This window comes from Pelodiscus sinensis, chromosome 1 (genome assembly GCF_052426305.1).
Source record: "Pelodiscus sinensis isolate ZL-2025 chromosome 1, ASM5242630v1, whole genome shotgun sequence".
Taxonomy (NCBI): Eukaryota; Metazoa; Chordata; order Testudines; family Trionychidae; genus Pelodiscus; species Pelodiscus sinensis.
In genome coordinates, this window is record NC_143052.1 from 341,231,062 (window position 1) to 341,302,783 (window position 71,722).

At 48.7% G+C, this 71,722-nt stretch overlaps 1 protein-coding gene across 2 annotated transcripts; it reads right to left on the reverse strand.

Annotated features, from left to right (window-relative positions):
* Positions 1 to 15,837: 15,837 nt before the first annotated feature.
* Positions 15,838 to 52,930, reverse strand: TSKU (tsukushi, small leucine rich proteoglycan). Of its 2 annotated transcripts, none has more exons than XM_006133589.5 (2): positions 52,811 to 52,930; positions 15,838 to 20,531 (listed from the first exon to the last, which is right to left on the reverse strand). In XM_006133589.5, exon 2 carries the CDS (start codon positions 20,521 to 20,523, stop codon positions 19,465 to 19,467), a length of 1,059 nt encoding a protein of 352 aa, XP_006133651.3. In that variant the 5' UTR covers positions 20,524 to 20,531; positions 52,811 to 52,930; the 3' UTR covers positions 15,838 to 19,464. The 2 variants fall into 2 exon arrangements, with proteins under 2 accessions (XP_006133651.3, XP_075775641.2); XM_075919526.2 differs by lacking the exon at positions 52,811 to 52,930 and adding an exon at positions 40,779 to 41,130.
* Between the last annotated feature and the right edge of the window lie 18,792 nt (positions 52,931 to 71,722).

Here is a 71,722-nt window from a genome sequence, read left to right on the forward strand (position 1 = left end):
GTTCGAATTAGTGCTGTAGTGTAGACATACCCTAGTAGATTAGTAAGGTGTGATTTCCCTTTACAGAAACCATGTTGACTTTTCCCCAACAAATTATGTTCATCCATGTGTCTGATGATTTTATACTTTACTAGGGGGAAGTGATTTCCAGCCTGTTCATGTCCCAATCCTGCAGACTCCACAGATGCCTCTTCATCCCTGCTTTCCCCCTCCCCCATCCAGATCCTGCCTCCAGGGAACTCAGGGCTGCTCCATTGCCTAGGCACCCATCTCTGCTAAGTCACCCCTGTCTGGATTCACTGAAGCTCTTGCAGTCAGGTTCCCTGAACTCTGGTGCACAATATAACCTTTGGGCTTAAGATAGCCATCTCCTGTTCTCTAGTTACAACATAGGCAGGAAGAGGTTATTTTGGTGGCCAGCAGCAGCCTGGAGGTGTTAGCTGCCTTTTGACACTGTGCAGGTAGGAAGGGACAAGCGGCTTCCAGCCACATGGAGGGAGGGGGAGGGGAGGGGAGGGGGGAGGGGAAGAAGGGGGATGGGAAGGGAGGAAAGAGAAGAGTTCTGCAAAGACGCAGGCCAGGTCGTCCCTTCCTCCCTCCCACTCCCCTGCAGCTGGAAGCACCTCCTGTCTCTTTCCTGCTGCACTCTGCCAGAAGGCTGCTGCTGGCCACATTCCGGTGTGAATCCTGGAAGGAATCTGGGAGTGGGGGTGTATATCATTTTGTACCCTCTCTGCACATGTTGCCTCTGGAAGATGTAGTCTCAGGTAACAGGTGAGTTGGATCCATCCTGGGAGGTCCAGTCAGACATGGAGGATGGAGAGTGCTGGACAGAGAGGGTCAGGTTAGTAACCCCCCATGTCACAGAGGTGCATAGGGGGTATGTGTGTGTGTGACCCCTCCCCATGTGTGTGGGATGTGGGGGTGTTGTCACTCCTCCCTGTGTGAACCCTAAAATCTTAAAGATAAGAAGGCAAAAAAAAAATCCAGCTGTACAGTATTTCTTGATAATGGGCTCAGTTAACTTGATATTAATCTGAATGTTTGTACAATTGATTGCTGTTGAACGCGCTCGAATACAAGTAATTGTACCTGGTGTTCTGTATTCCGTACATGGAAAAATGGTCACCCTGCCTATCTGTGGCTTTCCCTTCAGAACCGTCTAACTCGGCAGAGATAGAATAACAGGCCTGCAGGGAACTCGATGAAATTACGATTTCCCTTTGGAATTAATTAGTGTGGGGCTAAAGTGATTTTGAAACAAGCACGTCTCCACATCAAAACATTCAATATGTCACACTGTCCCCAGCCGCTGTGTGTCAGGGTGTTCAAAACAAATCCACATTGATTTAACACAGGAAAATGGCAACAGCTGAGCTCTACTCCTCCTTCTCAGATGTAGGGGAATCCAATTAATTAGTGGTGACAGTACCTGTCCAGCTGGAGAATCTGCTGAATTCATCAGCCAACAAAAGGAGTGAATCACTGGGGCTCCATGGTGAGTTATGGGAACCTGGGAAGTCTTCCTGTGAAACAGACATCCATCGCAGAGGGAGGTGATGCTCATCTTTTACATGTCAGTCTCAGTGTATTATTAAATACATTGTCCTCCCCCTCCCAGTACCTACCGATACTTGTGCCAAGGGTTTGTGAGTTACACTAGGTGTGGATTGTGCCTTTGTCAGTACATGAAAGACACAAGCTTATGTTGCCTTCCTTCTAGTGATGAGCTTGTTATATGCGCAAACATATATTTTTATTCATTTAGATCACAGTGGCACGCAGAGGCCTCGGCTAAGATTGTGCTTCTTGTTGCACAGACACAGCATGAGAGACAATCCCTGCCCCAAAGGGCTTATGCTCGAAGTAGTTGAGACAGACGCAGGATGGGAGAGGAAACAGGCACAGAGTGGGGAAGTGACTTGCCCAAGGTCAGCCAGCAAATCAGTGTCAGAGCCAGAAATTGAATCCTGGTCTCCTGAGGCCCAGTTCAGTGCTCAAGCTACTGCCCTCGGGCTGCATGCAGCCCATTGGGGCTCTATGTGAGGTAGGCAAGCGCAGTTAGTAAAACTATCCTAGCCCATGAGACGGTCTTAGGATTGACGATCTTGTGGTCCACTGAGATGAAGGAGGGCCACTCATGTGGCCTGTTCACTAGCCTAGGTTGCCCATTGTTGCATTGGCTCATGGTGTGATCCCTACTTATGTCCTGTTGAGTTGGATAGGCCTGAGAGGGTTGTGCGTGTGTGTAAGGTTTGCAGTACAGGAATGGTCATTATCTAACTTGTAAATCCAGTTCATTGTTTCTTCTTTTCACTGCTTTAAGCTACAACCTAACGTTACGGCCTGTCTAAGGTCCCGCTAGCATGCCCATCACTGCAGTAGTGAAGCTTTAATACCCTTATGTAGAGTCTTTCCTACCCTCTCCATTTGGAAGCGTATTGCAGAGCCACTTAACACTTGGCTCACTGTAGGACCTGTACAGTGCTCCGTACTTGCCACGTGCTGCACCAGTGCTAACAATTCCATCGGCACATCAACCTGTGAGGTTAGTAGGGATCAGTCAATGCCAGAGCAGGAGTTGGGACTCAAGAGCTCCTGGAACTTAGCTCTGTGTTCAGAGCACTAAATAGATAGCGTTAACCTAGCCCTCTTCACCCACAGACCTCATGAGCAAGCATCATATTACCCCACTGAAATCAATGGGAGTCAGGTGCCTATATACTTTTGTGGGTCCCACCACCCTGAGCCCATCCGTCCCAGTTTCCCCATCTGTAAAACAGAGGAGTTAGGCACTAAAGTACCTTTATAAATCCCACCCTGCATGACATGTCCAGCAACAGATCATGGCTCAGTGGCAGAGCCAGGAATAAGACTCCTATTCTGAGTCCCAGTCAGCCAGCAGACACAACACTGGTCTCTCTACAGTGGTGTAAAGACTTTGCATTGCAAATAAATGAATGAAGGGGTCAGCGGCAGAGGGCAAGAGATGCAGTAAAGAGGACAGTGGCCTGTCTCCGTTTCTAAGGACCCTGAATTAGGCTGGTAAAACTCACGACAGGTTGAACCTCTCATTATGGATGTTACAGGACCAAAGAGCCCTGGTGCACAGTCAGCAGCTGCTGGGGAGTGCCAGTCTGGAGGATTCCTGGCTAGGCTGGCAGCAAAGGGGCTGGTGGTGGCCAGGGAGCCTCAGTCCAGGGATCTTTGGCTGAGCTGGAGCAGCAGGGCCAGCGGCATCCAGGGATCCCTCAAGTGTGGAGATGTGCAGCCGTGATGGCATGACTGGGGATCCTCGGTGCTCCCCGGCCAGCTGGCAGCAGTGTGACCATGGAGGGCTGTTGGAGGGAGCCAGATTCTGAACCCCAAGAGCGGCAGCTGGCACAGAGACCTGCCTGAGCCTGGGCTCTCACTTGTGCTTGGGGAGGGACCATTGTTATGCTGAAATCAACGATTTTTCTCTCCCCAGGTGGTCCCAGAAGCCAGCTGGGAACTGAACAATGAGGTGGCTGCATTGCAAGAAAGTCAGCAGCCTGGCCCATAAAGAGACTGTGTTGCTGTTACATCCAGCAGCTCCCAGGCACGCAACCTGCATGTTGTTACGTTCCTGCCGTGCTGTATGCAAATCTCATAATGAAGGCAATGCTCCAGGGAGGTTCTGGATTCACAGCCTTGCACAAGACTGGCCTTAGGAAAATGGTGCCCTGGATAAACTTGTGTTTTGTTGCCTCTGACTTTTGTGGGCATAGCACCCCCCATTTCCCTTGACACCCAGGGGCTCCTCAACCCCTGCATGCCCATCCGGTGCTCTCTTTACCACTGGCCCCTGCATTGTGCCCCCTTTGCCCCTAACCTCTACACAGTGCCCCCTTCATCCACCCCTGCACTTTCCTCCCATCTGTGCCCCCAACCCCAGCCCTGCACTTCCAGCATGCCCCATCACGCTGCCCCCCTGCCCAGTATTGTCCACCCCCTTTGCCTAGCAACACCCATGTTCCATTGCTGGTGGCTACAGTGCCCTAGGCATGAGCCCACTTTGCCCAGCCCCATGGCCAGTCTGGCCCTGCACACAAACTCTTGGTTTAATTTACTGCACAGATACAGCCTGTGGGTGCCAGCTTCCCTGCTCTATCAAAGGGCCTCATCCCTGGCTTGGAAGGAGCACCCAAAGGGAGACAGCGCGACCCAGTTCTTGGGGTCCAAGGCACATGTTCCACTCCAGCTCTGCCTTTGAGTTGCTCACACTCTGGGCAAGTGACGTCACCTCTTTGACTCAGTTTTCCCACTCTGTAAAATGGAAGTAGCGAGGTGTGCCCATCTTTGTCAAGTGCCTGGGAAATACAGCTGAAGGACACCAGACATTATTTCAGGTCTCCAGCCTGGCCCAGCCATGGCCTCCTGCTGAGAACTGGCAACAGAGGCATCCCCTGTGGTAATAATGGCATCTGTGATGTCGATATCAAAAGTAACAGCTCCCTCATGCTTGAACACCTCGCAATCTTCAACACCTCCACAACACTCCTGTAAGGCAGGGCAGGGCAAATAGTTCCACTCACCAGCTAGTGCACAGAGAGGCTAAGGGACTTGCCCAGGGCCACACAGGAAGTCTGTGGTGGAATGGATACATTAACCCAGGGCTCTCAAGTGCCAGGCCAGTGCCCCAAAGACTGGACTACCTTTGACCTCTTAAGGGGACCAAAATATGCTCATGTTCCAACCACTGTGTTTTCTTTTCTCCTCAGTAGCCCAGGACCACAAACTCCTATCTCACAGGAGTCAGGAGCTGGTACATACCACCAATCATGGCTTTATCCAGACCAGTGACCTACGTCCGATGTCGTTTGTCTCCTTGCCTATTGCCCGAGACCACCTGGGCTACTCCTTTATTTATGATCTTGTCCAAAGCTGACTGAAATCAATACCAGTCTTTCCACTGATTTCAGTGGCCGTTGGCGTGATCCATTGGTGAGTGAAGTGCATTTTCACACGCCTGGTAGCGAGATGACAACCCCATTCCCTGAGCCGGCTTTCCCATGAAAGCTCATGATACCATCTACATGTTTTGTTAGTCTATAAAGTGCTACCGGACCATTTGCTTGCTGGTTTTTTCATGTAATCTCTGTTAGTGTGCAAAGAGCCATAATCATAAAAGCCTTTGGGAGGAAAAGTAATAGATATGTAGCCGTGTTAGTCTGGTCTAGCTGAAACAAAAAAACAGGACTAAAGCAGCCATTGCACATGTTTATTTTAACCTCCAATGCAGTGACACAGTTGAAAGCCCAGGTGGAAAATGAGGTTAATGATCTCTTAGAACAGGGGTCTCCAAACTTTTCAGCCCGAGGGCCGCATTAACTATCAAACAGCAGTTCGGGGGCCGACTACACACTTGAGGTCCAAATAAAAAACAATCAAAACATGGATGTTGTTTTTAATTATGTATTTAATATTATTTTATTCAGTTATTATTTAATAACACATTCATACACTACACATGAACACCTGTATTAGTGTGAATGGTGAAATTGTTTCCTGGATGCCAAAATAGCAGACATTTCTGGCTTTAGATTTGTTGTCCCTAACATCAACAGTGACCTGAGATTATCATCGGACAAGTTTGTTCTCAAATTGTTCTTCACGTATTTCATTCTTGAAAATGTTTGTTCACACAGGTATGTTGTTCCAAAGATTGAAAGGTACCTTGATGCAAAAGTTTTGACATTAGGAAAGTCTTCCTTGGGCAAAAACTGGTAAAAACCCACCAGTCCTATTTTGAACTTGTCCCTAACGAGGTCATTTGCTTGCAACTCAATGACTTCCAGCTGCAGTTCATCTGGGCAACTGGCCACATCTGCTTCAAATGGGTTTTGAAACAATCTCACTTCTTCTGCCTTTGAATCCAAAAAGGTCTCCACGGGCCGGATGAGAGGGCCTCGCGGGCCGCATCCGGCCCCCGGGCCGTAGTTTGGAGACCCCTGTCTTAGAATTATAGGTTAGAATTCCCAGCACAGCCCAACTCCATTACCAGAAAGTGCCTTGAAACACATCTGCTAACGAGGCACCCGGGGGGGAGGGGGGGGGGGGGGAATGGGACGGACACAAAGCTTGTGAGGTAGCAGCCTGGGACGTTTAAGATCACAGTGTCAGGCAGGTTTCTGTGAGAAAACTCATAAATCTGTCCCTTTCTTTGCTAAAGGCCAAATTAGGGCTCCCAGCCTGGAGAAGGAAACATTTTCAGAGAGTCCCTAGTGCACAAATGCATGGGGCAGGCATTGTATGAACAGAATCCAAGGGATGGGAGGAGGCTGGCCAGAACCTTTGGGTACGTCTACCAGGACCGGCTCGAGTCATTCTTGTGCCCCGGGCAGCGGGCGAGCAACGCATGCGCGGATCCGCCCCCGGGCACACGGCGCATGCGCGGCCCCACCCCCCAGCACGCTGCGCACCTTACAGCTGCAATCAGGCGTGCGGAGCCTAATTGCGGCTCTAAGGGGTGCCGCGCAGCCCCCGGCCCCGGGTGCATGGTGCCTGATGGCAGCTCTAAGCGCCTTACAGCTGCCATCAGACACCCTTACAGCTACCCAGCTAGTCCCCCCCTTAATCTGGCTCTGGCATCTACACAGCAGGGCTTAACTCAAAATAAGCTACACAAATTGAGCTACATCAATTTCGTAGCTTATTTTGAAATACAGTGAGCCCTTGCTACTTCGCGGTTCGACCATCGCGGATTCACGACTTCGCGGACTTTTTTCATTACATTATGTATATACGTGAATCCGCGATGGTCGAACCGCGAAGTAGCGAGGGCTCGCTGTATACATGTTAAATATGGTGTCCCTACTTCGCGGATTTTCAACTATCGCGGTCGGGTTTGGAACCTATCTACCGCGATAAACGAGGGTTCACTGTAGTTTATTTCTAAATTGGGAGTGTCTACACAGCACTTATTTTGAAATAGAGCACTCTTTCTTCAATTTCCCTTATTCCTCAAACAATGAGGCTACGTCTACATTGGCAAGATTTTGCACAAATACTTTTAACACTAGAGTTTTTGCGTTAAAGTATTTGTACAAGAGAGCGCCTACACTGGCATGTGCTTTTGTGCAAGAGATGTGCTTTTGCGCAAAAGCGTCCATGCCAGTGTAGATGCTCTCTCGCGCAAGAAAGCCATTTTAGCCATCGGGCTTTCTTGCGCAAGAAATTCATGTTGCCTGTCCACACTGGCCTCTTGCGCAAGACCACTTGCACAAGAGGGCTTATTCCTGAGCGGAAGCCATAGTTCTTGCGCAAGAAGCACTGATTTCTTACATTAGAATGTCAGTGTTCTTGCGCAAGAACTCACAGCCAGTGTAGACAGGCGGCATCCCTGCAGTGAATCAGGGGGCAGTTTGTTTGGGGTGTCTGACTCACTGCAGTCCTCTGTTAGGCTGGTTGGGAGGAGTGTGGCGGGGGGGAGGGAGCTAGGTGTGTTTGGGCTAGGAGGACATTTGCTTAGAGAGGTAGCTGTGTGCGTCTGTAGCTGAAAAGAACAGTGAATAGTACTAAGGTGCTGCAGGACTTATTTGCAAGCTCTTTGAAACATGCAAATGTCTACAAACCCTGAAGCCAGGTGTTAATTTGTTTTTGGGCTTTTACTTTCCTCCAGTGAAAGAAGGCTAATTCCCTACCTTTGTACAGCACCTTTGTAGTCAGTAAGGGTATCTCACCGCAACTAGTCACAGGTGTCTTGTTTTAATATATTTTATTTCACACATTGCTCATTAAAAGTGCTGCCATATGGGTGGAAATCGGGTAAATATTGCATTTTATTAATATCAGCAGAACTGATTTAAATGGGGCCTGCGTGTTGTGTAGTCTTGCCTTAATCATATTCATACCTGTCAGTGTAAAAGATGCTATTTGCATATAGTCAGCATCATCTTTCTGCCATATTCCATGGCCACTTGCACCCTGCAACAGAACTCCAATCTTTCTGCTCCAAAAAGCGCAGACCCCTAATGAGAACATGTGTACTGTTTCTTTAAATCTGTAAAGGAAGACATCTGGGGAAGGTTGGAATAAAAAAAAATCTGCACAGTGAGAACTAGAAAGGGAAACAGAGTGGATGGTAATTTTCACCTGCTTGCAACAGGGTTCCTTGCTCAGGGGCAGAAGAAAGCATCTCTCTCCACCTTTTCCCCGCCACTGGCAAAGGCCACCAAGCCATTTGAATTGTTATAGCAGAGTAGAGACTAAGATACAAACTTGGACTGTTCTGATTTACTCCTGTAGAGGGCAGTGGTACACACACCTTCTGCACAAGTCAATACAGACATCATGGGTACACAGCTGACGGAAATGCCATGTCTTCATTAGTTCTACTATATGTAATAGAATCCCAGTCTCAAAACGTGGCTTCAAGAATGCTGCTCCTTCTCCCAAAGACAGCGCAGGTGCAAAACGGCGTGAAAAAGCTTTTGAAAAAGAACAGAAAACTTAAGTAAAGCCCACAGCGAGCGTAGGAAGGAATAGATCTACCTTGGCATTGGCAAAGATAGACCTGTTCCAAGGGGCTGTTCTTCCCTCATTTCTCACTGGTTTCAACCAAACTTTGTCTGTGGGTCCTACAAACATCAGTGATCAACAATGCAGCACAATTTTCTATTCTGGACAGAGTGTGTTCATACTTTCTACTGTGACCGAACGAGTGAAGAACTATGCTGGAAAGAAAACGCACAGCAGAATGGAAGTTATAGAGCAAAACTTATTTTTTTAAAACTCTAAATCATCATCTGATGGTAGTAGGCAGAGAACCTGAGACATGAACCCTTGGTAGGAAAGGCCTGGGCTAGGGTAAGGGTCAAAGCTTTGCTGATATCAAGCAAAGTCAGGCTGGGAACTAGGGGCAGGCCCTGCTCACAGAATCTGGCAAGCCCAGGGCTACTATTGCAGAAACACACATGCATAAGAAGTGCTAAGCACGGGACATGCACGCAAACACATTCCAAAGGCTGGTACCAGAATACCACGATACCAACACATCCCCCAAAGATAACAGGGACACACTGACCTCTCGTAAGGATAACAGGATCACGGATAGAGCACCAACAGGTGCAAGGTGAAGGGCAGTAACTATTTCAGAGGGACAATATGAAACTTGTTTGTATTGGGGTCTAAAAATCTCAGAGGTCTACACTACACGGGAAGGTCGAAGTAAGATATGCAACTCCAGATACGTGATGTACATAGCTGGAGTTGATGTATCTTAAATTCCCGTCCACACAGCGGGAGGTCGATGGGAGCAAATGCTCCGGTCAGCTTCCCTTATTCCTCAGGAGGAGCAGGAGTATTGGCACCGGTTGGGGCACCCTCTGAGTTTGATTTAGTCTATACAGTGAGCCCTCGCTACTTCGCGGTTCGACCATCGCAGATTCACGACTTCGCGGACTTTTTTCATTACATTATGTATATACGTGAATCCGCGATGGTCGAACCGCGAAGTAGCGAGGGCTCGCTGTATACATGTTAAATATGGTGTCCCTACTTCGCGGATTTTCAACTATCGCGGTCGGGTTTGGAACCTATCTACCGCGATAAACGAGGGTTCACTGTACTACCCCTGCAAAATTGAACCCCAGAAGCTCAACTGTGGCAGCCAGTGTCCAGAGGGACTGTCTTTGGCTGCCATAGGGGATAGTAGAATTTCCTATTATCAATGGTGGATTTACAGTTAGTAGGGCCCTGTGCTCAGCTTCATTTTTGCCTCCGGCCCTTCCCCCTGGAACCCAGCCAAGAAAAAGAACATTCACTCTTCCTGCACCCCCCCATTTTTCATTCTTTTTTCTTCATCCCTCCCCCATATCATAAGTAATAAGAAGTAAATGAAAATGAAGTAAGGTACCTTGATTGTTTTTGTACTGTAACTTTTTTTCCCCCACAGACCAACTGAAAATTGCTGAGGGTCTCAGAGGACCACTTGATGATCTTTCCAAATATTGTTGGTACCATTAGCTAACTATTGTAAAGTGTGTTGGATAAGTATCAGATGGGTAGCCGTGTTAGTCTGAATCTGCAAAGGCGGCAAGGACTCCTGTGGCACCTTATAGACTAACCGAAGTGTTGGAGCATAAGCTTTCATGGGCAAAGACCCACTTTGTCAGATGCATGTGTTGGATAAGAGCGCTTTATAAAAAAAAAAAAAGATAATAACCTTTCCTCGGACCACCTGAATGGCATTCTTGGAGCACAGTTTGAGAACTTTTGGTCTAGATGAAAGCTTGTATTTGCATTAAGCCAACATGAAAAACGTGTAACAATAAAATGTATAGATGAGTGATAGAAATGTAGCCGTGTTAGTCTGGGGTAGCTGAAGCAAAATGCAGGATGAATGGAAAAATAAAAGTTAATTTCCTCTGAAGAAACTTATTCTATTTACAAAAAAAAAAAAGTTCAGCTAGCTTCCTTTCTACACTTTTGCTTTACAAAATCGTCAATGACATCATCGTAATATTTTCTAAAGAGGCACTTTCAGTTGTCAATATTGCTGAACTTGTCAAATGTTCCTCCTTGCTCTCTTGCTCCCCCCACAGCCCACAGGAAACTTGACCGCTCCCTCCCCACAGAGTGGCCACCCCCTACACAGGAGTGGGAGGTTGCCAAACCTAGTGCGGGACTGCCCGGCCTTGGAGGCCCCATGTCATTGGGGAGAGGGGTCATGCCATGTTTCATTGTAAATCCGCCCCTGCCTACTATTAACTGAGCTAGTGCATTGCAAGGGGCATATGTGTGTTAGTGTACTTGTAATCACTGAGCTAGGGCATCAGGCCTGTGCTTTGTGAACAAACCTGGCCAAGTGCCTTTACCACGAATGGGCCTGTGATTCCTGGGCAGTTCTGTCATGGTCTTCTGTGCCAATGGTTTGCACAGAGCTGGGACACGCTCATAGAGAACACACACACAGCCGAACATCTGACAATCTGGATGTTTGCAGCAGAACGTGTGCGCCTGTGCATGCCTGGAGTGGACAACTGGGGAAAATGAGCTGTTAACAGAGTCTGGGGTGTAGTGCTTTGGGGGTACTGAACGGGACAGCCCTTAAAATGAGAGCTGAGAAGTTCTGCTGCAAGGTGGCCGGGCCTCTTCTCATTGAGACGGTTACAACAAGCCAAGCCCCGGGGCCTAGAAGAACGGATACACTCACTAGCCGCCATGGACTGTTGAGGGACAGGCTAGTATGATAAGATTGCCTATGGTAGCAGGTGGCCCATCTGAGACTGCTAGAAAGAAAGCTCCCCAACCAGCTAGAGAGGGAAGGGCTCTGAGTTACTGCAGTGAATTTTTTCCCACATGGCTGTCTGATTCTGTTGCCCGCATGCTCACAGTAGTGGGGCTGGAACAATTTGTGTAGTGTGGGTGTGGAGAGCCATTGAACAAAAGGTGTTGCTTGGGTGTATGAAATAATGTGTGGAGTCATTTCCCTAAGAGACATGGTAGACTCCAGGTTCAACTGATCACCATGTCTGGGGGCAGGAAGGCATTCCTTACCCCCCTTCTCCATGTCAGATTCGCCTTCCTTTCAAACATGGGGCATGGTAACTCGCTGGTGAAAGGTGGATTTGTGAAAATGGGCTTTTTAAAATCCTGCCAGAGGTTAGGGTCTATTCCAGGAGTGGGTGGGTGAGGTTCTGAGGCCTGTGATGTGCAGGACGGAACAGATGATGAAAAATGGCACTAAACCAAAAGCAGAGATTGCAACCGGGTGGAACGAATGAGCAAGGCAGCTCCGTGCTGCTGCCACTTCTGCTAATTAAATATCCTCATGTGGAGAGCTGACTTGGAGGTTTTCCTGCTTCTAAAAATGTTTCTGGTCTCTACTGAAAGCAGCCATCGTGTTGCTTCGTGCAAGTCTATGTTCTAATGGGTCGTGGTACCTCGTTGAAATATCTGGCCTCCCAACACAGTCCTTATTGGAACAGCTGCATAATCTGAATCTGGATTAATGGGATACCTTGGTGGAGAGAAAACCATCCTGATTTTCCAGCCTTCCTGGGCCAGGGAAGAATGAAATTTCCTTCTCTTGCTGATTTCCTACCTAGCAGAGTAGGCACCATGGCTCTGGATGGTCAGAAGATTTCCAGACAATATTTAAATCAAAGGCTCTTAGCAAATCTGAAGCGTGATATCTAATCCCCTGCCCCCAAATCAAGGCCCAGTTCATGGCATAGCTGCTCTTAGCCCTTTGCTAGCACTTATGTGCCAAACTCCACCCCTCTGCTGCCAGGCACCGAACTTGATACATGCAGACTAGCGGGTTAGAATCAACAGAAAATCAACACCCCAAAAGCCAAGCTTCCTCATGAATGCCTTGGGCCTCAGGTTTCTCCTGCTTCTGGCAGTGACAGAAGCCATCAGTAAGTATCCCTCCAAAAGAGAAGGGCTCCCCTTCACTCTAAACTCGCACTGCTACAGGCGATAAGGTTCCTGGCTTGGGAAGGAACTGCACCTTTGTATCATGCGCAGTTGACTGTAAGCTCCTCAAAGCCGGATCTTTTCTCACTTTTTGCCTGGAAAACAGTGGTTCCCAGCCTGCGGTCTGCCGACCCCTGGTGGTCCGTGATGGTTCCTTTGGTTTAAATATTGTCTGGAAATCTTTGACCATCCAGAGCCATGGTGTCTATTCTGCTAGGTGGGAAATCAGCAAGAGAAGGAAATTTCATTCAGCCTTGGCCCAGGAAGCCTGGAAAATCAGGATACGACCAAGGTATCCCATTAATCCAGATTCAGATTATGCAGTTGTTCCAATAAGGACTGTGTTGGGTGGCCAGATATTTTAACGAGGTACCACGACGGGTCTGCAGAAAGTTGGGAGCGGAGAGGCTCCATGCTGGCAGCCAGCAAGTCTCTCAGCCTGTGCTGCTCTCTGAGCTGGCTGAGGGACACCACTCAGGAAGCAGCACAGGCTGAGGGATGTGCAGGCTGCAGGCACAGCTATATTGTTTGGGGGGGGGGGTCTGTAAAATTTTAATAGGTTGAAAAGGGGTCTGTATGCTAGAAATATTGGAAGCCGCTGCTGTAGAGCACAATATTAAAGTCCCAGTATTTTTGTGTGTGCTGAATATTACTGCCTCTTAGTAACATACATGATCTCAGTCAACATAGCCTTGTTCCTTAAGCATGAGTGTGAAGGTGCCAAGTTACAGCAGGAAAACTCTATCTATACAATAGTCTTCGGGTCAGAGCACCCACCATGTATCCATTCCCAGCTGCGTGGGACACCGGTATTTAAACTCGACACAGTGACTCTCATGCACCTAGCCATCACCATCCTGTTTAAATACAATGCTCCACTGGCCACATTCACAAGGGAAAGTCAGTAGGGTGCTGCTGTGAACACCACAGTGAGCAGGAAAATGCAAAGAGACAGAATCCAGCCTTACGGGTAGGAAATAAAGCAATCTGCATAGGAGAAAACTGCAAGCTAATGCATCAAAAGAAAAAGTGTGGGGGAGAGGAGAAGGGCGAAAATCTTCCCTATCACAGCACAGACAGCAAGGAGAAACCGGAAACCAGGAGAAAAGCCCTAGGAAACAAGGAGGACTGAGTTTGTTAAAAGTCTTGGACTTTTCAGCTTAAAAAAGAGGAGACTAAGGGGGGATATGATAGATGTCTATAAAATCATGACTGGTGTGGAAAAAGTGAATAAGGAAAAGTTATTTATTCCCACAATATAAGAACTAGAGGTCACCAAATAAAATTAAAAGGTAGCAGGTTTAAAACAAACAGAAGGAAGTGTTTCTTCACTCAGCGCACAGTCAACCTCTGGAACTCCTTGCCAGAGGATGTGGTGAAGGCTAGGACTATAACAGGGTTAAAAGAAGAGCTAGATAGATTCATGGAGGTTAGGTCCATCAATGGCTATTAGCCAGGATGGGTAGGAATGGTATCCCTAGCCTGTTTGTCTGGAAATGGGTGACAGGGGAGGGATCACATGAGGATGTTATGTTCCCTTCCCCTGGGGCATCTGATATTGGTCACTGTCAACAGACAGGATACTGGACCAGATGGACCTTTGGTTTGATCCAATATAGCTGTTCTTGTGTTCTTATGTATTATGATGTGGCCATTTAAAATATAAAGCCAGTGTAATTTGCGGTTGCAGATATGGTTGATCTTGGACAAGGGCATGATAGTCCCTCTTCCTAATGCTCCCACCTGACTGCCTTTGGAATTCTGGATTTCTTTTCAATTCAGATGTTGACAAAGCTGGAGGTTGTTCAAAGAAGAGCTGAAAAAAATGAGTAAGTGGGATACCAAGAGTGAGAAAAGGAAACTTTAGGATCAATGCCAGGAAAGATTACTCCACAGTTTAATAGAGCTGGAAGTTGAAAAATTTCCCCAAGAGATGTGGCAGACTCCTGGTACGTGAACACTATATAAAAAAAAAACTGGATAAGACAATGTGCATTCAAGTGTTTTAGTTGTCTCTGTGGGATTAGCACAGAAGGGATCTTTGGGGATTGTCAGCAGCTAGTATGCCCATTAGGGAATTGTTTAGATAGAATCTTTGTTTTACTACTGTATCATTGTATAACGCACAAAGTAAAAACCGAAGACTTCCTCTGCTGGACTCAGAAAAGCACCAAGGAAAAAGACACAATCCAGCAATGTTCCTATTTTTTTTTTTTTAACGTACAGGCTTTTCTGCACTATAATGTCAGAGGACCACAAATATTAGTTGAATTTACTTTCTGGGGTGGTGCTGGTAAGTATCATCACCTGTATTTTACAGCTGGGGAACTGGAATACAGAGGTTAAGACACGGCTTCTACTAGACCTATTTGTTCCAGCAGCTCATGGGCACGCCCAACGTTTCTGTGTGGTTTGCACACGTGCCAGATACTGCTTAGATTTGCTGAAAGCATGTCAAATCCAAAATCTAGTTTAGTCTGTTTTAACGATATGTGGACTGAAGTCCTTGACATAATAGTAATGGTTCAATGATCTGGCCGGTCATTAAGAAGATAAGAATGGCCATACTGGGTTGGACCAAAAGTCCATTTAACCCAGTATCCTGTCTTCCAACAGTGGCCAATGCCAGGTGCCCCAGAGGGAATAAACAGAACAGGTTATCATCAAATGATCAGTCCCCTGTCACCCATTCCCAGCATCTGACACACAGATGCTAGGGATGCCATTTCTAGTCATCCTGGCCACTATCCTATCCTCCATGAATTTTATCTAACTTTTTTTTGAACCGCATTCAAGTTTTGACCTTCACAACATCCTCTGGCAAGGAGTTCCACAGGTTGAACACACTTCCTTCTCAGCACACTCTCGATTTGCTTATTGTCTTAATAGCGCCAAAGCCCATTGAAGTCAATGAGACTCTTCCAGGTATTTCGGATCATGCCCTGGAACAGTAAATTCACTCTGTGAGAATTCCATTGCTCTGTGTCCAAAACCTCTCTTGAACATTCCTTTTTGTGAGCTGCTCTGCTCCAGCCCTGCCCTACCAGAGTGAAGCTGCTGTCACTATCCTCTTTCCAGCAAGAGAGCCAAGTCAAACACAATAGGCTGAGTTCTGCACCTACCACCCACTGCATTCCCGCTGGCGTGGCGATGTTTAAATGGAACATGAGAAAAATGCAGCATCTGAACTACAGCTAGGATGGAGGCATGCAGAAGCTTGTGCTTTGTAATCAGTTGTCACTCTCCAAGTAGTTTGCCGCATCTGAGAAATAAACCCAGGAGCTGTTTTTTTGTCTCCCCAAATTACTTTATTATATTGTGAATAATCACAAAGCATTACAATGCTGCAGGGAGTCTAAAAATATATGTATGTACACACACACACACACACACACACACACACACACACACACACACACACACACACACACACACACACACACACACACACACACACACACACACACAGTATCTACCAGCCCTTCATAAGACTCATTTAGCTAGCGGCTACCATGAGATTACAAGAGTAAATCTTGCAGTCTTCAATTGGATTGTCACATTGGGTATTAAATTTACCACAGTGGTGCAAAGGCAGTAACTTCTACAGCCTGTATATAATCTCCCTAACATTCCAGCTATGCACAGAACTATAAAATTAAACAAATATATAATTTTAAAAATTAAGTTTTCTGCCAGCAGAAAATTCTCTTAAAAAGGCGGGATCCATTAGGAAAGAAAAATCCCAAACAAACCCAAGACCATTCCTACTTGTTCCTCATTTCCTTCCTCATTTTATAGAATCACTTCCCATCTAAGACAATATTGTTGTCTTTGAAGAAACATGTACAAGTTTCCACATAATAACCAAAGGCAAGCGGAGCATTTAAAAGGCCCAGTGAAGGGGGGAAAAACACTGAAAAAAGTGTTTAATTTCAGTTATAAGATACGGGACCAAGCCACTGGAGAATCTACTTGACAATCCAAGGCCATGTCCTAGCTGGGGCTGGTTAGTGTATGGCAGCAGCTAGGAATCTGGCCCTTCCAAGATAGCGACAGAAATCAAAGCTTAGATAACTGGTTTGGGGCAGTGCAATTTCAATTAGTAAACTATTCTTGAGAATGTAGCAGGGAAGATATAGCTGTTTCTGGATTCCCTGGACACCGAAGTGTCTGATCCGGAATGCAAACTGTTCCAGCGTGAAGTCTACTAGATTTTCACCCTTCCTCCTCTAACATAGATTAGAATCTTCTCAACAGTGACATGTGTGACCAGATGTACCTTCACTTACTCCTTACAGACTTCTCCCCACCCCCACTCTTTGAGGACAGTGTGTTTACGAGGGATGTTAATTTAATAGTCAAGTAACCTCATTAAATTGTATCGGTTAGTCAACTAGTCTATAGTCCCCGGGGGTGGAGTCAGCAGCCACTGTATCAGAGGCAGCAGTGCGGGGTGCCAGGTGGGAGACGGTCCGCAAGGGGAGCCAGTTTAAAAACCAGCTCCCCTCACGAACCAGCTGCCTGTCATCCTGTGCTGCTGCTTCTGAGAAAGAGGCAGCAGCATGGGGTGGCAGCAGCCCCTGTCTAGTGGGGGTCTGAGCTCCTGGACCCGGCGTAAGCCAGCACTCAGCTGGGCTGCCTGCCCACCTGGCTGGCTCTTAACATACTTGAATTGCAGAGCTGAAATGGAGATAGGTCCTGGACCCAGCGTGAGCCAGGATTGAGTCGGGCTGCCTGCCCACTCAGCTCCTAATACATTTTAAATGCAGAGCTGCTGCAGGGGTAGGTCTTGGATCTGTTGCAAGCCAGGACTGAGCCAGGCTGCTGGCCAGCCTGCTAAAAAATTTACTGGCAGGAAAAGGGGGACAGGGAAATGCGTGTAGTTTATAGCATTAACCTATAAACTTTGGCTTATCAACCGATAAGCCAAATCAACTACACGATTACATCCCTAGTGTTTACCCCAGGCCCCCTGCAGTGACTGCCAGCCCACTCCTCGCCTTTTGCATTTTCTTACTTGTCTGCAGCCACCCTGGATACTTGGCTACAGAATGGGCCAAATTCTAATCTCTCTTATACTGATTCAAGACAGACTTCAATAAAATTGGGGGATCATTGGCACACCCATTTGTACTAGTCTGGTTAATCTGGTGCAAACTCCTAAGTGGACCAGCTGCTTCTGGTTTCAAAGTGGCTTATTGTTTAGTTTAAACCTGCTCCTGATGGACTTAAAGTAAACCAACCCCCTCCCACACGGCCGAAGTTAAAATTAAGAGCAGTCACAAAGGCTTGTACATGGGCTCAACAAACTGTCTTTAAAAGACAAACCCATTCCTTTCGTGAAAGTGGGGCTACGCTGCATGTGGACAACTGGAGCAGGTGAGAGCAGACTGTGTCCATGCTGTCTCCTTCTGCCCTCCCCATCCCAAGGAAGAACGGGCACGGTTCAGAGCTGAGGTAAGCAGATAACTCCACTGCTGGCTGAGTCTCTCTGGGGATCCGGGTCAAAATGCCCCATTCAGTTCACAGAGCAGGAACTTGGTTCTCAAGTAGCATCTGCCCTCCCAACCCACCCCCAGTTGGTTGGAGCTATGTTTCCCTGCCTCACAGCCAGTGCTTGTGCGTTGTTCCTTCCTCCCTGCCTGAGGCCTCTCCCAACTTCCTCTGCTCTGGCTTTTTCTCTACATTCAGCATGCAGGCAACCGGGCAAAGCTGACTTAAAACTGCTCTGTATGCTGGAGACCTTGATTTCAGCAGACTTGAGTTAGCTGCCAAGGACGAGAGACCAGAACGAGTGACCCAGAGCAGCAGACCCCGAAAAGGGTTCTTCCCTCAACAGGCAAGCGTGCTACTCCCTTGTTCCATCAACCAGCGGGTGCCAGTAACCCAAGGCTGTGAGGCTGGAGCTTTCTGCTCCCCTCCCCCATGTATTCCAAACACATTTTCTGGCATGAAGTTGCATTATTAAACAGCACACATGTTCTTATCAGGCTGAAGAAGTCAGAATGGAAACGGCTTATTCTTAGTCCCAGGGGCTTCTCTCTTGGCTTGATAAGGTTATCAGGACAGGGAGTCTCATCCAGCATTCTTTAAATGCCCAGGAAAGGGAGGGAGTTTTTAATTTAGTTTACAACTGATCTCTCCCTTTCACCACTCAATCTAATTCACCCTGCTGGAGCCTGACTCCCAGACAACCTGCCCTTATCGCATGCAGGCTTTGTTCAACCACACTCACAGACCGTGGGGGGAGGGGTCGGGGGAGAGAGCTGGGCCCATGGAAACAGCATTCAGTCCTTCGAATGGCACAGCGACAAGTTTCAATGTTCTTTGACAGACAACTCAGTTCAGCACATCTGCATCAGAAGGCCCTCGGGATTTGCAGCGGAGGATCTAATGCAGAAAGTATTGGGCTGAGGTAGGGGAAAATGGTCCCCCAGTAGCAAGTATTCATTGCACTTTTTATGCAAATAGCATCTAAGCACTACTAGGCGCTTCCTGTCCTTAGGTTTGCTTAGTACTTTTGCTTCAGCCTGAAAGTGCGTGACAATGAGCAGGGCGCTGCTAACGAAGGCAACATTTGGAAGGCACTTCTTGGAAGGGAAAGATGGATAAAGCATGGATCTGTAAGCAAATGACTGCAGAGTTAACACATTGTGGTGCATGCTGTAGACAGGACTAGCTTTGCTCCTGCGAGTAAACCTGGGCCGAATGCATCTTCTCCCCAGACATTCTGCCCTTCATCAAAACACCACTTGCTTCCCATTCACAGCAAACACCATTTGGGGCTCCCATGCTATCACCAGCAAATGCTTGCTGGAATCAAGAGGCAGCAGCCTGCCTGTGATGGAAAATGGTGGTCAGGAATACAGAATTTAAAGACACACATCATCAAGTATTGGCATATACAAATGTATAAATTATTAACAAAATTATTTACGAAAGGCACGCGGCAGGTCATGACAGTCCAGATAGCTGTACAATCTCACTTCGTCCCCCCAAGCCTCTTCCCCTCAACTTTCATCACAAGACATAGGATGCTGCTGCTACAGACCCATGGCTGTCATGACAACTGAGGACCTCTTTTTTGGTCAGCCCAATTTGTCGGTGATACTGTCCTTCCTTGATCACCTTAAGACACTGAACATTCTTCCCCAAGGTAATGCTTTTGATGGTAGGTAAGTATTTCAGCACCGTCTTTGGCAAGAAGGACACACTTGTACTGGACAGGTTGAGCTCTTGCAAGGAGCTTAGACCAAAGACGACTTCGGCACTCAACGACTTAAGATTGGGGTTGCTGGATAAATCGAGTACCTGGAGATTGGGCAGTTCTTTGAAGCTGTAAGGAGAGAGATCTCTAAAGCCCCGTAAGCTGCTAAGAGATAAATGAATTAAATCCCTCAGTCCTGCAAAGGCTCCTTTCTCAATCTTAGCCAGAGGATTCCCATCGAGATTTAAGTATCGCAGAGGAATCCCTTGGAGATTTGGCACAGTCTTTAGTCTGTTTCCAGACAGATTTAAACTCTGGATGTTGGGGATGTTTTTGTCGTAGTGTCCTGAGACTGTATTGATCATGTTGTTGGACAGGTCCACGTTAATGGGTCTCCCTTGACCTCTGGAAGCAAAGACATCTAGCCTTATATCCAGGAGGTTGTTGTTGCTCAAATCTATGTCCCCCAGGGGAGAGCTGGAGAAGCATTCCTCGGGAAGAACTGCCAAAGAGTTATGACTCAGATCCAAGGATTCCAGATACCTGAGCCTGGAGAAGGTTGTGGAAGAGATCTTAGCAATTTTATTATAGCTCAGGTCAAGGCTCACCAAGGTGGTGTAACCAGGGCCGGTTAGCATTGACTCATTGATGTTTTCCAGTTTGTTTGAGGACAGATCCAAATAGGAAGTATCCAGTGGGATAGGGACGGGAACAATGTGTGAGCCTATTCCACTGCAGTCCACCTTGGTCAAGCTGAAGCTGTCAAAGAGACCAAAACTCTCCACTTCGCAGTGGCATCCTCGGGAGCAGGTCTTGATAGTACCAATGCACGGAAAGAGAAGCAGCAGATTGAACCAGGCTGGTAGAGGCATCGCTGAACCTGAAAGACAAGACGAGGAGAGAATTTAAGAGTGTCTGAAGCACAGCAGACAAACTAATAGAACTTGAAAACCTTGCTGAAGATGGTTTAACAATCTGAATGGCATAATCACATCCCCAGTATCCCTCCAAAGACCAGGACAGATGTGCTTGTTGATACACAGCACAACCCCGTGATACTGGATGCTATTCAATAGTGAAAGTATCTGACTGCATTAGCAATCAGGCATTTGCCACTGTCCATATTTGGACTGAAGCAGTGATTTGAAACGTGTTTCCAATGTACTGGATCATCACACATTCAGATAAATGCAGGAGGGTAGCCATGGGCATTTGTCTACAGAAGAGAAGAATGAGGGGGGATCTGATAGCAGCCTTTAACTACCTGAAGGAAGGTTCCAAAGAGGATGGAGAGAGGCACATCTCAGTACTGACGAGTGACAGAACGAGGAGCAATGGTCTCAAGTTACAGTGGGGGAGGTCTAAGTTGGATATTGGGGAAAAGTATTTCACTAGGAGGGTGAAGCAGCACTGGAACGGGTTGTGTAAGCAGGTGGTGGAATCTTCATCCATACAGGGTTTTAAATCTTGGCTTGACAAAGCCCTGGGTTGATTTAGTTGGGGTTGGTCCTGCTTTGGGCAGGGGGCTGGACTCGATGACTCCTGAGGTCTCTTCCAGCCCTAGGATTCTATGATTTTCGACACTAGACGTTTCCCTCCAAAATTCCCCCCTGTAACAGCTTTAGTGCTTAGCCAGTAACTGCTGGTGTTTGGACCTCTCCAGGGGCAGCAGGTCTGTAGAATTTTTGGTGGTGCCCAGAACGGGTCCAAGTTCCACTCCCCACTTCCTAAGGCTCTGGGAGTCTGGGTGCAGAAGGAGTGCAGGCTGTAGGCTGGGCGGGAGTTGGGGTACAGGCTATAGGCTGGGCCAGCAGGTCAGGGTGCAGGAGGGGGTAAGGTGCTTACCAGGGTGTTTCCTTTTAATGATCCACACCCTTCTGGCAACGTCTCCCAGGTGGAGGTGGAGATGGAGGGGGTCTCCGCACTTTGCTGCCTGCAGCTCCAGTTGGCTGTTGGCAGTTCAGGGCAGGAGCAGTGTGCAGACCCCCCTCCCGCCACTGGGACACGCTGGCAACTGCTTCTGGATTTGGAGGCAGTGTGGAGTGGGCTGAAGCCCCATTGTGCTGCTGGTGGGGATGGAAGGGGCCCCTAGGCCCTTTTAAATCACAGAGGGCAGCAGGCAGGGTTGGGGGACTCACTGGGAGGGGCAGGCAGGGCTGGGGGAGAGATCTGGCCCCGAACTTTGGTGGAGCCGAGAAACTGTGCTCTTATATTGGTGCAGCACAGGCACCATGGGCCCATACCGCTTGCAGCCCTGGACCAATCATCTAGGCCAGCTCTTAAAGGAGTTACACATCATGGCAATTAAGATGCCACCAGTGCCTTGTCTACTGTATTCCTACTATTGCTACCCCGACGCGTAAGGATAGACGCAGCCATGTGTACATGTTCCAGGGCGAAGTGAGGCTTTTCCCCTTAATCTCCCACAAGGGGCAGCAATGGTAGGAATACAGTAGACAGGGCATATTGCCGAACTCCTGTCTGGAGGTCTGTTGGCAGGGCCCATTGAGAAGTGCTGAATCTATCCACTTTTCTTGGCCAGTGCTATGTCTACTGCATAAGAGGTTGTGGTCACTGCACAGCCTGGCTTCCTAGTCAGCTGTCTATCACTAGGGTTACCAGATGATTTCAAAAAAATACTGGACACACTTGATCTCAGATGGGGAGGGGAGCCGGCCGGGAGGGGAGCGGGGCTGGCCGGGAGGAGCGGGGCTGACCAGGGGAGCTTGGGGAAAGGAACCAGCTGGCGGGAAGCAGGGCTGGCCGGGAGGGGGTTGAGGGGAGCGGGGCTGGCCGGGGGGAGATCGGGGGAAGGAACCAGCCGGCGGGAAGCAGGGCTGGCTGGGAGGGGGTCCTAGTGAGGGGGCTGGCCAGGGAGGAACTGGCCGGCGGGGAGCGGGGTTGGCCCGGGTGCATGCAGATCCTGGGGTGCTACCTATTCCATGCATGGCCCCGGTGGGGCGCACGGGCGAGTCCTGCCCCGGGGATTCCATCCCGCCCCAGCCCCGCCCCCACCCGGCTCCTCTCTACTGCGTAGTTGTGTACTGCCTGGCTGGTACACATGCTCACGCAGTGTGAGAGTGTCTACCAGCCAGGCAGTACGCAACTACGTACTGATACTCATGATAATAATAAAACTTAATTAGAAAATACTGGACATGTCCGGTATTTTCTCAATTTGTTTCCTGAACAGAAAGCTCAAATACCAGACTGTCCGGATCAAAACCAGACACCTGGCAACCAAGAGCGGCCCAAGGCTGGCTGCAGCAGCTGGCGCCCTAGGCGGGGCGGTGCAATCGGCACCCCTGCCTGAACAACAGTCAATGGCCATGATGTCATCATCAGGTGCCTGGGCCAGCCGCTTCAAAATCCCTTAGGGAACTGAGCAGAGACAAGCCACTCACTTCACATAGGCCACTAGACAGCCATCAGGTAGCCACGGGCAACAGCCATCAATCTGGATTAGGATTCTACCCAGGCACCTAACAGTGAAGCCCTCTGCTGCTCTCCTTGGCAAATCTCGCCATCTTCCCAGCTGCAGGATGAAAGGAGCCAGGAGGTTCCTCTCTGTTTCACAGGACTGGCCAGGCCTTTCCATTACTTATCTGTTAACAGCTTCATCACAGAGCGGGAGGTAGCTACCGTGATGTGGTTTCCAGAAAGAGCTGATTAAAAGCTATAGCGACACGCCTCCGGGGATTATAAAACTGAACAGGCTGGCATCCCACAGGTCTGCGGCAGCCACGTTCCAGCAGTGAGAAGGGCTGATTGTTCCTATTGTTCCCCTGCGTCATTGCCATATTTGCTCTCTTTACACCCTTCCAGGAAGGACAGCAGGAGATCTGCCCCGGGAATGTGTCCCCCGAACAAGGATCTCTCTATAACGTAGCTATTCTGCTCCTCACTCTTTTACATCCTGATTAAAAGGTCAGATACTATTTTATCCCAGCTACTCCGGGTTCCAGCCTTTACTATTTTGTCACCTTTTTCTTCACTCTCTAATGCAATAGCCTTGTGGAGGCATCTTTGCCACTTGACCATTGATCCTTCCCCTTATGCCTCCCCTGCAGCCTAGGGACCTTTTGCCAGGCATTTCCCAGGAGTTCACACCTACTTTCATCTTTTCCCAGGTCAGTTCCTCTCCCCTGGCAATGACTCTTTGCTAATTCACAGCAGAGGCTGGAAGACCCACTGCGAATTACTTGCCAATTTGCAAAATGCATTAAGAGAAGAAAGGCAAGATGCAGCGCAACCGGATCTGGCCAGGCATTTGTTGCTATCTGTCTGGCAGGAGCAGGTAGGAGGCCTCGCTATGCTAGCTGCTGTTCATACAGAACAGGACGACCGTGCCTCCCCCATAGAGCTCGCAGGGTAGGGGCAGAGCGGAGAAGGCTTCAAGCGCTCTCCCGCCCCCAGGCCTAACTGGTCTGGGGGCGGGGGAGTCCGCAAAGCCTCCTCCAGCCCTGCCAGGAGCATGTGGCGCTTTGAAGCGCTGCGCGCAGGGAGGGCGGAAGAGGCTTCTCACTTCCCCCCACCCCCAGGCCAATCAGGGTCTGGGGGCGGGGGGTTATGTGAAGCTTCCTTCGCCCTCCCCCCGCCCTGCGAGGAGCCTGCAACACTTCAAAATGCCACATGCTCCTCGCAGGGTGGGAGGAGGCTTCCCGCGCTCCCCTGCCCCCAGGCCCTGATTGACCCGGGGGTGGGGGAGCGTGCCAAGCCTCTTCCAGGACATGGGTGCCTAGTGGGAAGGGGGAAGGGAAAGAGGCTCCACCACCCTCAGACCAATCATGGTCTGGGGGTCGGGTAGCCCCGCCCCTTCCAGGGTGGCCCGGGGCTACTTCAAAAATTATTGCCCACCCCCGCAGTAGAGGGATGGAAGCAGGAGGAACCCAGCCAGGCTGGCTGCAGGGAGGCCTGTGGCTGGGAGCCCTGTCCCGGGCTGCCTCGGTAGAGCTGGCAGGGTCAGGAACCCCGGTGGCTGAGCAGTGGTCTGCTACGGGGGTGGGAGGGGGAGGTCCTGGTGGCAAGACTGTGGGCTGTCAGGGCAGGTGCTGCCACGGCAGGGCTGGCAGGGAAGGGAGCACCGGCGGCTGGGCAGTGGTTTGCCATGGCGGAGCTGGGAACCTCAGTGGTGGGACCGTAGGTTGCCGTGGCAGGGCAGCGGGGATCGTGGCAGGTGGGAAGCTGGGAGGCCAGGCCAGGAGTGAAGCTGTCTGGATGGCCAATGCCAGGGGCCCCATAAATGACCTCCCCTGGTCTGGCAAAATCCCTCCTTTGGGACCACGCAGGTCCCAAGGGTTCTGGACCAGGGAGGTCCAACCTGTAGAGCAATGGGGTATAGGCCATTTCTGCAGAAATCCTGGCAGCGGAGGCAAATGAGCCCTTGTGACAGCATTGTGCTATTTAATGTTTGCTAGGAGGGGAGACCATTTTGGGGTAAAAGGCACGAACGGCATGTTTTACCTTCCCTAAGGTCTCTGGCCAAGTCAGAGAGGTTTTCCACCTTGTTTCACGGGGCTTGCCAAACAAGTTCCATTTGCAGCCACCTGTAGATTTAGTGGAATTTTGCCTTGCATGCCATTGGGTATGAGGGTTCTATGTTACAGAAAGGAATTTACTGCACAAAGTCACTCTTTAGAAAAGTTAATCTGCTATCAACAGAAGCACGCCCACAGGTCAGATCCGGCTGGTGTATTCCGGACCTCTCTCCCACATCCCCAACCCATCAGCTATTCCTGCTTCATGCTTCAGTGGGAAAGAACCTGACACGCTCTTCTTCTAAAATTTGATCCAACTCCTGGAAAGATAAAGGATCCCATTCACTTTGCTGGGAGCTGAATCAGACAGACTCCAAGGCAATGCCCCATATGACCTTTAAGACACTTGATGAAATCCTTAGCCCCACTGAAGGCAGTGATAAACTGCTCACTAACTTCTGTGGGGCCAGATTTCACCCCATGAATCCAAGTCTCCTCTCTCATTGGCAAGAACCAGGTGGAGTGTTACTGGAGTTACAGCGCTAGCCCTCACTAACCAGAGCATCAATATCTTCTACAGTTTGTGTGTGGAAAGCCTCTTCCTGTCCCACTTCATAAGCAAGTGCAGGAAGGGAATAAACAAGATGGTCGAATAGGTGTTTCTGCTCCAACATCCATGATGACTCATAACTTTTTATACCCCTCCATAGGAAACTGGAGCTAGCCAGGTGCCCATACGTCAGTGCATAAGGCACAGCTGAGCGGAGCTATTTACACTACAATTACAGTTTCTTACTAGCCAAGGGAGCAATAACCTATATTGGTGCTGCTCTGGATTATCTCTCCCTCTCATTGGGTCTCTTAATTGCTTTGCAAACAGGATGTACTTTACTCTCTCTTTAACGAGACTATTACAGCAGCGCAAGGATTCCATTACAGAACAGCATGAAACATTTAGAGCGGCAACAAGGTAGTTTGCTGAAGCCTTATTTGTTCTATGTCCTACTGACGCTAACAGGTTGCCATCCGACCCAAGAAAGAGCCTTCACTGTTAGGAAGTTCTAAATTAAAATATCTAGGTGCACTGGGTTTTTATTCCAGGCAGGAGAAACCCATAGTTCATTTTAAGCAGGGAGCTGGGGCAAGGAAGAGGGGGAATGTGTGCATCATGAATTAAATCCACATCAAAATGCTTTTGGCCTCCTGCCTACAAGCTTTTCTGCTACATTACGGATAATTTTACACAGGCCCAAATCCTGCTTGCTCTTATGCCTACAGCAGCTTTCTAATACAGCGGGAAAGTCACTGGGCAAAGTTCTACAGCCTTCAGTTTGCCCCAATAGTATTGCTCTTCTCTGGCCGTAGCATCAAACTTTCCACAATGTAAACAGACTCTCTGAGGCAAATTCTGGCCTCCTTAACACCTGCCTAATCTGGAGCAAGTCCAATGACTTCAATGGGAGCCCCAGATGCTCTGCACTTCAGAAAACATCAGGTTTTAGGCTCTGTCTACACTGCCAACAGAACAGACAAATCGTTGGTCATTCACAGACCTTCAAAAAGCCCCGCCTGCCCAAGACACATGTTTTCTGGTGGCAAGTGGGTGCGTGAATGGCTCGTTGTCGGCAGAAGCGCTCTCCTCTCCCTCCAGGCTGCAGAGGGCAGCGGGCAGAGGAGCAAGTTACCCCTGCTGCGCACCTTCCTCTCGCTGATAGTGGCAGCAAGAGGAACAGCAAACAGTGTCTCAGTACGAATCTTGGGGGTGGGGAGCTGAAGCCCCCCCCACCCTTCCCAAATAGCATCCTTGACCCTGCACACATACCCCAACCCCCTGCATATCCTCACACCCCGAACCCGACTGCTGTCATATTGCAGCTCCCCCCCCATTCCTCTGTCCTGAGCCCTCCCGGGGGGGGGGGGGCAGGGTGACAAAAATGTACCTATAAGAAATTTTATTTTCACCCCAAGCATGGCCTACTCTTGAGGGTACTGGACTGAACTTGGGAGATCTAGTTTCTATTCTTAGCTCTGCCGCTGACTTGCTGGGTGACCTTGGGCAAGTCACCTTCCCCTCTGGGCATCACTGTTCCCTCCTCCCCTTTGTCTGTCTCGTCTATTTATACTGCAAGCTGTGGGAGGCAGTGACTCTCCCTTACTATATATTTGCACCATGCAGAACACAGCTGGACTCTGGTCTGCTGTAACAAAACAACTGTTGCCTGGAAGGCTTCTGGAGGCACGTTATTTAAAAGCCCCAGGAGGCAGGGCAGTAGACAGGCGTGAAGTGGTTCCAGCCCAGACTGACCGTCACGCTCCTCTGCCCCATGAACTCCAACAGGATCCTAATGAGCATGCCTGGATCACATGGCAAGCCCGGGCAGGCCTGGACTTGCACTGAGGTTTCCCACCCCACCCTGTGATAGATACAATTTTTTTAAAAAGTTAGTTGTGGGCAGAAATGGCTGGGGAGGAAGCACTGACTACAGCATTGTTGCAAACCCGCATTGGGGGCGGGGACGGACACAAACAAAATGACTAATTTCTACTAACACACAGTCTTACCCTGTAATCAAGGCTTCTCTCGTTACCTTCCAAGCTGGCAGGCTGACATGTTGGCACCACAGTCCCCTGGCTTCAGGGCTACTCCTTCTTGGACAGTGCTGCCACTTGGTTTCCCATGTGGCTGTGCTAGATACATGCCCAGACCTCGCAGGCCTGTGTGGTCCCTGCTATGTGAGAGGCAGGCTAGCCGACTACATCTGGACTACCTTTACTAGCCATGACTACCAACAAGCTGGAAATTTCACCTGGATGGATTTCTCAGCTCTTTCCACAAGGGCAGTGTTAAAGCACACTGCAGACCAGGAAAAATACCAAAACCAACGTAGATATGGGGGCAGGGGATGAGGGCTTTTAAAAGCTCTACCTACCATGCTGTGTATTGCTCCATTCTACAGAAAGGAAAACTGGAGCATAAAGAGATTAAATTCCCCATTAGCAAAGCACATGCTTAAATACTGTGCTGATTTGGGCTTCAGTGACTGGCGGATTTAGGATTTCCCAATTCTCTGCTTAAACCGCAGGGTTATGAACTTTTAAAACACTGACAAAAACCGGCTTACTCAGGATGTCTGACCCTGTAATTCAGACACAGCCACTTACTTTCTTGGCAGGAACATGGGTTTGGGAGGAAGGGTGGGGTTTTTTTTTTAGCATGATACATCCCCAGAATGAGGGATCAGGATTTTATTCTGGCTACAGCATCATCCAAAAACCAACACACTGCAAAGCCATTCTAGCCAGCAGGAAGACACGGCTGAATGATCAGACACCAGGCTGGATCTGCAGAGGTGGCAAGTTGAAAAAAAACCAAATTCTACTTGACAACAAAGCAAGCCGCGCACAGATGTCAGTAGGAATAAATCCCACAGGCTGGGAAGAAAAGAGATTGCCGGTTATTTCTAAGGCACCGAGTTAAAGCAGAGATGGGAGACCCATCAGATAAATCAAGAACCCCATGAGGTGGTTTTAATTGAGTCACTTTTCTGGCAATAACAGCTTTTTAAAGCTCTTTTTATTTTCTAAAAAAATGCTCCCATCGTTGCCACGTTCTAATGGACTCCTGCGATTCCTGTCCTGATGAATACATCTACCTGCCTTTAGTCAGGCTACACAGCTATTATTAACATGCACTATTGCCACAGCTATTACTTTCCAATAGGGGCCCATTAAGAAATACTTTTTTGAAGCATCATCTGGGCTCAGATTTGCCAAAGCTAGCACTCCAAGTTTCATATACAAGTGTGAACAGAGAGAGAGAGAGAGAGAAAAACTGGCTTAAACTAGTTTAAAAGCAGAAACTGTTAAATCCTTAAAAGAAAAAAAAAAAAAACCCCATGGATCTACATTACCCGTGAATTAGCGTATATAACCCACGTGTTATACACGTTTTTTCAAACCCTGCCCCCCTCCGCGGGGTATACAAGTTTATTTTTTACTCGCCCGCCTGGAGGAGGGTGAGTTGCACCTGGCTGCAGCTGCACGGAGCCTGGGCACAAGTGCAGCTCCCCTCCCGCAGGCCGGCCAGCTTACCTGCACTGCGCTCTACGTTCCCCCCGCTGGCAGCAGGTTGGCTACCTAACAGAAGATGCAGTTTATCCTGGTATGTGCAATTACCTTAAAGTAGCGTATATAACCCGTGGGTTATATACATCCATGGGTTATCTAAAACTTTTTTTTTTTTTTAAAACACACATTCAGGAAAAAATGTGGGTTATGCACGGTTGCGGCTTATACACAAGTGCGGGTTGTATACGCTAATTTACGGTACACCTGTCTCCTGAAAAGGGTTTCCTCTCCAGAAATGGGAGGAGATAAAAACTCAGCAGAGGTGAGGTATTTCTTCTTGTATCCGTCCAAGGTAAAGGTCAATCAAGCTTTTGTTCTTACTATTTCATATCAACTAGGATACCCCACCCCTAACATAATAGGCTGAAGTGGCTCAAGATGGAAGGGCAGCTGGATCTAGGGAGGACTGCATGGGACAGAGACTTATAAGGGGAGGAACAAAACCTTGGGGAGATGGTTAAAAGGCTGCTGCTGTTTTCGCTGATACGTTCAGAGGCAAGGAGCAGGAGGAAGAGCCAATGATTTAAAACGATGTCCAGACGAACCCTGCAACTGGATCCATGCAGAGCTTTTCGTGGACCTAATCCTCATTCACACTGAGGCCCCTCTGCACCGCTCTGGCCTTAAAGCGATGGCCATTTGTACCCACCGCAAGGGCCTTTTCACCCTGTCAGTGTGCTTCGCCGAAATGAGAACCAGGCTCATGGGGTCTGACTGCAGAGTTCAGAACAGATCAGGGCCCAAATTTATAAAGGTGTCTCTGTTGCATGACTCTGGGCATGGAGGGAGCCACAAAATAGATGTGCCTCGCCCTCTACACCCAATTCTCCATTTGCTCAGTGTGATTGGGAAACCAATGCAATCCCAAGGAATTCAATGGGGTTACTCCAGATTTACACCACTGAGAGTAAGAGGAGAATCCATCCCTTCACTCTAGCTATCTGCGCTGGTTTTAATAGAGCCTCCTCTCTGGCTTCTTTGCATCAGTCACCGTATCTGTGATAAGCTATCGAGTGGGGCTTATCTGCGTAGAGTGCAGTACAGCTTAGCTAGCAGATACATCCCAAATGACAAAGCCGGTGGGGGGGGGGGGGGGAATGAGTGAAATTTTCTTCTGTCTAGCACTGCAGGGCTGCCTCTCTGAATCAGAGCACGGGGGAGGAGGAGAGAGGGACAGCGCTTGGAGCCCATGTGGTGCATCTCTATCGCTAAAGAGTCATAGGAGCCAGGAAATGAACTGATACCATTCCTGAAACCCTCTTTGCTTTTCTCCCTGCTCACTCGGTGAATGAGAATTGATTGCTGAGGCTGAAACACACTTCTATGAATTATGTTCTGCTTTAATGAGAGCTAATAATGGATGTAAAAAACCACCCACTTTGCTGTCAGCCGTGAACATCATCATCGTAGAGGGGAGTCCTTAACAAGTAATTAACCCAACTGTACATGGAAACCACGTTGCCGGGGGCATCCAAGGACAGGGGAGCTGACAGACTTGCTGGGAGCAGAGGGACTGGGTCCATGCTCAGAGGGACAGGACCTCAGAGGAAGGGGTGGTCAGCACCTCCCTGAGTGCCCTCCCCATAGCCAGCCCTTAGTGCACAGGGATCCAGCAGTGGTTTAAAGGCCCCATGGCTCCATCTGCTACCACAGTAGCAGCAGCTGGGAGCCCCAGGCCCTGAGGCGGCTGTCCCCCTCCCCTTCCTAGAATAGGAATCTGCATATACTATATACAGCAGGGGTGGGCAATAAAAATAGTATGGGCTCACCAGGATTAGACCCTGGCAGGCCACTGCCACTATATTTATCTGCACCTCTGCAGGTATGGGGCAACTGCATCTCTCGCTGGCCGTGGATTGCTGTTCGTGGTCAATGGGAGCAGCGGGAAGCTGCGTGGACCGGGACACCGATACTTGTGGAGGATATATAGAGGCGGGGGCCCATGCAGGACTAACCCTGCAGACCAGATCCAGCCAGAATTTGCCCACCCCGGAATACATACAAATCACTTCCTTGCCCTCCTTACAGACAGTTCTGTTGTCTTCCTGGGGGGGCGGGAGGGCGGTGAGGAAGGGCGAATTGTAAAGAAAAAGACAAACAGCATTATTTCTAGCATAGATATCTATGCTAGAAATAACGCTGTTCATAGAGTTGCTTTCCAAGATTACCACAAAACGTTACCTAAGGATGCAGGGAGTTTAGATTGAGAGGGGAAGGCAAGCCTGATGCACTCAGTCCTGACTTTCCTGAGAGATCAGAGATATTCCCTTTTGTCAGTTCCAGTTTCTCTGCCAAACAAGTACCTATTAACCAACACTCAGGGGGAGGGACAGGTGGTAATAGCAAGAACGAAGCTGGGCAAGGAGAAATAGAGGTGGGGGCTTGTTAAGAGATCACCATTTTAAGCCAAAAAGCACTGAATGCAGAGTAGACATGTGTGGTAAATTAAGTCAGAGGCCAGCGTCTCAGTCCCATTCTCTACAGCAGCCTGACAGTTATTTGCTTTTGCAAGAATATATGGCTTCCTGTGTTCTGAAGAAACACCCACCTTGAAAAAAAGAAATTCAAACGGCATTCCCTGCTCTCCCCTTGAAAAGTTTAACAGGGATCTCTTCTTGATTGTGCTCATCCTTTGCCTCCCTTGAACAAACACTTAAACAAGCTGGAGTCTATTCAGAGTATACAATTCTGAGCATTCCACCTCAGACCAAGATTACACTTTTAAAAGCTTGCTTAAAAGCCTGGGGGCTTCACGGAGTGGGCCAGGGGCTGGCTTTGTGCCATGCCAGACTGATGTCATGATTTCTTTCCTAATGTGCCAAGGTGCTTTCGGGCACTTGTCACCTTCCACCTGTCTAGGCAAATCTTGCAGGTGATGGGAGTCCGTGGATTTTTGGCCACCAGCTATGGTCTGGGTATAGGGTTTGGCCCTGTGAGAGATCACAGAACACTAGAACTGGAAGGAACCTTGAGAGATCATCAAGTCCAGTCCCCTGAACTCATGGCAGGGTCAAGCACTGTCTAGATAATCCCTGATGGGTGTTTGTCTAATCTGCTCTGAAATATCTCCAATGATGTAAAATTTAGCATAGCAGACACCAAATCTGTCCTGTTTTAGTTCCAAGCATGAATTGATTAGAACTTCTCAGCCAGTGCATGTCCACACTGGTTTACCTCGTGTTAAATCCAGCCACCCTGAACTGCACCTTGACTTGCTCATAAAAGCTCCCAGGGGAGGAAAACAGGCACTTACCAAAAGGAATCAAGGTGTTCAGAATCATTCCCTCTCCCCCTCCAATCCCAGGGCTGCTGCCAGGAGGGAAAGGCATGTGGCATTAGAGGCCTCCAGCAACGTTCCCACTAATCTTTTCTATCTATGTACAGAATACATTTTATTTGCACCCCCAGTGAAATGGAAAAAAAAAACACCACACCCATGAGCTTTGGGCACTCTACCAATCAGCTGGGCAGCACTGGAATCTCTCATGAGTGGCTGCACAAGCATCCAACTTACAGAGAACAGCGGACTCCAGGCCTGCTGGGAAGCCCTGCAGTTTGGCACAGCCCTAGTAAGGAGCGGTATGATAGGGCTTGCCAAGAACAGGTGGGTGCAATTACAGTTCAGCAAGGACAGGTTAGGATTTGGTTTCTGTTCTCAATGGATGTAGTGTTCACAAAAGTGCTGGAGGCAGGTGTCGTCTTTGCCCACTGACCCAGATCAGCCGCACAGCCCCCTCCCCACCTCAGGGATCAGACCCTGCTACTATCATTGCCTCTCTCAGGCGAGAGTAGCCCTGCTTGAGCTGCTGTATCCGCAGTGGCACTGCACTCGCTCCTGTGTGGCGCTAAGACTTCTGGGACTCCATCCAACCCCGGTTCTGTTCTGGGGATTCCTTCCCAGCCACCTGTAGGTGAAGCGGTCTGTCATTCCATGGGGTGGGAATTGTGGAAAGGCACTGGAGGACTAGCGGCCCTAGAGGAGATCCACCCAGTGTCCTCATTCCTGTTAGCAACTGGTACGCATTCGGGCTGTCGCTCACACCCTCCCATGCCCCTCCGCCCGACTGGAATTTAAAGCACCACTGCACTTGAGTTAAAGCTTTGTGCATGGATATCATGGCCTTATGGGCTACACTAGAATAAACTCTGGAGTTAACTCTGCCATGACTACGAGCCCTATGGCAGCATGGGTCAAGAGGACATGGCATGGCACTAGACCTTGGAAATGAGGGTTTTATTCTCGGCCCTGCTCCTAGGCAGCTTACTTTCCCCTCCATCCATCTTCTCTATTTCAACTGGAAGAGCCTCAGGTTAGGTTCTGCTTCATCCTAGAAGTCCACAATGCTGCCTAGCTCGATGGATACCTGCTCTCAGATGGGGACACTTAAAAACAGTGAAAGAAAACAAACCCCAGACAGACTAAAAATCAATACAGAATGTTCCGAAGCAAGAGGATCTGCCTGCTGACCTGGCCGAAAACAAAATGTGCAAATTACCACCCAGTTCTTCTCATGCAAGTCAGTGGCAAGCCCCACTTCAGAATTGCAGGAAATCATAAAATGTAAGTGGACCCCGCTCGGGAGAGGGTGTCCCTGTCCCTTTTACCATCACATCCTGCTTGGGGTGACAAAAGCCATTCAGCTTCATGGCTCTCTCATTGTGAGAATGCTTGTCAAGGAAACGCTCTTGATCACAGCAGTGTGAACACTGTGATAAACTGTCCAGCTGCACCATATGGCGGGAAAGAGGGGGGGGGGGTATATTGGGGCTACCAACAGCCTTTCATTAACCACCAACAGCCTTTCATTGCCACATGCTCTCTGTCACCCAGGGCTAGCAGGATTTCAAAAGGGACTGTACATTTGTATATCCCTGACAGGAAATGTTAAAATTCATAAGAGCTTTGGAAGGGTTATAAGCCATCCTGCTTCAGGGCTTCAGCCAGTCTCTAATTATTTGGGGTTCAGAGGTAAAATTCTAAGGACAGGCTAGCTAAGAAGGGCCACTGCAGGGCTTCTGACACTCTCCTGTGAAACATCTGTTTCTTGGCTGCTGTTGGCGACAGGACTAAATGGCTGGTGCTATGATTAGTCTGGCTGCTCCTTATAACAAAATATTTACAAGCTAAGAAGCAAGCACAGTGCTGGGTCTGTTGGGGAATTATCCCAGTTCCAGTTATTGAAAGCTAGAATAGTCTGGGCAAGGTATGTGATATGCCCTGGGTGACATCGTGAGTCTGTGGCAGAGGCTGGAATTAAAACCCCTGCCTCCTGAATGCTAGTCAAGTGCCTTAGGTGAAGGGTACAGAAAGGAGAGTTAAGTAGGTGAATAAGGTTTTTAAACAGCCTGTTTAGCTTTGTTCTTTCTCCCCCTGCTTTATATGGCTCAACTTAAACCTTATATGAGGCTTCCCACACCTGGCTACCCAAGTGCATTCAGTCCCATTCCAATCACTCACTATGACTGTACCTCTCCAGTTTCCAGAGACATGATATAATCTGGCTGGAATGTGCTTGATTGTATAATATGCTGCTTGTCTCTCAGCACTGCAAGGCAAGTGCTGAACGTTAGGAGATGGGGAAACCCAACTGATACTGCTGTTGCACCATCTGCATTTTCAGAAATTGATGGCTCAAACACAATACTGGGTTGGCCTCTACTAGGAGCTGCTCGACTGGGCTGCCTCATGCAATGAAGTAGCCAAGGAAAACCCAAGTGTGAGGCTGCCACAGCTGGATTCCACCACCACTTTGGTCATTGGGGGCAGCTCTCGGCAGGGCCCAGGGCACAAAACCCAAGGCCAGTGCAGGAATCATTAGGATAGAGAGCACCCCAGTGCCTAAGAATCAGCTTGCCTGCAGTTTGGAGCAAGCTGCCTACGCCCCACGCACTGCACTGAGTGGGTTAAAGTTTGGCAGGCCTTTTTTCTGGCCAGCGATGACCAAGCTAAATCTGCAAGCTCCTGGTATCTGGTTTATTCCAGCCAACTTGAAACAGTGAGGAAGAATGGTGGAGGTGTTAGGGCCCTGGGGGATCTGGGCTCAAGTCCCTGCTCCACCATAGATTTGGTCTGACCATAGGCAGGCCACTTAGTCTCTTTGTGCCTCGGTTCCCCTGCCGTACAACAGGAATAACAGCACTGCCCTATCTCCCAGGAGCGTTAGGAGGATAAATCCATTTAAAAACAAATCAGAGTTTGAGGTGCTCAGATGCTACAGCACTTTGGGTTGTGTAAGTCCCAAAGGTTACGGCTACCACGCAGCTTGGGTCAACAGGCTCGGGCTAGTGGAGTGCCCTCTGCCATGCTGAGGACAATTGGGGTGTACACTGGCAACTTTGAAGTCCAGGTTCCTCTTTAAGGATTCAGAGGCTGAGTTGCAACCTCAAAGTGCTTTTTCCATGGCTGTTTTTAAAGCAGAAACCCAAGTCTGGGTCTAGCAAATACCCGCTAAATTGAACTCAAAGGGTGCCCCCGTTGATGGCTGTATTCCTGCTGTGGGGCCAGTAGGGAAGCTCAAATCAAGGTACGTTGATTCCAGCTACGTAATTAATGTGGCTGGAACTGCATCTCCTAATTAGACCTTCCCCTTTACTGTAGGCCTGGCCTAACTCAACAGGGTTCCCAATGGAGTTTTCATGCCCTGCCGCAGCACGGATGATGAGAAATGGTCTTTAAATGCCAACCCTGCACCTGGTTCCCAGTAAGTTCCATTTCTGACCCAGTATGGCTCAGGCCACACTGAGTGGCTGGGTGGCAGCAGAGCCACATTTCACAATATGTATTAGGACCCTGAGAGGTCATTGCATGTTAGCAACCATTTTAACGGGAGCCTGTTTACCAACGCCTTACATAGGGCTCCTCAAATGCTCAGGCGGCCAGCAGAGCACAGAGGGGTCAGCAGGTCCTTGCCCGAAGAGCTGACACTGTACTGAACTAGCCAGCATTTCTGCGACAAATGAATCAGAATCATTCATCTGTGTGTCATAGGCCCTATTCTGCTAACAACTCATGCGATTCTCCTTGAGCTTAAGTGGCAGGTGGCGATGCTTTCAGCGGGCATCCCATATTCTTTGTTGCTAAGTCTGGAAGAGCCACACTGTGCTGAATAATGACAGCCATGAAGTTCCTAGATAGGCCGTGCCTAATAATAACACAGTAACAAATCCATGGCTAATGGGTGCGACTGGAGCATGCTTTAAAGAGCGCTGTTTCGCTGTTAGTGATACACTTCCCTCCCAGCCTAAAAACTGGAGGCTGCTGTGCCTGAAGGCTACCAGCTAAGAGAGAGAGGGGAAGGAGACGAATTGGTTAGAAGTGTCCATGCAGAGAAAGGCTAAAAAAGGGGAAGGAAGGAGAACCCACAAGTATTACACATAGCCACATTCCAGGCCCAATAGCCAGCTAGGTTTCATCAATTAACCGCTGCACCCACTATCGGATTTCAGCCTGGCTTCCGTGGCACTGGGAGCAAGTTCCATGAACGCCATTTCGTTTCGAGTTTGCAAAGGGTTCCTGGCTTTGTTGCTCCTGCCTTTCTCGTTTTCACGCTGCAGACGGAAAACGCTTTAAGAGAACAAGTAGTAAGAGGAGGCAGCTCCCATTCAAGAAAGAAAATCAGCACCATGCTAATGCCCATCTGGCATTCAGCTGCCTTTGTTTTTTTACTCTGTTTAATACATTAATCTTGGTGCCAAGGTTTAAAATAAAAATTGTTGTTTGGGCCACAATTTATTATCTTCTCTCACAAATCTCAATGTTTGGAGTGAGGTTTTTTTTTTTTTTTTTTTTTTTTTTTTTTTGGTTTAGTTTAAATTGCCTGCCAAAATGCTAGCTCTTGGAAGCACGAAACAGAACACCTCTGTTCCTCTCTGATATCAGACTTGTCCCCAGCCTGCAGAAACTCATGCAGGCAGTAGGGCTGGTGTAAAAGGAATAATTGTCTTATACAGAGAGAGACCCATCCCCACCCTCTTGTGCTTCCTCAGCCCTCCCCTTCCCAAACAGCTGACTAGCAAGGAGGAGGGAGAAAAGCTTGAAAGAGGAAAGGGAACAGCTAGGGATAGAGTAAAAACTCTAAACCTCCTAAAGGTAGTCGCTCAAATCTCACTCCAAGCTTTTCACCCTGAATGGAAATGCACTTCATGCCCACATTGCAGGCACTGGTTCAAAATTACCCTCCCCAGTTTAAAGCCTTCTTCTTGGACTGCCTACTTTGTAGTCCTCCTTTGTCTCACCTCTCTTCCCAATCACTCAGCACCGGCTTTTTCTCTGCAGCCCCCTCCCCCTCCAACTCATGTTGATGCAAGAGCTTTCTCCTTTACAGCTCTTGCAGGCTAGAGGACCCTTCCTGTTTTTCTCCATCACACCAACACCCTATCAAGAGTTCTCCAGTGACCATCACCGTCTTAGGCATACTCCACACTATCTTCTCTTCTCTCACCAGCATCTGTTCCTCTCTCCCCAGTTTTGCCAGTTGGAATGCTTACATTCATTCACCCTCCCAGGCATTCACACCGGTTTGCAGAGTTGATACCCTTACTGCTTGTTGCAGAACATCTTTTGTATTTCTACAAGGTATTTGGAGATACAGTTTGCAAGAAGGATGCCAGGCACATAGAATTGTATGGTACAGTCGTAACAACATAACTGGTATTTCATATCACCAATGATGCCTCTTTCTCTCACTCATATATGCTCTTCCTGCACCTCACCAATCTTCTCCCACGTGTGCACTCACCCACGAGGAGCATGCTACCACATCCAAGACAACATAATATAAGATTCAGGAATTATCAGGGGGTATTTAGGTTACGGCAGGAACTCAGGAAATCTGAGTTCAATTCCTGGTTCTACCACCAACCCCCTGTATGACGTCAGGCAAGATGCTTAATCTGTACCTTGGTTCCCTGCACCCCAATCTGTAAACTTTGGGATAATAATGCTAGTCTGTTGCATCTCAGAATGTGAGCTCTCAATAGAGGCTTTATTGATGGGCAGCAATCAAGCCAGCAGGGGTCAATTTATCATGTCTAATATAGACATGATAAATTGACTATCGAGTGCTCTCCCATCAACTCTGATACTTCACCAGAATGAGATGAGCAAGCAGCACCGATAAGAGAACATCGGCTGTTGACTTACTGCAGCGACCTATGTTATTCATGTAGCTGAAGCTGTCTAACTTTGGTTGATGGCCCATAGGAGTGTCAATGAGGACAGAGTCCTCAGCAGAGATTAGAGCTCCATGTGTGAGTGGAATATAAATAAATGACAGCGATGTTAGAGACCGAGGCCTTACAGAGCTAGGGTCCTCTCCACACCTTGGAGGGTGGTGTACAGGAGGCAGGGTTACATTGCAAACTCTTGGAAAGATCTTTTAATTGCCAAGCCCTCTCCAGTCATATTAGAATCTAGTGCTGGGGCGAGGAACCTAAGGCCCAAGAGTTGGATGTGGCCCCTGGCTTGCCTGGATCCAGTCCAAGGTTCATGGCTCCCCTTTAGTGCTGGGGAGCCTGCACTGGAGCGCCAGCCCCAGCTGCCCCCATGTGGGGCTGGATACTAGAAAAATCTATTAGCTTGCTCCCCCAGGCTCTGGTGCATGAGTGGAATGTGGGGGAGGGGGAAAGTATATTTCTCCTTCTCGGTCGGGGGTCACATCAGTGAATTTTTTTTTCTTTTGCTTCTCACTTGTGTATTTTTCCATGGGTCAGCAGCCCCCAACGCAAAGTTTCCCCACTCCCAATCCAGAAAGTGTTGCTGGCAGAGTCGTGCTGCATTTTTAGAAGTTTGCCTAGCTATGGTGCAGTGTCCATTCACATCTTCTACCCAGGTATTTTCAATGCTCACCACCACTGTGAGATCAGAGGCATCCTGAAATACTAGCACTGGTTCTACTACGGCAATACCTCCTGTACTGTGATTTGAATGCAAGCAATGCTCAGCCCCAGCTGTTTTGTGTTGTGCAGAGAGCAGTGCCCGGAAAGACGAGCTTTCTAATGTAACTTGAGCGAATGCTGTACACAGGGTAGCAGCTTCTGATTTATTATAGCTGATGTCTGGACAAACTCTTCATCTCAAGAACTCAAGCTAGTTCCCCCCTCCCCAGCCCATACCGACAAACCAGAAGGTAGCCTGACTGTACTTGTCTTAACCACTAGAGAAGTGACAAGGCTCATTTCTTCTCCCAACAGTGGCTCTCAGCTCCACTTGCTGCCATTCAGCTATAGTAGGATTTTGCCTCACAAGCTAAGGGCAACCAGCAGTTATGGGGGATGCTCTGAACCCCTCTCCCTGAGGAATAATCTTACATATTTCGCATATTCCCATACAGAGACCCCCTGTAGTTTTACACAAGTTCTCAGTTCATGATTTCCCAATCCAAGCCAGTAGGAGAAGACTATATATACACAGTCTACAGGTATGTTGTTCACAATCAACGGACACATGCTGCCGTCTTACATTATTAATACATTTACCATGAGCTACTGACTAAGGCATTACTAATGAAAGTTGCATGATTCTCATGACTGGCTCAAACTTAGCAGGGTGTGTGCATTATTCACTCTTCTCCTTTTTTGCAAAAAAAGACAAACCCTCCGCCACTTTTCCCACCCTTTCCTCTTCAGCTTAACCCAAACTGGAGAGGCTGGAATTCCGGGACTTGGCAGGCGGCATGTGCTGGATTCAAGGACAGACTATGAGATCAACTTTATCCTTCCTGAAGTTTGCATGACTGGGTTGGTCCAGACAGATGTTAGGAAACAGTAACCTCTTAACCTGAGCTTTTCCCTTGCTGCTCCTCTGTCCCCTTCCCCCCCGATCTGCTCTGGCCTGCTTCACCAGATCACTGCTCTCCCCAAGATCCTTTCAACATGTCTTTGGAACGCACCGAGAGCAGCCAGACAGCTGCCCCCCTTCCCTGAATTCTGCGCCTGTGGGGAGAGAAAGCCGGAGACGGGAGGGGATGGGGGGGGAGAGGAAGCAGTGTGTGAAATCAAAGCCCTGAATCTGGGCCCTGGAGGCGGGCAGGGACTCCAGCTGCTGATCAGATTACTTGCAACCGTGGCAATTTCAGCTGCTCCTCGCCCCGCCACGACTGCGAGAGGGGAACTTGAGGGGCCGGGGAAGCAGCAAGCGAAGGGCCACCGGCCCCAGAGCCCCGTGCCTGCCACGCCATCTGCCAGGGAAGCGCCGCCCGGCTTGGCCAGGAGGGGCTGCGCTCCCCCGACTCCAGATTTTAGTCTTTGGCCCCCCCCCCCCCCCCGCCCATTTCCGACCCTGTCCCACTGGCTCCGGGCCGCCCCGCGCTCGCTCTGCCGGGACCGAGTCAACCCCCCAGCCCGGCCCGGATAAAGTTCTCCCTGCGCCGCCCCGGCCCGGCCCGCAGCTCGGAGGCACGAAGCGGGCACGGGTCTGGCGGCTCCGCTTCCCCGCGCTGCGCTCGGGCCGCCGGGCATCCCCGGGCGCTGCCGGGCTGTGCACGAGCTGCGATCCCCGCCCGGCGCTGCGGACACTCACTCACCTTCCCCGGCGGCAGCGCGCCCCGGACCGGCCGCACCTGGGAGCGGGGGGGTCCGGCTGCTGGCTGGAGCCACGTCTGGCCGCGCGCAGTCCCGGGCTGCCCGCCCTGCATCCAGCCCGCGCGGCGCCGGCTGCTCGGTCCCCAGCCCCGCGCCCCCCTCCCTCCCTCCCCGCAGCCCCGCGCGGCTGCCTGCCCCCCGCAGGCCGAGCCGCGCCTCCCTCCGGCACCCGCCGAGCTTCCCGCTCCGGGGAGCGTCGCAAAAGTGCCCGGCTCCGCTGGCCGCGTGCAGCTGCAGCCGGAGCTTGGACGCTAGAGAGCGTCTGCAGCGTGCGGCTTGGCTGCGCCCTCCAGGCCGAAGGCTCGGCCCCTTCTCCTTCAGGCTCTTTTATTTTGGAAAGGGGCGGGGGGCATCTCAACAGATGGCTGCACACAAGAGAACATCTGGGAGGGGAGGAGGAGGAGGCGGGGCCGGTTGGGCTGAGTTGTGCAACTTTAGCTCTTGCAGCAGTACAAGCTGGAGGTGCCGAAAATCCCGTGGCCTGCGGCAGTTCCTCCCTTCATGTTAGCAAATCCGAGGGATTAGCTAGGCCAGACGTAGCTCACCTTCCTTCCCATCACACCCATTCCTCCATTCCCAGGGGGCCCCTTCACTGGAGTCACCCTGACTGCAGACTTGTGCCAGGCTCTGAGCAGCGTTGGTTTCAATAGGCTTGCTCACAACATTGGCTTGTTCCATCAGCATTTAAAGGAGCACTTCCTAAGGTATTTACCTTGGACTAGTAGTCACTGTAGTATCCAGGGACCTGACTACTCCCACAGGGGTATGCCCAGATGAACTCCACTGCAAGGCAGGGGTAGTTGCATGTATCTAGCAAATCCTCTCCCTCCCTGATCTAACACACAGTTTAGATTTGATCCAGCATAACTTTCAGTACTGTCACTAACTGCAGTGGGAGCACAAAGAAATTGTGGTTGAAACCTGAAACTGCTATAAACGGGCATAAAATAGGACATAAAATACTAAGGAATAAATGTAGGGCCTAATTCACTACATCTGGAGGTGTGCAGAATTGGACACATCTCCTATTAATTTTCTAATGGCCAGGGAAGTGAAAAACCACATCTATGCATCATGCTCTAGGCAGTGCTAGGTATTACAGCAACAATCAGAGATTCCCTACCAAGATCAAAGCTCCAGTGAGCAAAACAGAGAGATAATATACACAGCAAGGGCATAGTTCACTAAGTCACAGTGCTAGGTGTGGGAGACTGGGGCATGGTAATACCAGGGTATCAAGTGTATTGGCAGGACAAAACAGGTCCTGCTGGTGTGGGAGTGGCACAGCATGTGAAGAAAAGGGTAGGGTCAAATGAAGTAAAGATTGTAAAGAAGAGATGGGCAATAATTTTTGGTGGGGGGGGGCCCACTCCAAGATTTTGGTAAATGGTCAAGGGCTGCACTTTTCTGTGGAGGGGGGAGTGCAGGATCTAGGGTGGAGGTTGGGTGCAGAAGGGTGCATGGGATAAGGGACTGGGGCGCAGGAGATGGTGTGAGGTCTCCGAGGAGGTTTGGGTGAAGGAGGGGATTGTGACCTGGGTCAAGGGATTGGGATGTAGATGCAGGAGAGGATTCTGTCCTGGGGGAAGGGTGTAGGAGGAGGTGCAGGGCCTGGGAGGGAATTGTGACCTGGGGCAGGAGGTGCAGAGGGTTTGGATGGTGATCTGGGGGAGGGAGTTGGGGTGCAGGAGGGGCTGTGGTGCTAGAGGCAGGCACTGGCTGGGAGGAGTTTACCTAAGTGTCTCCCGGCTGGAAGCCCCAGCCTGCTTGAAAATACAGGTGCTCCCTCCACCTGGCTCTCAAGTCCAGCTGCCCCAGTCGGTCAGGCCAATCTCTTAGCTCCCATTGGCTTGCTGTTTCCAGCCAATAGGAGCTGAGAAATTAGCTGAGGTCAGTTCTTATTGACTGTTTTTTTCTGGCCAATAGGAGCCAAGGATTGGCTGGGGACGGGGCGATCGCATGAAGCCTCCCCTCCCTGCAGAGCAGAGAAATGCAGGGACTGTATTAAAGGCTGCAGCTGCGTGTGCCTGAGGGTCCCGGCAGGGTGGTCCACGGCCGGATCCGGCCCCTGGGCCCATATTTTGCCCAGGTCCCATAAAATCTCTATAAATAGGAATTTCATGCTTCAATAATAAGAATCTGCCAGTAGGGATGTACTAGTGACCTATTGACCAGGATGGTGACAGCGACTGTAAAATGCGCAGGGAGATCAGAGAGGCTATACAAATAAAAAAGAATTCAGTAGTAATGGGTAGAGCCCTGAGTGGATAGAAAATCTTACCAGCAGATGCAGATATTTGCAGATAGAAATCGGTATCCACTGATCCACAGGGCTTTGCTCCCTGAATATGCTGTGGCCAAAGATGAGAAATGTGATGTCCTGCTACCAGAAGCCAGTTCCCTGCACCAGCAGCTCTTCCTGGACATGCAGCTGTACTGTCCTCAGCCCTGTTGCCAACTGTGTTTCCTCTCTGGGGTTATACAGCTCTGCTGGGGTTTGAGGCAGTACAGTCATATGGCCGGCAGGAGCTGCCAGGGTGAGATGCTGGCCCTACATCCCTCTCCTTTGGCCACAGTGTCTCCTGGGAGTAGAGCCATGTGGAGCAGCGGATACTGATTTCTATCCATTAATATCCCACACATAGGTAGAAATTTGTATCCTCACAGAGCTCTAATAATGGGATATTCTAACTATCCCCATATAGACTGGGTACATGTTACTTCAGAAAGGGATGGAGAGACAAAGTTTCTTGACACCTTTAATGACTGCTTCTTGGAGGAGCTTGTCCTGGAACCCACAGGAGAAGAGGCATCCTTCATTTCTTCCTAAGTGGAGCACAGGATCTGGTCCAAGAGGTGAATATAGCAAGATCACTTGGTAATAGTGTTCATAACATAACAAAATGTAACATCATGGTGGCAGGGAAAACACCACAGTGTCCCACCAATGTCACATTTAATTTCAGAAAGGGGAATTACACAAAAATGAGGAAGTTAGTTAAACAGAAATTAATAGGGACAGTGCCAAAACAGAAATCCTTGCCAACTACAAGGAAACTTTTAAAAGACATCACAATAGAGGCTCAAATTAAACAAATACCCCAAATTCAGAACAAAACAAAACAAAACATAGAGAACCAAAAGAATGACACAGTGGCTAAATAGCAAAGCACAAGAAACAGTGAAAGGCAAAAAGGCATCCTTTCAAAAAGGGAAGTTAAATCCTATGGAGGAAAATAGAAAGGAGCATAAACTCTGGCAAGTGAAATGTAGAATTATAAGTAGGAAGGGCAGAGAAGAATTTGAAGAACTGCTAGCCAAAGACTCGAAAAGTAATAGCAAACACTTTCCAAGTACATCAGAAGCAAGAAGCCAGCTAACCAGCCAGTGAGGCCATTGAATGATCAAGATGGTAAAGGAACACTCAAGGGCGATAAGGCCATTGTGGAGAAACTAAATTAATTCTTTGCAACAGCCTTCATGGCTGTGGACGTGAAGAAGATTCACCAACCTGAGCCATTCTTTTTACGTGACAAATCTGGGGAACTGTCGCAGACTGAGTTGTCATTAATGGAGGTTTTGGAACAAACAGATAAACTAAACAGTAATAAGTCCTTAGGACCAGATGGCATTCACCCAAGACTTGAGAAGGAACTCAAATGCGAAATTGCAGAACAACTGGCTGTGATTTGTAACCTATCCTTTATATCAGCTTTTGTACCAGATGACTGGAGGATAGCTAATGTGACCCATATTTTTTTTTAAAAAAGGCTCTAGTAAGGCTGGTAAGTCTAACTACAGTACTGAGCAAACTGGTTGAAACTATAGTAAAGAACAGAATTAACGGACACATAGGTGAACATGATTTGTTGGGAGAGTGTCAACATGTTTTTTATAAAGGGAAATCATACCTCACCAATCTACTAGAATTCTTTGAGAGGGCCAACAAGCATGTAGACAAGGTTTACCCAGTGGATAGGAATAAATAGTTTTCAGAAAGAGAAAGGTAAAACGTCACATCCCTCAGGGTTCTGTACTGGTGACAATATTGTTCAATATATTCATAAACAGTCTGGGAAAAGGTGAAAGCAATGAGGTGGCAAGACTAGTAGATGATACAAAACTACTCAAGCTACACAATGTGAAGAGTTATGAAGAGATCTTACAAAACTGGGCGATTGCAAAAAATGGCAGATCAAAGTCAACACTGAAAAATGCAAAGTTATGCACATTGGAAACAATAGTCCTGAGTATACATATAAAATGATGGGGACTAAATTAGCTTTTATCAGTCAAGAAGGAGATCTCAGAGTCATTGTGAATAGTTCTTTGAAATCATCCGATCAATGTGCAGTGGCAGTAAAAAAGCAAACAGAATATTGGAAATCTTAGGAAAAGGGCAGCTAATAGGATAGAATATCTCTTATTGTCTCTCTATAAATCCATGTTATACCCACAAAGAATCATAGAATCCTAGGGCTGGAAGAGACCTCGGGAGTCCAAAGCGGGACCAATCCCAACTAAATCAACCCAGGCAGGGCTTTATCAAACCGAGACTTAAAAACCTCTAGGGATGGAGATTCCACCACCTCCCTAGGGAACCCATCCCAGTGCTTCACCACCCTCCTAGTGAAATAGTTTTTCCTAATATCCAACCTAGACCCCCACCTCCACTGTAACTTGAGCCCATTGCTCCTTGTTCTGCCATCCATCGCTACTGAGAACAGCCTCTCTCCATCCTCTTTGGAACCTCCCTTCAGGAAGTTGAAAGCTGCTATCTAATGCCCCCAAACATCTGGAACATTATGTGCAGACGTGGTAACCCCATCTCTAAAAGATATATTGGAATTGGAAAAGGTTCAGAAAAGGGCAACAGAAATTATCAGGTGTATAGGACAGCTTTTGTATGAGGAGAGATTAATAAAAATGGAACTTTTCAGTTTGGAAAAAGAGATGACTAAGGGGGGACATGATAGAAACATGTAACAGTGGTTTTCAAACTTTTGCAATGGTGATTTCTTTTGCTGTTACATATCTCTTGGGTGCCCTTATTTCCACTCCAACTCATTTGATGAAGTGGGTCTTGCCCACAAAAGCTCATGATACATATTTTTGTTAGTTTCTAAGGTTCCACAGGACTTCTCCATTAAAGTGAGTGGCGATGTATCATCTCATAGAGTTGGAAGGGACCTTGAGAGGTCATCAATTCCAGTCCCCTGCCCTCACAGCAGGACCAAGTACCATCCCTGACAGATTTACCCCAGATTCCTAAGTGGCCCCATCAAAGATTGAACTCATAACCCTGGGTTTAGGAGACCACTGCTCAAAGCAGCAAGCTATCCCCCCAACCTGTTCTCAGAGGGGTGTTGTGAATGTAAATTCACCATGATCCTAGCACCTCCAGTTGTTATGATTCAATGTGAGTATCCACCCTTTTGATTGTTTCCCCCTCCTCGCAGCAGAGACACCGAGGCTAGGTCTAGACTACGGGGCTTTATTGGAAAAAGCTATGCAAATTGCACTCCGCAATTTTCCGATCGCTTTTCTGGAAGAGGCTTTTCCACCATTTGGCCCAGTCTAGATGGGGCCAAAATGGCGGAAAAGCCTCCTCTTTCAGCAGAGCCCTTATCCCTCATGGAATGAGGTATACAGGGCTCCCTGAAAGAGCGTGTTTTCTCTTCTGAGAAAAAAAGTGGAAGAGCAAACACGCTCCCTGGATGCAAAGGGGTTTTTCCAGGATACCTGACTCATGGTTAGGAGCTAGAGTGATGCTGAATGTCAGAGTGCCATGAACCACAATGGTTACAATATGCCACTGAAACAAAGAGCTAGCTAATGTTGTTAAGCTCTAGCTAACGCCAGCTTAGGGGCAAGGAGGCAGGAGCAGTGTTACAACAGCAGTAGATGGGCAGTGCATGGTCTGGCTGGAATTAAGTTCACTCACCAATATTGTGAACCTCAAGCATTCAAAAACAAACCAACCCAGGAGTGGTGTAAAATCCAGCACACAGTTAGCACCATCATCTTGTCACCTTATTTCTCATCAGCTTTTGTAACCCAGACAGGTAGAACTGAACCTGGGGCCTCAGTGCATGAGCCTCTACAGCCTGAGCTAAAAGCCAGCTGGCTCTCAACTAAGGCTGTAGAGCTCACTCACGCTTGCTCTCTCTCTGTAAGTGGTCTAAATGCCATTACATGGGACAGTGCACCATGCCCCGTAGGTGTGTGGGTTTCACCTTCTTAACACACAGGTAGAATTTCCATAACTAACTTTCTCTGCAGCGCCAGTGACCAGAGTAGGTGTGATGGCTTGGGTGTCTTTGTCACAGGTTGTCCTCCCAGACGCTTGTACAAAGCTGCAAAAAGAGGTGCTCTTAACTCCAGTTAGCTATTTGCAGAGCTGGTCACCCCAGACTGCTGTTTTCAAGGGGCCTCTGACAGAACTGGTCCTTGGTTACTCCCCGACCCTTTTTTTTTTTTGGCTCAACAAATTTTTGCCTGGGGCCGCCAGTTGGTTTAGGACCAGGCCTGACTATTTGGGATACAATTGCAGTGAAGAGATAGCAACTCAGAGTCGGAGTTTGAGTTAAGGACATGGGGTTGCCATGTTTTCACTCCTATTTTAAATCAAGACCACACTTTTTTTTTTTGACTGCAAAGACTTACCCAATCTAATCTAATCACAGCACCCCTTGCCATATTACCTAGATATTTGCATGATTCAGCCTGAAGCTTTACAGGACATCTGAAGGTTATACCACAGTTGCTTGTTCTGCCCTGGCCATTCAAACACACGCTTGACTGCCCAGCTAATGGGATCAGAAGCCAGTCTTGTCTACTCTCACCCATTTTCCTCATTCATTATCACTTGCAATGTGGTATCAGTGTGGTCAGTCCCAAAGGTTCCAAAAAATCACATGGGCTTAAAAAATAAAAAAGCTGGCTTAAAAATCATGAGTGTTTTAAAAATAACAACTTTTGTGTTCCTTTTTGGCTCTTCAGGGGGCACCTGGGTCAAGCTTTAAAGTTTTTTTCTCTGCAGCCATGAGAGCAAGAAACTTTTTACTTGTTTGTTTGTTTGATGAAAACTGGGGTGTTCATGATTCCCCCAGCAGGGCCTTCAAGAATTCAAGAAAGACACCAAAAATCATGAAAATTGGTGATACTGTTTAGCCCAGGAAGCCCTAAAAGGGATGTTATTTTTAAAAAGCTCGTGATTTTTAAAACAGCTTTTTTATTTTTTAAGCCCATGTGATTTTTTACATTACACCTACATGTTGTAAGTGACAATCCCTGCCCCAAGGAGTGACAGTCTACATAGACAAGGCACACAAAGAATGGAAGGGGCAACAGAGAGATTATGTGACTTGCCTAAGGCCTTGCAGCAGGTCAGTGGCAGAGCAAGGAGTTGAACCCAGGGTTCTACCGGAGTGACCAGTACACTGGCCTCCCTGCCTCTAACCTTAGGGCATGTTTACACTAGAAAATTATTTCAAATTGACATCATAACTCCCGATTAACAAAATCAAAATAGAGTGTCCCCACTACAGGGAAGCCTTGAAATTAATTAGAATTATTCCGAAATAGTGCATCCACACTGTATGTGGAGACTACTGTGGACTTAGAGCCCCTGGAAGCCTGCTGGGGAGGGCACCAGAAGGGCAGAGACTTCTTGTGGCTGCTCGGTCAGGCAAACTGAGACTCGTGCTTTTGGGGGCTCCTCTCTATGGCTGTGTCTCACACGCTCTTTCACGGTCTCCCTGCCCCCATGGGACACAAAACAGACTCAGTGTTGCCCCTGTGGATGCCACAGCTCTCACGCTATGGAGCTGGAGGTGCTTCAAAGTAGAGGTAGGCTCAGTCTGTCCACATCACTCGCATGCTGCTCCAGCAGGATGAGGATCAGGACCTGCAGGATGAACCGCAGCCCAGACTGCAGGCCCTGATCACCCAGGTCCGGGCACTCCTGCTGCTGCGCATGCCTCTCAATCCCCTGGACACTGCAGAACACCACTTCTGGCAGCGGGAGACGAGCTCGGACTGGCGTGACTGCAACGTCATGCAGGGATGGGACGACCAGCAGTGGCTGCAGAACTTCCGCATGCAGAAAGCCACCCTCCTGGAGCTGTGTAAGTAGCTCGCCCCGGCCCCCAGGTGACAGGACACCTGACTGAGACCTGCCATTATTTTGTTTTCTGGTGTGGAGATCCTGGAGGTTGGTCTCCTCCTCCCAGACCTGAATGAGGTCCAGGATCTCCGCACCAGTCTAAGCCTCAGCTCTCCTGTGTCCCAGCATGAGTGCTGGCAACTGGGGGAGGATCTGAGGGAGCGTTGGGGTCACTCCTGGCTTGCTTGCTGCTGCATCCCACATGGCTCTCTACTCTCCAACGTGGGACAAGTTGCTGGGAGTTGTAGGCTCTGCAGGAGAAGGGGCATAGTGGAGATGCCAGGTGTGGCCAGACCAGTTAGAGCTGCAGCTGTGAGAGGCCTCCAGAAGCCAATCATTTTGAATGAGCAGTAGCAGATCGTCCACACGAATGCTATTTCAAAATAACTATTTCGAAATTAGTGTTGCTCCCCGAAGAAAGCAGGAGTACAGATTTCAAAATAACCAGTGTGGATGCCCCGCTTATAAATTTGACCAAAGGGGTTATTTCGAAATAACTTCCTAGTGTAAACCAGGGCTGTGTGTTTCGGGACAAGCTAATAAAGCAAGTGAGAGAAAGGCAGCTCTAGTGTCATATGGTGCCCTCAGATTTCCCTGTGACAGCCAGGCCTGGGTAAGCTATGGTGCTGCCAACACCATGTTGGGGATTGCTAAGATCCAAGCCTCCTGCTCTCCTCCTCAATTTGCCTTTTGCTATCTGCAGATCGTGAGCTTTCGATTTGTATTCATAGCACAGGACTGTCCTGGACTCACCAGGAATTACAAATAAATTAAAGATTTTGCCATGTGAGAAAGCCTCCAAGAATGCGTCCTACTGAAATTGTGATAGAGATGCAGCCATGTTATTCTGGTGTAGCTGAAACAAAAGACAGAACTATGTAGCGCTTTAAAAACTAACAAGATGGTTTATTAGGTGATGAGCTTTCGTGGGCCAGACCCACTTCCTCAGATCAATATGTGGAAGATTTTGCCAATTTTCTTCCACATATTGATCTGAGGAAGTGGGTCTGGCCCACGAAAGCTCATCACCTATTAAACCATCTTGTTAGTCTTTAAAGTGCTACATAGTTCTGTCTTTTGTTTCTCCCACTGAAATTGCGGTGAGGAGTCCTGTGGCACCATATAGACTAACTGAAGTGTAGGAGCATAAGCTTTCGTGGGCAAAGACCCACTTCGTCAGATGCATGTAGGAAGTGGGTCTTTGCCCATGAAAGCTTATGCTCCTACACTTCAGTTAGTCTATAAGGTGCCACAGGACTCCTCGCCGCTTTTGCAGATTCAGACTAACACGGCTACCCCTCTGATACCTACTGAAATTGTCAGTCTTAGGCACATCTGCCCAGATCATGGCAAAGGGGCAACATTTTCTCTGGGCAATCAGACTACAGTGGCATCTCCTGCTGTTGTGATCACCCAGGAGGCTGCAAGAGCAGGAAAGTTATGAAAAAGCTCAGTGCAGACAATGTGTTAGATTTGATAACTGAATCTGAAGCTTTCCCAAAACCTCACCCCAAAGAATCCCTTCATAGGTCAGCTATGCAGAAATCACAAGGGCAGCTCAGTGCTCCAGTCCAACCTCTTCTCTCCATCCTGTGCCATATTTCGGACTAACTTTGACCTCCTCCTTGGGAGCAGCTGGCTTAATATGTGCTCAGACAAAGAATACAAGTAAAGATCCACATTTAGGAGAGTGATTTGGTCTGATAAAGTCAAGGCAACTCAAAAGCCAGCAGCAAATGAGAAAGAAAGAAGGCGTGAAATTCCCAGCATGAGTCATTTTGATTTTCTAGCCTCCCCTAGTTCCTAGTAGACACATACTGGCAAAAGGAGTCAGGGAGAGAACTAAGATGACGTAAGCACTGCCTCTTAGTAAACGGAACTTGGTTATCCAAGATTACAAGTATTGCACAGCTGACCGAGTGTGGCTAAACATCACTGCCCTGCAGAAGTGGGAAAAATGAGTGAGATTTTTTTCACGTCTGGATTTCATGCAGTTCTGGACCCTTTGAAATATGGATTTTTCCACTTCTCATCACATTTCAGGAACAAAACTTTCCTGTAGAGTGAACAACCTGAAAAATCGCAAAGTCCCCACAAAGGACTTTAAAGCCTCCAGAGACAATTGTGATGATCTAGTCTGGCTGCTTCAGTAACACAGACCATAGAACTGCTGCAGCGGAAGGAATGCTCCTTTCCTGCGGTGTGAGTTAATTTTCTAGTCTTGCTGACTTAGAACAGATATTTTAGAAAAATGTCCAACCTCTATAAAAGGTCTTTTCCTGAAGGATTCGTGTTTATAATAAGAAATCAAAACAAGTTTTCAAAACAGCGGAAGAAAAGGAAACAGGAACATGGTCGAGGTCAGTCCCACAGCTCAGGGAATTCAGAGAGGCACTTTGTTCCCCCTGCCCCCCTTCTTCTGTGGGAAGGCTGGAAGAAGCTAAGTTGATGTTAACCGCTTGGTTCCCCAGGGGCCAGGTATTGCCCATCCCCATGTCACAAGTGCTGGTGCATGAAAATAAGCCCTTGTGAATTCTGTAAGCAGCAACCCCTCGTTCAACATTCACAAGTGGCGATTGTGGCTTTTGTGCAAACTTTCATCGGGCAGTTTCAAATTTTCCACAGTCACTCCAGTGGCATCTGAAATGCTTTGCAAACTCACACACAGACAGACCTCCCTGGCAAAGTTCCCACCACACTGGAGTAGAATCCTTCACCCCATTCTCCTGCCTCTGCAGCCAGCCAAATGTTTATTGAACTCCAGCTGTTAGTGACGGACTGAAACCAGGACACTTCAGTCTAGGGATGTAAGCGACTAGTAGACTAGTGATGTGACTAGTCACTTCCCCCCCGCCCCTTGCTGCCTCTATCAGAGAGAGACAGCAAGCGGGGAGGACGCAGGAGCTCGTGCTGAGGGGAGCCAGCTTAAAAGTTAGTTCCCCCCCAGCACTGTCTCTGTGGGGGGCAGGGGAGGTAGAGGAACTGCGGGAAGTGGCGCGAGTGGGGACTGAAGCAGTCTCTGCTCATGCTGGTTCTGCTGTGATTCTTCTTTTGAAATGTACAAGATCCCCAGTGGGACACTTGTATATTTCAAAGACTCAGGCGCCGCAGGGAGCACGGGGCCAATCCCCTGTTGGCCTCGCGCTCCCTGCGGGGCTTCCGCTTTTGAACTGTAGTTCAAAGGTGGAAGCGCCCTTATTGACTAATTGATAGCTCATCGATTATTCGATTAGTTAATCTACATTTAACATCCCTACTTCAGTCTTAATCAATATAGAGTCCTTTTCCACCTCTCTTCCTTCTCCCCACCTGTTTTCTCCTCTGAGTAGTCTGAGCACAGGACTGGGAGCCAAGAGATCCCCATGTCCTTCCCTGTGACCTTGGGCAGATCCCATAAGACCTGAATTTGCACCATGAAAACCAGTGGGAGTTTTGTCACTGAATCCCGTACTGCCATTTCTTCAGAGCTGCTGAGCATTCGCCGCTCCCATTGACTTTGGCTAGAGCTGGGAATGCTCAGCATTTCTGCAGAGCATGTTGTTACTCTTTCTGCCTCAGTTTCCCCAATACACAATGGGGGAGAATAATACTTTTAGGCCCTGTTTCAAAGTAGCACATAAGCATCTGGCTGACTTGAACCAAGTGCTTCATGGCCTAAGCATCTGCCCGAACATCATCCCACACAAACACCCATCCTTATTCGACAAAACACTTCAGCATGTGCTCCCCTGGAAGAATTCTAGTGCTTCACCACCTTCAAGTACCAGTACAGTAGTTTGCTTTCCCCAGGTTTCCTACCAGTCTCACCTTGTTAACTCCCTGTGGGCAGGGAGTTAGGTGTTTCCCAGCCAGTACAGGTAGCTTCTGCCCCAGGAGTGCAGACACACCCTGGGTATTTCTCACAACTGTTGCTTTGCTTTGACATCCCCTCTGGTAAATATTGACCTTCCTTTCACCTCCGTCAATATTTACCTCTCGGGTTAATAAATGTGGAGATTTATGTCAGTCCAAGTGAATGTGTTCTAAGCTATTGCTGATCTCTGCAATTGTTCATTACTTCGCCCTCGGGACTTATACACAGGAAAGTTGCAGTTCAAAATGTGGGCACAATTCTGAAAATCCCAATGCATTCGAGTGCACTTACTCCTATCAACTCAACTGAACTCACTGATCTCACTCAACTGAACTCCGCTGAACTCAGCAACGCTACTCAGGAGAGTAATTACTAGGGTTTAAGCGTATGCAGGATCAAAACCTATTGTTGCATTGCACTTCATCAGGAGTTACCATGGCTCAGAAAAATACACATGTGCAATTTTAAAGCCACGTTATTTGCTTGAAAGGTCACATTCATGTCTCTTGCACGAACATACACAACCCAGGCCTGATCTACCCTGAGGGAGAAAGTCGATCTAAGGTATGCAACTCCAGCTATATGGATAGCATAAATGGAGTCAATGTACCGTACGTTGAATTTCTATGGTGTTCCCACTGTGAGAGATCGACAGGAAAAATTCTCCCATCGATGTACCTCACTCCTCATGACCCCATAGAGTACCAGGGTCAACGGGGGTGCCGTCAGCGATCAATTTAGCAGGTCCTTCCTAGACCTGCTAAATCAAACCCAGAGAGATCACTCTCCGTAGTGTCGATCTCCAGGCAAGTATAGACCAGGCCTCACACTGGGCCCGGATCAGATCTATGTTGGGGACTGATTGTGCAACATCTCTCCATTGTGGGGTGTTTACACTATCCTCTGAAGCCCCTGGTTATAGCAACAATTTGAGACAGAACACTGGACTATATGGACCCTGTGTTTGAACTTGTGTGGCCCTTGGGGACCGAGGCTCTGATCCAAAGCCCACAGGCAGCACGTGAGTGGCACTTGTGCATGTCACATCTGACAATTTAACACCAAATAATGGGGGAAGGGGGAAAGGCAAGTGGATCTGCCTATCAGGAAACACTTGCCACAGGTGAGTTCTGTTTGAAGATGGATTGTCTCTGAGGGGAAGTAGTGGATGCTCCATTGCTTACAAATTTAAAGTCAGGCTAGACAAAGAACTGGAAATATACTATCTATCCGCTTCATTCGTCTCTCTTTGATAACAAATATTTAATTGACTTCTATAAGCATGACAATGGGCCTTAGCTTTCTAAACTGATCTCCCCAGCTAATCCTCAGTATACCTAGATAGCGTGTCCATCCCTGTGAAATCTAAGCACTGTAGGCAACACAGACAAAATGTTATCTAGGTCTTTTCCATCTTACTCTTTAATAGACCAATTTTGATTCATCTGTGTTTCATTCCTTTCTGAGCCCCCCAAAGTATGCTCAGTCTATGCCTTGACTTCCATAGACTTGCATTACTTACAAACCTCAGTGGTGAGTTTATTGATCAGTGCACAACCAAATCCCTTGGACTGCCCTCATAACAACAGCTGTGAGCCTGCAACTGTGCTGTGCTCCTTTGAGGCGGAAACAAACAGATTTTTCTCCCGGTGGCAAGAACAATATTTTCAGACAAGCAATTTTTTAAAAGAAAACTCGGAGCATAATCACCCAATAAAGTGCTTAGGAAACAGGATCCCTGAGGTCTGGCTTTGTCAGGTAAGCTAGTTATTAAAGTTTAACAAATGTCACCAACATTCTATTTCAGCAAGTCTGCATCAGCTACCATAGATCTAGAGCCGTTCACTCCCGCAACCCTTCCAGAGTGTGTCCCCCACTGATACCAACGGGAGTTTTTGCTGCTGTGGGACTGCAAAACTGAGCCGAGGGAAACAATCAGGGGGAGCTAACAATATGAAAACCCATTTGTATGTAGGCACAAAAAATTGGGGAAGCAAAGGTGGCCTGTGGAGTGTAATGAAAAGGGGCAGCTCCTCTCCCTCTTCCGTGGCCTGCTCAGCTCAAGATGAAGCAATGCATGCTGGGAGTCCTAAAACCATCATTGGCCATACCCCATATTAAAAGTGATAGTAGCTGAATGGGATCGTTTTATACCAATTACAAGTAGATCTTCAGGCTCCTGACAAGTTGCTACTGTGACTGTTGGTTGGACAAAGTGTGAGCATCAGTAAAATCAGGGATGGAACATGGGCTAGAATCATGCTAGATGACTCTTGCATCGCTTGAGAGCAGCACTTTGATGTGAACCCTCTTTCATCGTCCAATAGAACCTGTTTGTGTGACAGCAGCATCCAGAAGCAGCAGCTGAGATCTTGGCCCCACGGTGCTAGAAGCTGTACAAACACACACTAGAGCAGTGGTCACCAACCAGTAGGTCGGGATCCTTTGACAGGTGATCCTGACAGGTTGGGCCAGGAGGCTGTGAAGTGCTGGCACTTCATCTGCCCTTCTATGCACTGTTGTATTGCTCCTGCCCTTTTGCCTTGGAGCTTCCCCCCCAACTTGAGGGGCCTCTTGCTTGCTGTGCAGGGCACAGGAAGAAGAGGAGGGGGTGCTGCTGGCAAGGTGCCCCTTCCGCCACCCCATCTCCACAGAGGGGGACGGGGGGTGGGCAGGGATGGAGAGAGTTCGCTGGCTGCTTTTGGGAGTGGTGCAGGGCCAGAGTAGGGGTGAGCCTGCCTTAGCTCCATTGCACCACCACCCCTAAGCCACTTGTGGTAAGTGGTGCCCAGCTGGAGCCCACATTCTGAACCATGGCTCCAGTACTGAACCCCTCCTGCACCCCAAGCCCCTGCGCAGATTTCTTTTCCGATGCGCTTTTGCAGTGTGGACACTCTCTTTCAGACAGGGCCGGACTGAGCCATTCCGGCGCCCCGGGCAGACAGGTTAATTGCGCCCTGGGTTGGGAGAGGGCGCATGTGCAGCCCCGCCCCCACACCGGTGTGTGGGGGAGGGCACGTGGAGCTGGAAGCGGCAGGACGCACATGCCCGGCCCAGCCCAGCCTGACTACCACTGCTGGCGCACAGCCTGGGGCTGCCTGGGTTGGGCTGAGCCCCGCGGCCGTGGGGAGGAAGGACGCTGCTGGCCAGCGCCGCGTGGGTTAACGCGGCCCCCGCACTGGGCGGCAGCTGCAGGGCGGCCACTGGGAGCTGCTGCAGCCCGCGATCCGGGAGCCGGGTGTGCGGTGCCTGATGGCAGCTATAAGGGGAGCCGCATGCCCCTTAGAGCTGCCATCAGGTGCCCCCCATAGGTTGGCACCCCAGGCAGTTGCCCGGTTAGCCCATGCCTTAATCCGGCCCTGCTTTCAGAAGATGTTTTTCCAGAAGATCTATTCTGGAAAAGATTCTTCCAAAAGAAGCCTGCAGTCTAGACATAGCCTCATTAATAGATCTCCAAGTCATAGTGTTGTTTCAGGCCAATTCCATAAGCCAAATACATAGGGAGGGACTGGAATTTCATTTACACGTTTAATTTTTATGCAAATGATAAGAACAGAGACATCCGCTGACTGGCACACTACCTTCCACATCCCAATGACTTAACCAACCAACCAACCCAACAATGGAGATGCTAATTGTTCTTATCAGCCTCTTGTAACAGTCTGAACCATCTACTCACTTTCTCTCTCTTTTTTCTTTTCCCCTCCTTTTTCTTTCCCCCCCATTTTACTCTCGCTTTCCCTTATTTATTCTTGGATTTGGACTTCTGATACTCCAGTCATCTGAAGAAGTGGGTTGTGCCCATGAGAGCTCATGATAAGAACATAAGAACATAAGAACGGCCGTACCGGGTCAGACCAAAGGTCCATCTAGCCCAGTATCCTGTCTACCGACAGTGGCCAGCACCAGGTGCCCCAGAGAGGGTGGACCGAAGACAATGATCAAGCGATTTGTCTCCTGCCATCCTTCTCCAGCCTCTGACATACAGAGGCCAAGGACACCATTTTATCCCCTGGCTAATAGCCTTTTATGGACCTAACCTCCATGAAATTATCTAGCTTCTCTTTAAACTCTATTATAGTCCTAGCCTTCACAGCCTCCTCTGGCAAGGAGTTCCACAGGTTGACTACACACTGTGTGAAGAAGAACTTTCTTTTATTAGTTTTAAACCTGCTCCCCATTAATTTCATTTGGTGTCCTCTAGTTCTTCTATTTAGGGAACTAATAAATAACTTTTCTTTATCGGCCCTCTCCACACCACTAATGATTTTATAGACCTCTATCATATCCCCCCTCAGTCTCCTCTATTCTAAACTGAAAAGTTCCAGTCTCTTTAACCTCTCCTCATATGGGACCCGTTCCAAACCCCTAATCATACCATCTATATGTTTTGTTAGTCTTTAAGGTGCTACTAGTCTATTTGTTGTTTTTTAAGTTTTTTCTGTTACAGACTAACTCGGCTACCCCTCTGAAACTGATTTGATAGAGACAATCCCGATATTCAGGGCTTTATCTTATATAGGTGTCTACTACCTGCCAGCTCACCCTCATTTTTCATACATAGTACATCCTAAAAGACGCTCCCTGCCACACACATCTTACAATTTAAATAGACCCAGACAGAGCACAAGAGAGGCATTGGAGGCACAGAGGGAGAAATGACATGACCAAGGCCACCTAGCAGGTCAGTGGCTGAGTGAGGAATTGAACGCAGATCTCCTGCTGTGTTTATGCAGTAGTACCCAATACGAGCCTCCCCCCCATCTTGTTTAGGGCCCTAAATGTGCTATTAATAAACAGCAACAGTAAGAATGACTGAAAATAGATGGTTCACACAAGGCTGATGCTTGATTTACCCCTAATTTAAGCCCTAATTGGGCTGACCAAATCCATGGGTAGTGGATATAAGGTACCGATGCACTCCACTTCTAGGGAGCTTCTGGCACCTTATGCCCAACCTCCCCAAATTCAGGAGTCGCCACTGCCCAGGACCAAATCTATAAAGTGTTGTTGCCCATAGCTCACACTGCCTGCAGTGGTACCTGAATTAAGGCTTTCCAGTTGCCTGAGATTTCCTCGTTTTTAGCCCCCTGAACTCTGTGGGTGGGTGTTACTTCCTTTTGTCAGCCTCTTACCTGCCCTCCTTCTCCAGATGCTTGGGAGACACAGCTTGACCGTTCAACAGGTTTCCATGCCTGGACACAGCCTCTGGAGCTCATTCACTCCTTCTCTGCAACCTGCAGCAAAGCCAGCAAAAACACACTCCCCCTACACCGCCGAACCCCACTGTTTCCCCTGAAAGCACTAACACAAGTGCTTTCATAGCACCCCCACAAGGTGTAATTTAGCTAGAACACGGTATTACTCCTTTGTCAAAAGGAAGGCAAAAACATCCATCGCCCGGCAGTTCTTGATTTGTTTGTTTTGTCCTTTGATCAATGGGTTAAGAAGAAAAGCCTTCGGTTGGATTGCCACTTCCCAGCAGGGCCTCCTTTGTGATCACTCACTGATTGTAAGTGCAGATTATCTGGGCTATCATTATGGTTGTTGTCGGAGGAGAAAGAAAGAGATTTGCCCCATTTTTTATTCTTTTTGTGGCTCCATGACCGTTAGAATTTTTGTTACACTTTTAAGGGTTTGGTTGGGTTTTGTTTGTTGTTGTTGCAATATCCATGTTGAGAAATTGAAGAACCGATTCGCACAGTGTTGCTATGCAACAACTAATGAGGATGTGGGGAGGTGTAGTATGGTGGGTGCCCCCGAAGTGCCCCGTGTGGCCAAAGGTTACTGTCCAGCACTCTGCGTGTGTTTTCCCGCTCTCCACCAGGGAATCACCTCACTGTGCCCTTGCATCAAGGGCAACTGAAGTGCCCATGTTCTCCCCCATGTATGGCACAGCAAGGGTTCTCCCAGCTTACCAATGTCGAAGCAATAGCTCAAGCACTCACGGCCAGGCCTTGTCTCCTTTAGGTTTATTTGCTCAAGCATACGGGCATATCAGACAAAAACCACTCCTTGGCTGACCCTCTAAGCTAGGGTTTCATAGGCAGACCTCCCAGAGTTCGAACTAGGGGGCTAGTATAGACATACCTTAGGGCTATGTCTAGACTGGCAAGTTTTTCCGCAAAAGCAAGTACTTTTGCGGAAAAACTTGCCAGCTGTCTATACTGGCCGCTTGAATTTCCGCAAGAACACTGACTTCCTACAGTCTGAAATCAGCGCTTCTTGCGGAAATACTATGCTGCTCCCGTTCAGGCAAAAGTCCTTTTGCGCAAAGCTTTTGCGCAACAGGGCCAGTGTAGACAGCTCAGATTTGTTTTGCGCAAAAAGCCACCGTCGCGAAAATGGCATCCGTGCCAATCCAGACGCTCTTTTCTGCAAATGCTTTTAACGGAAAACTTTTCCGTTAAAAGCATTTGCAGAAAATCATGCTCATCTAGATGTAGCCTGGGGCTACATCTACACTGGCATGATTTTCTGGAAATGCTTTTAACGGAAAAGTTTACCGTTAAAGCATTTTTGGAACAGAGCATCTAGATTGGCACGGACGCTTTTCCGCAAAAGCACTTTTTGTGGAAAAGCGTCCGTGGCCAATCTAGACACGCTTTTCCGCAAAAAAGCCCCGATCGCCATTTTCGCGATCGGGGCTTTTTTGCAGAAAACAGAACTATGCTGTCTACACTGGCCCTTTCGGGCAAAAGTCTTTCGGAAAAAGACTTTTGCCCGAATGGAAGCAGCATAGTTTTTCCAGAAAAGCACTGATGATTTTACATTAGATCGTCAGTGCTTTTCCAGAAATTCAAGCGGCCAGTGTAGACAGCTGGCAAGTTTTTCTGGAAAATCAGATGATTTTCTAGAAAAACTCGCCAGTGTAGACACAGCCTAGGAGTTTAACAGGGTTCAAAAAAGATCTAGATAAATTCATAGAGGTTAGGTCCATCAATGGCTATTAGCCAGGATTGGTAGGTATAGTGTCCCTAGCCTCTGTTTGTCTGGAAATGGAGGACAGGAGAGGGATCACGTGATGATTACTTGTTCTGTTCACTCCCTCTGGGGCATCTGGCATTAGCCACTGTTGGCAGACAGGATACTGGGCTAGATGGACCTGTGGTCTGACCCAGTATGGCCGTTCTTATGTTCTAGGAGCAGGGTTGGAACAATGGCATGCATTCATTGGGTATCAGATACCTACACAATAAAAGATGGGCCCAAATTCAGCATCAGAATCTGGACCTGGAAGAGCTCAAAGGTTGGGTGTGCATAGCTGCAGAAGTTTGATCAGGCCTGTTTGGAATATGGCTGCCATCTGGTAATGATATCATGGAATTCACTCTCTTTCATAAACGCACAACAAAACATTTACATGCTGATTTACATGTTAATTTGCATATAGCATATCTTTGCAAAATCTTAGCTCTGCTGCTGAAAATGTCCTTACTAATAAAATAAGTTGCACAGCTGGCCTGACCAGGACTTGAATAAGTCACCCCCAGGGTTGCCAATTATCAGCACAATCATGGACAGTCCGTAAAAAAAAGATAAAATTGGGCCTGTCCGTAAAATCCGTAAAAAGACAGTGAGCTTTGCAGGGGAGCTGAGGAGTCTCTCCCCCTTGACCCTGGGCCCAGCGTGGCACTGCGGGGCAGCCCAAGGAAGTATACAGTTCCTGGGGCCTGGATGCAGAGGGGAATTCTCCTGGCAGGCGCTGTTCTTCTCGCCTCTGGCTTTGAACTCCTTTAACGTCACGAGCATCAGCACAGCAGCAACTTTTGGCAGGCGTGCCTGCAGCACCCCCTCCTGTGCTGGGGTGGGGTGAGGGGAGCGCAGAGGACAATGGGCCGGGGGAGGGGCTGTAATAGGAATAGGATTGTGCCCATATGCCTGGCCAACATGCTGCCAATCCAGCTGCCAGTGTTATGAGTTTCCCCCTTCCCCAAGCTGCCTGGCTCAGGTTGTCAGCGGGGCTGGTGTTTCACGGGGGCTGTCACTGTCAGCTCACCTGAGAGGCCGGAGAGTTGTGATGTCTGAATCGAAACACTCAGAGTCCACATTTGTCCTTTTGAGCCCTCTTTCTATTATGTAAGAAAGTCTGTACAGATGTGAGCGTTCACAACTTTTTCTGTACTAGCCATAAAAATCATTTTTAGCTCTTGGCCACCCGGGTCACTTCCCTGCCCAAAGGAAGTGCCCCTGGTGGTTCCTTTTCCTTATGAATCGGTTGCAAGTCAGAGGTCTTATGGCCAGATGGGACCACCAGGGTCATCTAATCTGACCGGTATAACACAGGTCCAGGCCCGCTGATGCATGAGGGGGGCAAAGAGGGCAGTTGCCATGGGGCCTAGTGGTTCAAACAGCAGCAGCGGTGGCTGGAGACCCAGGCTCTTTAAATTGCTGTTGGAGCGCCGCACACTCTGTGCAGCTCGGAGGGCGGAGGGTGAGGACTCGCCACACTCTGTGCAGCTCAGAGGGCCAGTAGAAGGAAGGACCCACTGCACTCTGGGCAGCACAGAGGGCTGGCTGCCCCCACTCCCGCCCCTCCAGCCCGAAGCCCTGTCCCTTCCAGGAGCATGGAGCTGCCCCACACTCCCACCTTGCCTAGGGGTTGGTGTAAGGGCTGTTGGCTCCCTTGCACGGGTCACAGAATTTAATCTAGTAGCTCCTGCATGAAGTGCACTAACTTATGACTTGTGCTAGAGCTCATCTAGAAGGACATCTAGTCATATTACAGCCTAGGAGAGTTCTCTCTGGGTATGTCTACACTACCCCGCTAGTTCGAACTAGGAGGGTAGTGTAGACATACCCTCTCTCTCTTTCTCTCTCTCTCTTTCTTTAGTTAGTAGACCAGGTGCTAGTGGATGGTGTTCAGAAATATGTAGCACACTTCCTGGGTTTTGTAGCACCAATACAAGGTGTTGTGCACTGTAACTGACTTCCTCTGGCAGCTGTTTATAACAACTCTTAATTAAGACCTCAAGCCATGGAAAATCTAACACATCCCTCGCCAAGCTGTTCCAATGGTTAACAACATTCTGTATTAACAAATGGCTAACAGGAGCAGTGCCCTAACCTTTTGAGTATATGTGCCCGCTAATGTGCTGCCTACCCACTGTATAAACACATTCACCTAGGGAAAAAGGCTGATACAAACCAGACTATTTCATTCAGACTCACTATGATCACGGTCGGCTCTTTTCCAGCGACTTTAAGGATTGGAACCAGGCAGATTCACATTCATATTGTAGCATAATGTATTCACCACAGCGACTCTCATTTTTAAAATGGCAGTGAACTAGCACTGAGCAGTGTTGGAAGACACAGGAGAGCACTCACGCACAGCAGTAACTATTACACAGTTGGCTTCATGCACTCAGCCCCCTGGAGCACTAGCAGCCCTGCACAGTGGAACGTCAAATAACATCATTGGGTGTGTTGGCTGAAAACAAGACAGAACGCCCAGCTGCTGGACAGCAAATGGAGATCCAACGGTGATCATGAAGCAGGGGAGATTTATGACTCTCGGGAGAATCGGGCTAGGCCAAGCTTCCACTTCTGCAAAAACATCATTATAATGATAAAACTTGGCTGCGGTGTCAGAACTGCCTGTGAGAGTTGGAGGCCTGAGTCCTGTTTAAATGAACAGGAATGGGCCCCCCAAACATCCAGGCCGCTTTGTAACTCTCGGCTGGGATGTTCTTCAAAACATTTGACACACACAGGCCTAATCCTGCTCCCTGTACTCTCAGGAGCAATTGCATTTCAGTGAATGGGGCCAATTGGAGGTGAAATGTGCCCCAGCACAAGAAAGATGTACCATTCCTGCCCCTCTTGTGACTTGACATTGTTCCCCGAGGCCTGATCTGCCAATCTCCGTGCGCCCAGTACTCCCAGTGAGTGGAGGCAGGGCAGTGGGGGTGAGCTGCTCCTGCAATGAAGAAGAGGGTTGCTATTTTAGATGACCTCTCTCAGGGCCGGTCCTAACCAACTGGCGGGGGAAAAGTTGTTGAGAAAAAAAAAAAAGGGATCAGAGATCGGCCGAAATGCGGTTGGCCCCTTTAATTGCTGCATGGCTTCCGCTGGGCTCTCTCAGCGGCCCCTTGAAAATTGCAGCCCCGGGCGACTACCCGGCTTGCCCACCCCTAAAACCGGCTCTGACCTCTCTGTGCACAAAGATACTGTGGGCAGGGCTGTCATTAGGCCTTATAGGGCCTTACTCAGCTTTGGAAGCCCCGGGGGCCACAATACTTTCAGCACATGCCGAGGCCTGCAACTTACGTGTGGTTGCATATACATGCTAATATATATGCAAATATATGCAAATTGCTTCTTTCACACTGACAGGCATGAATACAAAGATTAAGCCTTAAGCCCCGGCGCCGGACCCAAACGTGGCCACTGTGAGCCAGTCAGTACCTCAGGCTCTGCCCAAAAGACTAAGCAGCTAGCACTTCCCCAATGCCCTGGCGCTCCCGGCATCTCCTCCCTGGGGGCTAGAAACGCTGACACCCTGTATCCATCTGTTCCAGTCAGCCCATCCGCTTGCGTATTTCAATGCTCACCCCGCCTGGGAGACGCCTCGCCATTGTGGAACGTGTTCCCAGTGGAGGCCATGTTCAACGGATCCCACCCACGGGCTATGTGCTGAGTCCTGCGTAAACTCAAACCACACAGCAGGCAGCAGACGAACGGGCTGTGTGTTGAGTAGCCCTGCCTTACACAGTACTATTAAACTGGAGCCCCTATGCTTGATGGGGGGGGGGGGGGCGTGTGTGACAAGTTTTTCGAGATGTGATTTTATAATCTTCAGCAACACACTAATGAAATATTTTTAAAGCAAATTTTAAACTAAGGGCCTGTCGACTAACTCAGTACATTAAAAAACTGGCAGTACATATCTGGGGTTGGCAAAGGCCTGTTAAGTGGCTCCATTACCACTTGAATGGCTCTTTCATAAGGTTCAGTGTTCTGCCAGTAGCACTGGCAGGCTTTTTCACTTTTAAGTTAACTAGATCTTCTCCAAAGGAAGCAGAGCCACAGAATAGAGATAGGAGGAGGAGGGTGGACTTTAAGACTTAGTGGTGCCCAAATTTTCAGGTGCCCTAAACCATAGTGTATTCTGTAAATGGTAAGGATAGCCCTGACTGCAGAGGCATCATGTACAGGTACACATCTGTTGCTCCTATTCTCTGCCTCCGGTACATCATAGTCCAGTCTTCTGTGGGTCTCTTTCGCATTGGTCTCATTTCAGTAGTTGGGTCAGTGTGCAGATGCTGGGTGGGGTTGATGACTTGTGAGGCAAAGGAGGCCAGACTAAATGATGTAGTGGTCCCATCAGGCCCTAAACTCTATGATTCAGCTTTGCACGTGCACATAGCATCACATCAGTGTGAAGTAGCGCTGCACAACTGGTAAATAAGGGAGCCTGGTGTTGGCCAACCCTACTCCACCCTCCGGGGATAATCTGAACATCTCCCAGTCTTTAATGTCAATATCTTTACCATATCCCTGTGAGATAGGGAGTTGCTAACCACCCTACTATCACCAGTTATGAGTGGACATCGAAGCCTAGAAAGATTAAGTGACTTGTCCAAGATTATACTGTGTCAGAGCAGAGTCTCTTAAATCCCAGCCTAGCATGCTAACCCTCTGGATCATCCTTCCTCTAATGAGGAGGCTTTATCTGTGTTTCAGGATGGAACTAAGTTTCCTGGGTTTGCTTTGAACTCTTGCAATTATTTATGGAACCAGTGCCATGCCTCTCTCAAGGTTACACCAGGTAGTCAGCTCCCACACCCAAATCTAGACTATTCCATTGCAGTATTCACTTGGGATCTGCTGTCCACTTTTAAAACACCTGCCCCACCTCTATTTCATATGAAACACTCGTAGCATTGAGTAGTACGACTTGTGATCTCTCCTAGCTACTTTAGTCCCTCCAGTCTTTCAAGGGGAGTCAACCTATAGTCATATTGGTCTGAGACCTGCCTTCCTATGGCAGTGCCTCTCTCCCATGTAGTAATGGCGCACCTGTGATTAGGGGAGACTCTGAACTGGAATCAGGGGAAGAGCTGTGAAAGGTCCTGGACTTCGGAGCATGCTACTCCCCTCAATCCATCAGAGCCAGACTAATTAACCTTCTATGCTGGCCGGAAAGCCCTCTCTGCCCCTCAGGCTTTGGAATGAAGGAGGTGGGATGAAGAAGATGGATGATAGCATAAGGGAAGGGGCTGTTAGCTTTTATGGATTCCAGATGTGAAGGTTAGAAGGGACCAGTACCTTTATCCAGTCTGACGTCCTGTGTAATACCCGCCACAGAAGTTCACCAGCGGTTTCAGGAGTGCAGGGGGTACTGATGATTACACCCAAAATGCATTTCCTTATCAAACTAATTACAAATGTACTTAGGAATTAAACAATCCCCTTCCCAACCCAATAATGTTTTTTTTATAAATTCTGCTGGCGAGCAGAGATAAATCCAGCATTCCATGGAGGCCACTGTCAACCCTACTCTCTAACGGTGGCATTGCCAGATGTTCAGTTTTTGACCAGAATGCCTGGTTGAGCAGGGGCCTTGGTGGCTCCTGTCAGGATTGCTGTGTGTTGTTCCTATGCACTGGGTCTTCCCCCGCAGCTCCCATTGGCCGCTGTTCTGAGCCAATGGGAGTGACAGAGCCTGTGCCAGAACTCAGCGCCCTCCCCCAGCTTCATCTCCACAACGCCCATTGGCTGTAGTTCCTGGCCCATGGGAGCTGCAGAGTGGACACTCAGGTGCAGCGGATGGAGTCTCTGTGGCTGCCGTTGCATGTAAGAGAAGCAGGGGTATGATGCTGCTTCCCAGAAGGCACCTGAGGTGAGTATCACCCAGAGCCTGCTTCCTTTTTCCTGCCACCACCCTCTGCCACAGCCCTGAGCCCCCCCAAACTTCATCCCAGAGACCGCACCCCAACACCTGAGTCCCCTCATCCCCAGCCAACCTCAGATCCCACACCCCCAGCCAGAGCCCTAATCCCCTGCCCCAGCCCACAGCTCCCAAGCCTCACATTTCTTCCCCACCCCAGAGCCCACCCCCCCTCCCACACCCCAACCCCCTGTTCCAGCCTGGAGCTCCTTCCTGCACCTTAAATCCCACATTTCTGGGCCCATCCTTGGAGCCTGTACTAGCAGCCCAGAACTCGTATCACCTCCCGTGCCCTAAGCCCAATCCAGCTGCCCAGAGCCCACACCCCAAACCTCCTCTCACATCTCAACCTCCTGCCCCAGCTCAGTGACAATGCTCGAGTGAGCGGTGCTGGGGAACAAGGAGCAATGGAGGGAGGGGGGAGGACCCTGGGAAGGGATGGGGCAGGGTACAGGGAAAAAGTGTTTAGTTTTCTGCAGATAGAAAGTTGGCACCTTTAGGAGTTGTAAGGGCGGTGTTTGCAAAATGAGTTGAAAATGAAAAGTGCAGCGTATTACTATTCACACTGGTAAGTCCATAGAAAACTGGCTCTGTGAAGTTCAGAACTCCTGAGAGCTACATGCAAGAATGAAGTACAAAGCAGCAAGAATGGGGAAGGCAGGGTCAGGGAGTTGTTTATGGTACGCTGGCATCCATCAGACACAGCCTTCAACAGGAAAAGGATAATTTCAAAGCCAGGAGATTCATTTCTAGGGCATGGACAGGCTGGGACCCTTTGACATCAGGTAATTTTCCCCATGTAGCTTTGTCTGAGTAACAACAGAGAAACGGCCTATTTGCTGTAGGCCTCAATTCTGATCTCATTTCCATCTACGTACATTCAGACTAGCACTGTGGAGTAAGTCAGGGTGGTTATTCTGGATTTGCACTAGTTACGCACTCATCTGATGACGTGGGTTTTACTCACAAAAGCTCATGATCCTTTATATTTTTGTTAGTCTATAAGGTGCCACAGGACTATGTGTTGTTTTTAAAGTTACAGCCTAACACAGCTACCCTTTTATGGTAGGGATAGAATTAAAAGCCTGAGAAAAAATATGAGGCTTTTTAAAAAGCCTGGTTTCTTTATTTCATTCTGAGGCTATTACATGATCCATACAACTAAAAGCCATCTGCCATTCCAGTTTGGGCGCTTTTCTTTCCCATCGTCCGTAGGGAGAGTTCTCTGTTAGCCAAAGGATTATAGTTTGAATAAGAAAAACTTGCAGCTGGGAGGGTGAGCTGGACTGACTCAGACAATAAAATCTCTGGAAAGACAAATGAGCTTCAACAAGCTCCTTCCTGGCTAGCTTTCCACCATGCAAACCTAACCTTCCAAAACAAACACAGCTGCTTCCATGCTGGGTAACTGCACCTGAAAGAGAAAAGTCTGTGCAGAAGCCTTCGGAATAATGAGGATACGGAGCACTGCACAGTGTACACCCCACATAAAAACATCTGTTTGGGAGGAGAGAGAGAAAACAACCAGACAAAAAAGACACAAGAAACTACAAGCCCCTGTAGGATAGTAAAATGTAGGGCTCTTGTTTCAGTGTATGTATGAATGTTGATGCCTATAAAAACAGAGGCATTAGCTAGGGATGCGAATGACTAGTTGACTATCCGATAAGCAAATGGAGCCCGGGGTCTGATGCTTTGAAATGACGCATGCAGCCCGGGGCCTGCTGGTCCCAGTCTGCATGCGGCGTTTAGCAACACGGCTGTATCAACATAGCTGTGTCACTAAAAGTTGGGCAATGTTTGTCGCCATTTTTTGTAATTTCTTTTGCCAACAAAATCCATTTACCCCCAACGAGTGGCATTCACGTTATTGGCAGGAGCGCTGTTCACTCTGGCACATGCTGCAGCAAAATTTTTGTTTTCCTGGGGATGGGGTTGTCTCTCTCTCACCAACAGAAGTTGGCCAAATACAAGCGATGACCTTCCTCACCTTGTCTGTCTATGATCAGGAGACCCAGATGGCCACAGCAACATTTCATACATTTATAGCACCTTTCATTCTAATTCACACTGCATTCTAGCTCTGCAGGGGGTAAGCTGGGTTCATTTCCTCCATCACTGACATACAGCTGGCTCTGGGATGGAAAGTGGCAGACACTTAACAAACCCATCAACACCCTCCAGAGACGCTGAATGCTGTCTCCACGTGACAAGGCATGGGGAAAGTATTGCTCTTGGCACCTTGGGATTAGCCTCTAACACTTGTTACTAGAAATAAAGACTCTTCCCAAGAGGTAAAAATGGCCACCACAGTAAGTAACCAATCATTGACACAGAGAGATGACTGGGCAGGAGCCATCCAGCACTTGTGATTGGAAGGCGCACAAATAACTTGTAGTTCTGCAGTAACTCTTTGCGAGTTGCTGTTTGAAGGGCACTCCAAGCCTAGCCAGGGGTGAGTTTGGTGAGTTCCGTGCCGGGACAGGGCAAAAAGGACAGGATGGGGAGGGGTGGGCTAGTGGTTTTGTGGGATTTGGCATGAGAATTGGGGTGCTCAGGGCCACTTCCTATTTGCTGGTTTCCAGCAGGTGGGCCACCCTTCCCAATTCTTATCTAGTTTGCTGTAGGTCAGTGGTTCCCAGCCTGTGGCCTGCGGATCCCTGATAGTCCGTGACTGTACTGTATGGAAGCCATGAAAAGTTTAAAAAGCCACGGTGGGCTCGATCCTTTTCTTTTCCTTTTCTCCCCCAGGGCTCCCTGCCTGGCCAAGGGCAGAGAGCTGGGGCAGAAGCTGCCTTTGGCCATGAGAGCCCCTAGCCATATCCTTTGTGGATGGGCAGGGGACAGAGAGGGCAGGAGCTGAGAAAGCAGCGAGGGCCAAGCGATGTGCTGGCTGCCGCATTATCAAGCAATGGAATGTTTGAAAACAGCTCTATTGTTTGGGGGGGGGGGTCTGTACAATGTTAGATTGAAAAGGGGTCCGTATGCTTGAAAAGGTTGGGAACCATTGCTGTAGGTTATGCTAGTTGTTGCTTTGGAGCTAGGAAGGAATTCTTTGCCATCAGATTCACTGAGGTTGGTTGGATTTTTTTTTTTTTTTTTTTTTTTGCCTTCTTTGCTGGGAAACCTAGGAGTTGAGTTTTAGGAAACTGGAGGGCTGGGATTCTTTCTGTCCAAGAGGGCAAAGATTGGACCTATGGCAGAAGTCGTTCAGTTGTTACAGCTTTTGGCAGGTGCCATGTGCAGGAACATACTGATGTAGGCTCCAGATCCATATAGGTAATAGAGTGGGCATGCCAAGGGCAGCTCCTTCTGAGTTGAGGGCAACCTGTCTAAACCCTCTTGAGGCAAATGCGAATCAGAGGCCAGGACACTACCTGCGGGGGAGGTGCACTCTGCCAGTGTCCTTTATGGTGATGCTGGCTGGGGGCAAGGTCCCCTCTTGCTTCAGGTCCCCAAAAGGGGGAGGGATGGTAGCTGATGGGTGGAAGAGCCCAGTGAAACTACGCCTCTCAGTCGTTGGTATGCCTCACAGTCGTGAGGAGTAAGGGAAGCCAACAGGAGTGTTTGCTCCCATCGACCTCCCACTGTGAAGACAGCGCCAAACTTGGCTTAAGGTAAGCTGACTCCAGGTATGTGTTTTATGTAGCAGGAGTTGTGTACCTTAACCCAACCTTCCAGGTCTAGTGTAGACGTGGCCTTAGGAACTGTTCTCTATTCTGAAGGGGTCTAGCCAGTCCCAGCAGTCATCTCTAGTGAACAAGAGGCAAGAGAGTGAATCCTAGTAAGTGATTTTTTTTTAGTTGATGTTTCTTGGTTATATGACGTCCAGTTTTCCTTTGAATTGTCAGTTCAGAAGTGAGCAAAGAGATAGAAATGTAAGGCCATGTCTAGAGTACATCCCTCTTTTGAAAAAGAGGGATGTAAATTAGGCAGATCGAAAGTGCAAATGAAGCGAAAGTGACACCGCAGTACGGGATCTTTAGAAAAATAGTTTTTTTTTCAAAAGCACTGTGTCTAGACTGTGGTTTCACTTTCGAAATGTCCTTTTTCGAAACAGGGATCGGATGCGAATATGCAAATGAAGCGTGGGATATTTAAATTCGCGCTTCATTTGCACTTTCGATCTGCCTAATTTACATCCCTCTTTTCAAAAGAGGGATGTAGTCTAGACCAGCCCTATAAGACTATTACCTTGTACCAGCTAAGCAGTGCAGCAGAACAGTGCGTTGCTGCACACTAAGATTTCCTGGGAATCCTCCCCAGAGATCTCTAGGGAACTTTCCTGGAGATACTTGGCAATCTGCTGCCAAAGATTCCTTGGCAGAGTTGCTTTATGTCTTCCCCTATTGTAGGAACTGTCCTGCATCACTAAGCAATCACTTATACAGAGACCAAAGCAGCTCACAGGTGGGCAGCATAGGGACTGGATTTGAAATTGCTGCATACAGTATATTTCCCCTTGCATACTGTCAGGAGTGAGATACCTGCTTTAATGACCCCTGCCTCTGGAGCATGCTGGGAGAAGTCACACTATGGGTATGCCTACACTACAGCACTAATTCAAACTAACTTAATTCGAATTAGTTAGTTCGAACTAAGCTAATTTGAATTAGTACATCTAGACCTAAAAACTAATTTGAATTAGCGTTTTGCTAATTTGAACTAGCATGTCCACATTGAGTGGACCCTGAACCGAGGTTAAGGATGGCCGGAACCAGTGCCGGCAGGGCATCAGGTTAGGACTTTGAGTGTGGAGCTGCTGTCTCAGGCTAGCCGAGGGCTGTGCTTAAAGAGACCCGACCCCCATCCTGGACACACAGTTCTCAGGGTCCCCCGCTTGCTTTTCTACCTCGATGAGGGACAACAAAGCAGTCCTGACTTGGAGTGCCCTGAGTGCCCACACTTGGCACATCACAGCACTCGGCCATCAGCCCAGCTGCACTTGCCGCAGGCTGCCATCCGGGGGTGGTCAATCGGGGGGCTGTCAGGATCCAGGAGGCCCTGCAGGAGAGCTTCTACCCCAAGGAGCCCGCAGAGCCACCCCAGTCCTCCCCATTGGGGGCTCGTGCCCCATTCCTCCCTCACCTCCTTCCACTCTACCCCTCTCTAGCCCCCCTTCTTGATGTAAAAAATAAAGGACATGTGTGTTCAAAAATAGAGGCTCTCTTTATTTAACAAAACTGGAAGTGGGGGGAGGGGGGATTAACCTCTGGGGAGACTGGGAAAAGGAAGTGGGAGAGGGGAAGAGAAAGAGTGGGAGAGGGGAGGGGGAAACCTGGGAGGAGGGAGCTGGAAGGGTGAAGCCAGGGGAAGAAGGAGGAGGGGAAGTATAAAACTATGGTATAAAAGCCATATCTTCAGTACTGTGTACAGATGTGGTCTCCTCACCTCAAAAAAGATATTTTGGCCTTGGAAAGGGTTCAGAAAAGGGCAACTAAAATGATTAGGGGTTTGGAACAGGTCCCATATGAGGAGAGGCCAAAGAGACTGGGACTTTTCAGTTTAGAAAAGAGGAGACTGAGGGGGGATATGATAGAGGTCTATAAAACGAGTGGTGTAGAGAGGGTGAATAAAGAAAAGTTCTTCATTAGTTCCCATAATATAAGGACTAGAAGACACCAAATGAAATTAATGGTCAGCAGGTTTAAAACTAATAAGCGAAAGTTCTTCTTCACACAGCACATAGTCAACCTGTGGAACTCCTTGCCACAGGAGGCTGTGAAGACTAGAACTATAACAGCGTTTAAAGAGAAATTAGATAAATTCATGGAGGTTGGGTCCATGGAGTGCTATTAGCCAGGGGGTAGGAATGGTGTCCCTGGCCTCTGTTTGTGGAAGGCTGGAGATGGATGGCATGAGACAAATCGCTTGGTCATTGTCTTCAGTCCATCCCCTCCGGGATACCTGGTGTTGGACGCTGTCGGCAGACAGGCTACTGGGCTAGATGGACCTTTGGTCTGACCCAGTA

Excerpts from the sequence above, each read along its gene's own strand:
- TSKU (XM_006133589.5), bottom strand. The coding sequence starts at position 20,523 with ATGCCTCTACCAGCCTGGTTCAATCTGCTGCTTCTCTTTCCGTGCATT.